The following is a 72089-nucleotide window of genomic DNA, read 5'->3' as shown; positions in this document are numbered from 1 at the left end:
GATAATTTTATTCAATAAAACTTTTTGTGGCATAAATTTCGTTCCATAAACACAGATATTTTTTTCATGTCATCCAAGTATCCGTCTGCCACAAAAAAGAAAATAAAATCCATTATGTGATGAAGACAACGTTTTTCTTCTTTCTCAAATGAAATTCTTTTAAAGGCCGGTCAATGGTACGTTTCGTATCTTTTTTTTTCTTCTTTCTTTTCTATCGTGCACTTATGAAGGCTGCAGACACTTCAAACTATGTATAAAAAAATCGTGTATACGACAACGAGTATGTCTGGTTTGGCCTATGATTTTAATCGATGCCAAGGGGCCAGGGATGGGAATTTTGAAAATTATTTTGGCAACTTTTTTTTAACAAATTTCAAAACAGGAAGGTAGGAAGTTTTTAATCCTGGTCGGATTTTTTTTCATTTAATTTTTTTCCTTTAGTTTTTTTTAATTCCCCACTTCCCATCCCTGGAAAAATGCATTTTAGTTAAAGATTGCATTTTTAGAGCTCTTTAGACAAACGAGAAAGTGTGCATAGATTTTTGTTGTTGTTGTTTTTTGTTATTGTCTAGCAGACTTTGTATGTCATATTGAATGTTTGGTCTTAATGTTCGCTGACACTTGTGAATGGCTACAATCACAAAAAAATATTTAGCACGCACTATTGCGAGGATGGGGCAAGAAAGTTTTGAAAATATCCAGGCCTAGGTTAACAAAAATTATTTTTAATAAATCCCCACCTAAGACTACTAGGAAAAAATTATTTTTAATAAATCCACGCCTGGGGCTATTTGGAAAAAAATTATTTTTAATAAATCCACGCCTGGGGCTATTAGGAAAAAATTATTTTTAATAAATCCCCACCTAAGGCTACTAGGAAAAAAATATTTTTAATAAATCCCCACCTAAGGCTACTAGGAAAAAATTATTTTTAATAAATCCACGCCTGGGGATATTAGGAAAAAATTATTTTTAATAAATCCACGCCTGGGGATATTAGGAAAAATTATTTTTAATAAATCCACGCCTGGGGCTATTAGGAAAAAATTATTTTTAATAAATCCCCACCTAAGGCTACTAGGAAAAAATTATTTTTAATAAATCCCCACCTAAGGCTACTAGGAAAAAATTATTTTTAATAAATCCACGCCTGGGGCTATTAGGAAAAAATTATTTTTAATAAATCCACGCCTGGGGCTATTAGGAAAAAATTATTTTTAATAAATGCACGCCTGGGGCTATTAGGAAAAAATTATTTTTAATAAATGCACGCCTGGGGCTATTAGGAAAAAATTATTTTTAATAAATCCACGCCTGGGGCTATTAGGAAAAAATTATTTTTAATAAATCCCCACCTAAGACTACTAGGAAAAAATTATTTTTAAAAAATCCACGCCTGTGGCTACTAGGAAAAAATTATTTTTAATAAATCCCCACCTAAGGCTACTAGGAAAAAATTATTTTTAATAAATCCCCACCTAAGGCTACTAGGAAAAAATTATTTTTAATAAATCCACGCCTGGGGACATTAGGAAAAATTATTTTTAATAAATCCACGCCTGGGGCTATTAGGAAAAAATTATTTTTAATAAATCCACGCCTGGGGCTATTAGGAAAAATTTATTTTTAATAAATCCACGCCTGGGGCTATTAGGAAAAAATTATTTTTAATAAATGCACGCCTGGGGCTATTAGGAAAAAATTATTTTTAATAAATCCACGCCTGGGGCTATTAGGAAAAAATTATTTTTAATAAATGCACGCCTGGGGCTATTAGGAAAAAATTATTTTTAATAAATCCACGCCTGGGGCTATTAGGAAAAAATTATTTTTAATAAATCCACGCCTGGGGCTATTAGGAAAAAATTATTTTTAATAAATCCCCACCTAAGACTACTAGGAAAAAATTATTTTTAAAAAATCCACGCCTGTGGCTACTAGGAAAAAATTATTTTTAATAAATCCCCACCTAAGGCTACTAGGAAAAAATTATTTTTAATAAATCCCCACCTAAGGCTACTAGGAAAAAATTATTTTTAATAAATCCACGCCTGGGGATATTAGGAAAAAATTATTTTTAATAAATCCACGCCTGGGGCTATTAGGAAAAAATTATTTTTAATGGAAACGAAGCAATCCACTACTATTCTTATATAAAGAAGGCTTTGGTTTTTTGTATTGAAAATATGTCGTTGAAAGAAAATTTCATTCATTGTCTATTCTTTGCACGAAACACATATAACTTGTTACGCATACAAATTGAAGAATAAATCAACTCGAATTCTATAATCCTATAATCCTCGCGTTTTAATAGGTTATGGGCCCAGAAGAGGCAAAATAACTGCGAATTAATCAAAATCTATTGAGAGGCAATAATTTTAAAGGATTAGAATTGTGAATCAAAGGATTCGTTCGACTGGAAAATGGCTGGTATGGTACGTATAGAACCGCTAAACGCGGAAAACTACGATACATGGAAACTGCAGATGCGTGCTATTTTGGTGAAAAACGATTTGTGGGGATATGTCGACGGAAATGGCGAATGCCCCAGAGAAGAAATTGCAGCAGTTGCTTGGAAAAGGCAAGACCAAAAGGCAGCAGCAGATATAATGTTGGCAATGAGTCCCTCCGAACTGGGGTTAATAGCGGAATGTGAAAGTGCAAGAGAAATTTGGTTGCGATTGGAGTCTACGTATCAATCGAAAGGACCTGCGCGAAAAGCAACATTGTTGAAAAAAGTGGCATTGTCTCGAATGCGCGAAAGTGATAAAGTTCGTGATCACTTAAACGATTTTTTCGATGCCGTGGCAAAATTAAAAGAAATCGGAGTTGCAATAGGAGACGAGCTCTTGGCAATTTTACTATTATATAGTCTTCCGGAATCGTTCGAAACTTTTCGATGTGCTTTAGAGACTCGCGATGAATTACCGAAACCAGATGTTTTGCGTGTTAAAATTTTAGAAGAATCTGAATCAAGAAAGTCGAAAGAGAATAGTGATGTGTCCAATGCCCTTTATGCTAAAAAATACCAAACTAAAGATAGACAAATGAAACCTAAGCAAAATAATGGATGTTTTAAGTGCGGAAAAGTCGGACATTTCGCGAAAAACTGTAAATCTAAAACCGGTAAGAATGTTCATAGTACACAAAAAGTGGAAGAAAATAGAAAACCGAATGTGTCATTGATGACAAAGGAAACAGTTTGTATGTGTTCTGATTTGAAATCAAAATGGTGTTTGGACAGTGGGTGTACATCGCATATGACTGCCAATAAAGACAATTTTAAAAATATGTCGGCAGTGGATCAGACTTTGAACTTGGCAAATAATAATTGTACAAAAATTAGTGGAATCGGAAACGTTGAAGTTTCAGTAAATAATAGAGGTTCGGAAACAAATTTGGAATTAAAAGACGTTCTTTATGTAACCGATTTAAGAACGAACTTGCTGTCTGTGTCAAAAATAACAGACAAAGGTTACGAGGTAAGATTTCGCAAAAACGATGCAGTTGTAATTGGCAAAGGCAATAAGGTGATTTTAACTGCTGAAAGAGTCGGAAACTTGTACTATATTCAAAACCTGGAAAATTCTGTGAATATTATTGAACCTAAGAATGAACTGGATGAGTGGCATTATAAAATGGGCCACATTAATGAAAGAGATTTAAAGGAAATGGCAAATAGTGACGCAGTTTATGGTTTGAAGTTCAGAAGTGATCTAAAATTATCACCCTGTGAGGTGTGCCTCAGTGAAAAGCAAACGCGGGAAAAATTTCCAAAGAATGAACACAAAACGTGTACAGATTTGCTTGAAATAATACATAGTGACGTTTGCGGACCGATGAGGAATGAGTCGAATGGTGGTGCAAAATATTTTGTAACTTTTATTGATGAAAAATCTCGCTGGTGCGAAGTATATTTTCTAAGCCACAAGTCGGAAGTATTTTCAGTTTTTCAGAAATTCAAAACGTATGCTGAAAATTTGACAGGTCGTAGAATCAAGGCGCTTCAGTCGGATAACGGTAAGGAATACTGTAATCAGGAATTCGACACATATTTGGAGAAATGTGGAATAAAACGACGACTTAGCACCCCATACACGCCACAACAGAACGGTATGGCAGAACGTAAAAACAGAACACTTGTGGAGATGGCCAGGTGTATGATGAAACATGCTGGTGCACCGTCATCATTTTGGGCCGAAGCTATAAATACTGCCTGTTATATTAGAAATCGATGTGTCACTTCAGCTACAGGAGAAATACCGTACAAAGTGTGGACAGATAAGAAACCTACCCTGATGCACATGCAAGTATTTGGTTCCAAGGGTTATGTTTTAAATAAGAAAGCCAAATCTAAATTTGAATCAAGATCTGAATTGTGTGTTTTTGTGGGCTATTCCTCAGAGTCAAAAGCCTATCGAATGTGGTGTCCGCGGAAAGGAGATGTTATTATCAGTAGAGACGTCAAATTTATAAATGAGAGTGGATTTGGAAAGTCCTATGATGGCTTCTACGAAACTAGGCCATGCGATGAAATCGAAATTGAGTATGAAGATAAGACTCCAGGATACGAGCAACAAGAGGAAACTTCAAATGAAGGTATGTCAAGTGACGTTGAAAACGAAACAATAATTGAAATTGCACGAACTCAAAAGAGAGCCAGAGGACGTCCGAAACTTGAAAGAGATGGAAAAAGGGGAAGACCAAGAAAATTATTCCATAGAGAGCAAAATAATGAGGAAACGGATCAGCATGGGCTTACAGAGGATGAAACGTTCGAAGAGTGTGAGTTCGCATATTTGTCTAATCTAAACGATCCGACAACAATAGATGAAGCATTAAAAAGCCCAGATGCAAATGAATGGGAAAAGGCTATAGAAGACGAATATATGTCCCAAATAAAGAACAATACTTGGGAAATAGTTGAGAAACCGCCTGAAAGGACTATTGTGGGAAGTCGATTGGTATTTCGAACAAAAGGAGACGGGAAGAAAAAAGTACGATTAGTGGCAAAAGGATATGCGCAACGACCCGGTGAAGATTTCCACGAAACCTACTCTCCAGTTGCGCGATCATCGTCAATTAGACTTTTGGCAGCTTTAGCAGCAGAATTTAATCTGGAAATCCATCAAATGGATGTCGTGACGGCCTACCTTAACGGCGAATTAGATGAAAACGTATACATGCAAGTTCCCGATGAACTAGAGCCAATGCTGTCAAGAATGAAAGATGACAAATCTATTAAGAAATGCAGCGAAGAGGCAAAAGAAATTGGTTGCAGATGGCTTAAAGATTTGAAGAATAAGAAATATCCTGTTTGTAAGCTAAATAAAGCTTTATATGGTTTGCGCCAATCTGGTCTCATGTGGTACTACAAATTGATAGCGGAATTGAAATCATTAGGTCTGAAACCATGTTCGCAAGACCCGTGTTTATTCTCGAAAAGAGAAGGGAATAAGATTTTATTGATTTCCATATATGTTGACGACTTATTGTTGGCTTCCAATGAACCGAAATGGATAAACTCCATAAAGTTGTCACTATCCAAGTCGTTTGATATGAAGGATATTGGTCAAGTAAAGGAATGTTTGGGGATAACATTTGAACAAAATTGTGATTTAAATGAGGTATTTCTGTCTCAACGTAAGTACGCCGAATTGTTACTTGATCGTTTTGGTATGACAGATTGTAAACCCTCCTCGACACCCATGGAAGCAAATTGCAAATTGGCAGTACCGTCAAAAATGTGTAAAGTAACCATGTCTAAGTATCCATATCAGAAGTTAATAGGAGCATTAATGTTTTTAGCAGTCACAACACGGCCTGATATTGCATATGCGGTAAATTTTATGAGTCAGTTCAATACAAACTACAGCGAAGAACATTGGAAAGCAGTTAAAAGAATACTGAGGTATTTGAAAGGAACTCTTGATTGTGGGCTTTTATACAAGAAAACGAATACAGATTTATTTGGATTAGTCGACGCCGATTGGGGTGGAAATATGTCCGATCGTCGTTCATATTCTGGCTATGCATTTATACTGGCTGGAGGTGCAATTAGTTGGGAAGCACGAAAACAGAGAACGGTTTCGCTTTCCAGTACAGAGGCTGAATATATTGCTATAACTGAGGCAACTAAAGAGGCTCTTTACTTGAAAGGAATTTTGAAGAGTATTGGTTTGAATACAGGTGATGTCATTCTGTATAATGACAGTCAAAGTGCTCAAAAACTTGCACAAAATTTCGGATACAGCGCCCGTACAAAACATATTGATATTCGTCAACATTTCGTACGCGATTGTGTCAAAAATAAAGAAATATCACTTAAATATCTCTCAACGGAGAATATGCCTGCTGACTTGCTGACAAAAGGACTCAACAGAAACAAGCATAACTTTTGTTCGAAAAACTTGGGTTTAGAGAATCAAGGACAGTAGTGTATTTACTTCGAGGGGAGGTGTTGTGGAAACGAAGCAATCCACTACTATTCTTATATAAAGAAGGCTTTGGTTTTTTGTATTGAAAATATGTCGTTGAAAGAAAATTTCATTCATTGTCTATTCTTTGCACGAAACACATATAACTTGTTACGCATACAAATTGAAGAATAAATCAACTCGAATTCTATAATCCTATAATCCTCGCGTTTTAATAAAATAAATAAATACATACAATAAATCTTGGAGGCATTTTTACGGGCTCTTCTTCGGGCCGACTTCGACAGTCCACTACCTTCCTTCTTTGTTGTGAATGCTGGTGTCTGGGACGTCTCAGTACTCAGTTTACCCTTGGGGGGCGCTGAGGGCTTAGAAGACTCAGGCATCAGCTTCCTGGATATACTAGAGCCCCCAACAGGTTTCTTCTTATTTGAAGGGATTACCGTGGCGGTCTTAGTACTGGGTCGGGGGATCCTATCAACCAAGAAGTCCCTCTCAATATTATTTTGGATAGTTCCTGGAGAACTTCCGGATAAAATTGAGTTTCCTCTTAGCTGTCCCGTCCAACGTATCAGTTACAGTAGTTAACTGCTCTCCGGTACATCTTCTTGGCAGCGATCTCCTTGGCATCGACTTGCCTAGCAGTTACTGGTACTGATGAATCATCCATCTTATCGACGGGGGTCTCATCAGTACCAGTATCCATTTCGACAGCCAACTGCCTGTGTAGTCTCGCGACTCACTACAGGCCGTGGAGATTGAGTGCAGATCTTCAACCTCGCGAGGGTTTACTTCCCTAGTCAGCAAATGGGAGGACTCTACTTGCTTCATAGGAGACGCCATGGTCGCTACTGTTTTTTCGCCGTAGTGCCAATCACCGTAGTTTCCTCGTCTGACAAGGGCGAGTCATCCCAGAACTGATTCGGGATGCTCTCCAGACTAATGCGGAAGGTGCCGGTTTCCTCTAAAAGGTTGAGAAGAAGATCCGACTGCCTCTCCAGGCTTTCGTTAACGTCGTCGAGAGTGGGACAAGAGGCAAAAGAGAGGTCCAGGGGGGTAGCTTGGGTCGTCAACACTTGAGGGGGTTCATTGATGTCTGGCCTTGTAAAGTTTGAGACTGAGGGTGCCAAGGCAGCCATATCAGCATCAGTCGAAAAATCGGGGGGTTATTAAAATTCGACTCCATAAAAAGTGCTGTAAGTGAGGGATTGAGGTCGATCATGGCATAGCCTCTTACCATGGCAAGGACTTGGCATCTAAGCCTGAATAAGCTTGTTGAGGCGCCAAGGTATCAACAAAGCTCCGTTCTAATACAGTCGGAACCCTGACTGCAAAACGTAGAACGCTGATAGGCACGAGGTCGCATGACACCCCAGCGTTTGGGGGACACTTTAAAAAGGTGTTGACCAGGCTTTTGAGATGGTTACATAGGGACGCCATTCTCGCCTCGTCGGCACAGGGATCATAGGCACTCGGTCATTTCCTTCGAGACTCTCCCCCTGAACCCGCTGATTGTCCAGGTTTATTTTAAAAGATCCACGCCTTGGGGTATGCCTTGAAAAATTAATTTTAAAAGATCCACGCCTTGGGGTAGGCCTTGAAAAATTAATTTTAAAAGATCCACGCCTTGGGGTATGCCTTGAAAATTTAATTTTAAAAGATCCACGCCTTGGGGTAGGCCTTGAAAAATTAATTTTAAAAGATCCACGCCTTGGGGTATGCCTTGAAAAATTAATTTTAAAAGATCCACGCCTTGGGGTAGGCCTTGAAAAATTAATTTTAAAAGATCCACGCCTTGGGGTATGCCTTGAAAATTTAATTTTAAAAGATCCACGCCTTGGGGTAGGCCTTGAAAAATTAATTTTAAAAGATCCACGCCTTGGGGTATGCCTTGAAAATTTAATTTTAAAAGATCCACGCCTTGGGGTATGCCTTGAAAATTTAATTTTAAAATATCCACGCCTTGGGGTATGCCTTGAAAAATAAATTTTAAAAGATCCACGCCTTGGGGTATGCCTTGAAAAATTAATTTTAAAAGATCCACGCCTTGGGGTATGCCTTGAAAAATTTATTTTAAAAATCCACGCCTTAGGGTAGGCTTTGAAAATTTAACTTTAAAAAATCCATACCTGAGTTTAGACTTTGGAAATTAATTTAAAAAAATCCTACCTAGGGTAGGCTTTGAAAAATGTATTGCAAAATATTTTTTTTAGTGTATTTGTATTTTATATGCCCCACATATTGCGGCATACTGTTAGTGTGAAAATTGAAACTATGTGTCGATATGAAAGCTCACTTCGATCATCGATCGTTTCGCATCACATATTTATTTATTTAGTTGTTGTTTATGGAGTCTCAAGTGCCATCAACATTCCATGGAAGGCAATGAGCCAGACGTGCGTTTCTTAAGCTACATTCAATCGTTTGTCCCTCCGACCGACCATCCACCGATAAGCAATGAGCCATCAGACAGCAAAGGGGTTAGTAGTAGAGACGAAAGGTAGACGTTACGGACCTTTAAGAAGATATTTAATATTTGTTCGCCTGGCGACGATATGCATTACATTCCAAAGAATTTTTTGTTCAATAACTCCATAAACCAAATTTTTCAATGGGGTATTCAATGGCGGATTTGGTTGCTTTAGTGGAACTAGATTTTTTTCATAACTAACGAAAAAAATCGAATTTATTACCAATGTGATGAACGACCTTCCACGAAAGTACCATTACGAAAAAAAAAGAAATGGCAATTGCCTTCTCAAGGCAATTTACAGACATTCCACACCCATCTCGTTCATGGCAATTCAATGGGAAGATGTGATGTGTCATGTATACCTACATATAAGTTCGAATGGGCCTTGACAATTATCATCAATGGATGGGACACAATTATTCGCCTCTTTAATTGCCTTGTCTTCATATGACCTGCCAGGCGACAAACATTCAAATGGTTGCAGTGGCCAGCCAATCCGTGGCCATAGCTGCAATACAATTTTCTGCAAAAGTGGTCCATGGAAAAATTTGGGTCAAACCCATTATCATCATCATCGGAACACTCATCATTGCCATTAGTAATAATAAACATGCTTGGATGGATGGAAATCTTAGAAAATCAATTTCCATTTCTGTCCTCAACTATTACCGCAAAATCGAAGATGCTGTGATGCGATACGATCCGCCAAGCTATTCTATGGCTTTTTGTCTACACATAAAGTGGTGTATAGTGGTGTGGGAGGAGGGCGGAAGAAAGCCATTATGATTACATCTTGTTCTCCTTCTTTCAAAAATATACAAACCAAACCAAAGAAAATATGTCGTCTAGACACATTGTGAAAGGTTCGGATTTTGTGGTGGTAACCTAAATAGAAAACAAAAACACACACATTAATATAGTTTTCTTTTTTTTTTCAAAGCACAAAAAAGGGAAACTTTAGATGAGGGCAAGAAAAAAAGATCTATGGGAAAACCGTGAGAACATTAATTCTAAAAAAATACACGCCTAAAGGTAGGGTATGAAAAATAATTTTAAAAGATCCATGCCTAAAGATAGGCTATGAAAATTAGTTTTAAAAGATCCACGCCTAAAGATAGGCTATGAAAATTAATTTTAAAAAATCCACGCCTAAAGATAGGCTATGAAAATTAATTTTAAAAGATCCACGCCTTAGGATAGGCTTTGAAAAATTAATTTTAAAAATCCAAACCCAAGGGTAGGCTTTGAAAAATGAATTTAAAAAAAATCAACCCAAGGGTAGGCTTTAGAAAATGTGTTTTAAAAAATCCACCCCATGGTTAATTTTAAAAAATCACGTCTAAGACTAGGCTTTGAAAACCGAATTTTAAAAAATCCACGCCTTAGGGTAGGCTATGAAAAATAAATTTAAAAAACTATCCCGTGGGGTAGGCCAACTGATGCGTGGATTTATAAAATAATATTTTTCAAGCGCCAATAAAATATTTGATTATTTGTTCCTAAAAGAAAGAATATGACGCCCAACGTGGGGCAACTATAAAATATTTTCAAATTATTTTCTCAAAGAGAAAAAATATGGCGACCAATGGGGGGCACCTATAAAATATTTTCGAATTTTTTTCAGAAAGAAAGAATATGGCGCCCAACGTGGGGCAAATGTCAAGAAAAATTATGGCGCGCAATGTGGAGCAAACATAAAATATTTTCAATTTTTTCTGAATGAAAAATAATGGCGCCCAATGTGGGGTACCTAAAAATATTTTCAAATTATTTTCTGAAAGAAAAAAATATGACGTCCAACATGGGGAAACCATAAAGAAAAATTATGGCGCCCAATGCGGGATAGCAAAAAAATATTTTTTAATTATTTTTATGAAGGTGAAAATATGGCGCCCAATGTGGGGCAACTATAAATATTTTCAGAAAGAAAATATATGTTGGGCGCCATATATTTTCTTTCTGGGGGGCAACTGTAAAGAAAAATTATGGCGCCAAATGTTGGGGAAATATAAACTATTTTCGAATTGTTTTCTGCAAGAAAAAAATATGGCGCCCGATGAGGGGCACCTATAAAATATTTTCAAATTATATTCTGCGGAAAAAAAATATGGCGCCCAATGTAGAGCACCTATAAAATATTTTCAAATTATCTTCTGAAAGAGAAAAAATATGGCGCCCAATGTTGGGGTACCTAAAATATTTTCGAATTATATTCTGCGGAAAAAATATGGCGACCAACGTGGGGCAACTGTAAAGAAAAATTATGGCGCCCAATGTGGAGCACTTATAAAATATTTTCGAATTGTTTTCTAAAAGAAATATTATTATGGCGCCCAACTTGGGCCAACTATAAAATATTTTCGAATTATTTTCTGCAAGAAAAAAAATATGGCGCCCAATGTGGGGCACCTATAAAATATTTTCGAATTATTTTTTGGAGAAAATTATGGCGCCCAATGTTGGGTACCTAAAAATATTTTTGAATTATTTTCTGAAAGAGAAAAAATATGGTGCCCAACGTGGAGCAACTATGATGAAAAATTATGGCGTCCAATGTGGGGGTACCTAAAAATATTTTTGATTTATTTTCTAAAAGAAAAAATGATGGCGCCCAATGTGGGGTACCTAAAAAATATTTTTTAAATTTTCCTGAAAGAAAGAATATGGCGCCCAACGTGGGGCAAACATAAAATATTTTCAAATTATTTTCTGCAAGAGAAAAATATGGCGCCCAATATGGGGCACGTATAACATATTTTCAAAATATTTTCTGAAAGAAAAAATATGGCTCCCAACGTGAGGCAACTATAAAATATTTTCAATTTTTTTTCTGCAAGAAAAAAATATGGCGCCCAACGTGGGGTACCTTGATTTTTTTGGGATTTCTTTTATTTCCACTTCTAAGATTTTTTTATATTTTGTCTGCTTTAAGTTTGGCCGTATTTACACAACATTTGTTTCACTCTCTCCCTTGCACTCTCTCTCTCTCTCTCTCTCTCTCAATTAATTCGCTTGTTTCTCATTACTTTTTATGGTTGTGTTTTTTGTTTTTCTTTTGTTATTTCCAATCAGCTGTTTCGAATTTGTGTTGTATAGAAAAAAATATTCGGTCAGAGTCTCGTTATCCATACAAACCAGACTCTAGGCCGACTACCCCCACGGCATGCTGGTCTGGAAAACAACTACAAATGACAACTAGTTGTTGTTCTTGTCTGAATGATAAAATAAATACTCAGTAGTAGAATCATTCAACAAACAAATGATGTGTGAATATTGCAGGTTGGCAGTCGTTCGTTCGGTCTCCAACAACAGCCTCACCGGCAGCAGCAAGCGGCAGGGCAGGCAAAACAAACAATAGAGAAATATGTTGCTGTTGCTGCTGCAACCTAACTTGTCTGTCTGCCACATCATAGTCACAGTTACCTAGTCATCGTTGTGTTGTCGCAGTCCGTCGCCTGGCTTAGTCAGTGTCATTCGTTCGGCATAATAAAACGGTTACGGCAGCCCCAGTATATCTCTCTCTTGGTATCTCTTGGCAATTATTGTGGGACGAATTATTTCAGAGTAACGCCAACTATCTACCCTGATTGCCTGCCACCGGATGATGGGTGTTTTTTGTTATTGTTTTTAGTGGTTTTTCTTTAATGAAAAAAAAAAAATAAGAAATCCCATGCGGCTTTCGTGCGTAATCAATCGCCTAATTGTTTTGTTTGACAATTAATTAATTATGAAATCATACTTTTTATTGAAATAAAAAAATATATATTACAATTCCAATATCCTTGTGACTGAAGTGGCAAATATCGCCGCTATTTATTTAATCATTAGAAGAGAGTGCTTCATTTTTTTTTTGTTATTTTTGTGTTTAAAAACCGATACACAAACTAAATAAAAAATAATCTTCTGCCAAGTGTTTATGTACACAAACCACAGAGTCAGCCAAAATGTGCCGCCGCCGTCATCATTATGCAGCACTTAATATTGTGGTAGGTTTTCATTTCAAATAAGTTTTTAGATTCTCCCTTTCGTTCCTTTACTTGTTTCCCAGACTCATCAAGAGGAAAGTGAATGAATTTCTAGGTAATGGCGCCCAACGTGGGGCATTAAAAAATATTTTCTTATTTTTTCTATTATAAAACATTTATTTTCATGTCAAAAAAAATATGGCGCCCAACGTGGGGCATTAAAAATATATATTTTAATTATTTTTTTTTTTAGAAGAGATATGGCGCCCAACATGAGGCCATAAAATGTTTTTCTAATTATTTTGATGACATAAAAATGATGGCGCCCAACATGAGGCCCATAAAATTTTTCGGTCGGAATATTTTCATGCAGGAGAAAATATGGGGCCCAACGTAGGGGAATTATAACAAAATATTTTCTAATTATTTTCATTATAAAAAAATTATGGCGCCCAACATGAGGCCCATATAATTTTTTCTAATTATTTTTATGATAAAAAATTATGGCGCCCAACATAAGTCCACAAAATTTTTTATTTAGAAGAGATATGGCGCCCAACATGAGGCCCATAAAATTTTTTTCTAATTATTTTGATGACATAAAAATGATGGCGCCCAACATGAGGCCCATTAAATTTTTCGGTCGGAATATTTTCATGCTGGAGAAAATATGGCGCCCAACGTAGGGGAATTATAAAAAAATATTTTCTAATTATTTCCATTATAAAAGAATTATGGCGCCCAACATGAGGCCCATACAATTTTTTCTAATTATTTTGCAGCACTTAATATTGTGGTAGGTTTTCATTTCAAATAAGTTTTTAGATTCTCCCTTTCGTTCCTTTACTTGTTTCCCAGACTCATCAAGAGGAAAGTGAATGAATTTCTAGGTAATGGCGCCCAACGTGGGGCATTAAAAAAAATATTTTCTTGTTTTTTCTATTATAAAAACTTTTATTTTCATGTTAAAAAAATTATGGCGCCCAACGTGGGGCATTAGAAATATATATTTTAATTATTTTTTATTTAGAAGAGATATGGCGCCCAACATGAGGCCAATAAAATGTTTTTCTAATTATTTTGATGACATAAAAATGATGGCGCCCAACATGAGGCCCATAAAATTTTTCGGTCGGAATATTTTCATGCTGGAGAAAATATGGCGCCCAACGTAGAGGAATTATACAAAAAAATATTTTCTAATTATTTCCATTATAAAATAATTATGGCGCCCAACATGAGGCCCATACAATATTTTTTTTATTTTTTTGACATAAAAATTATGGTGCCCAACATACGGACAAAAAAAAAAAAAAAATTGCTCAGAAGGAAAATTAATGATATTTCCATGCTAGAGAAAATATGGCGCCCAACGTAGGGGAATTATAAAAAAATATTTTCTAATTATTTCCATTATAAAAGAATTATGGCGCCCAACATGAGGCCCATACAATTTTTTCTAATTATTTTTATGATAAAAAATTATGGCGCCCAACATAAGTCCACAAAAAATATCTTTAAAAATTCACGCCTTATTTTTTTTTATATAAAAATTATGGTGCCCAACATACGAACGAAAAAAAATTGCTCAGAAGGAAAATTAATGATATTTCCATGTTAGAGAAAATATGGCGCCCAACGTGGGGCATTATAAAAAAATATTTTCTAATTATTTCCATTATAAAACAATTATGGCGTCCAACATGAGGTCCAAACAAATTTTTCTAATTATTTTTATGATATAAAAATTATGGCGCCCAACAAAGTCCACAAGGTATGCAGGTCTGAAGAAATCGTCTTTAAAAATCCACGCCTGTTGGCCTAGAAGTCCTTGAGAAAATCTTCTTTAAAAATCCACGCCTGTTGGCCTAGAAGTCCTTGAGAAAATCTTCTTTAAAAATCCACGCCTGTTGGCCCAGAAGTCCTTGAGAAAATCTTCTTTAAATTCCACGCCTGTTGGCCCAGAAGTCCTTGAGAAAATCTTCTTTAAATTCCACGCCTGTTGGCCTAGAAGTCCTTGAGAAAATCTTCTTTAAATTCCACGCCTGTTGGCCCAGAAGTCCTTGAGAAAATCTTCTTTAAATTCCACGCCTGTTGGCCTAGAAGTCCTTGAGAAAATCTTCTTTAAAATCCACGCCTGTTGGCCCAGAAGTCCTTGAGAAAATCTTCTTTAAAAATCCACCCCTGTTGGCCTAGAAGTCCTTGAGAAAATCTTCTTTAAAAATCCACGCCTGTTGGCCTTGAAGTCCTTGAGAAAATCTTCTTTAAAAATCCACGCCTGTTGGCCTTGAAGTCCTTGAGAAAATCTTCTTTAAAAATCCACGTCTGTTGGCCTAGAAGTCCTTGAGAAAATCTTCTTTAAAAATCCACGCCTGTTGGCCTAGAAGTCCTTGAGAAAATCTTCTTTAAAAATCCAGTGCCTGTTGGCCTAGAAGTCCTTGAGAAAATCTTCTTTAAAAATCCAGTGCCTGTTGGCCTAGAAGTCCTTGAGAAAATCTTCTTTAAAAATCCACGCCTGTTGGCCTAGAAGTCCTTGAGAAAATCTTCTTTAAAAATCCACGCCTGTTTGCCTAGAAGTCCTTGAGAAAATCTTCTTTAAAAATCCACGCCTGTTGGCCTAGAAGTCCTTGAGAAAATCTTCTTTAAAAATCCACGCCTGTTGGCCTAGAAGTCCTTGAGAAAATCTTCTTTAAAAATCCACGCCTGTTGGCCCAGAAGTCCTTGAGAAAATCTTCTTTAAATTCCACGCCTGTTGGCCCAGAAGTCCTTGAGAAAATCTTCTTTAAATTCCACGCCTGTTGGCCTAGAAGTCCTTGAGAAAATCTTCTTTAAATTCCACGCCTGTTGGCCCAGAAGTCCTTGAGAAAATCTTCTTTAAATTCCACGCCTGTTGGCCTAGAAGTCCTTGAGAAAATCTTCTTTAAAATCCACGCCTGTTGGCCCAGAAGTCCTTGAGAAAATCTTCTTTAAAAATCCACCCCTGTTGGCCTAGAAGTCCTTGAGAAAATCTTCTTTAAAAATCCACGCCTGTTGGCCTTGAAGTCCTTGAGAAAATCTTCTTTAAAAATCCACGCCTGTTGGCCTTGAAGTTGCTTGAGAAAATCTTCTTTAAAAATCCACGCCTGTTGGCCTAGAAGTCCTTGAGAAAATCTTCTTTAAAAATCCACGCCTGTTGGCCTAGAAGTCCTTGAGAAAATCTTCTTTAAAAATCCACGCCTGTTGGCCTAGAAGTCCTTGAGAAAATCTTCTTTAAAAATCCACGCCTGTTGGCCTAGAAGTCCTTGAGAAAATCTTCTTTAAAAATCCACGCCTGTTGGCCTAGAAGTCCTTGAGAAAATCTTCTTTAAAAATCCACGCCTGTTGGCCTAGAAGTCCTTGAGAAAATCTTCTTTAAAAATCCACGCCTGTTGGCCTAGAAGTCCTTGAGAAAATCTTCTTTAAAAATCCACGCCTGTTGGCCTAGAAGTCCTTGAGAAAATCTTCTTTAAAAATCCACGCCTGTTGGCCTAGAAGTCCTTGAGAAAATCTTCTTTAAAAATCCACGCCTGTTGGCCTAGAAGTCCTTGAGAAAATCTTCTTTAAAAATCCACGCCTGTTGGCCTAGAAGTCCTTGAGAAAATCTTCTTTAAAAATCCACGCCTGTTGGCCTAGAAGTCCTTGAGAAAATCTTCTTTAAAAATCCACGCCTGTTGGCCTAGAAGTCCTTGAGAAAATCTTCTTTAAAAATCCACGCCTGTTGGCCTAGAAGTCCTTGAGAAAATCTTCTTTAAAAATCCACGCCTGTTGGCCTAGAAGTCCTTGAGAAAATCTTCTTTAAAAATCCACGCCTGTTGGCCTAGAAGTCCTTGAGAAAATCTTCTTTAAAAATCCACGCCTGTTGGCCTAGAAGTCCTTGAGAAAATCTTCTTTAAAAATCCACGCCTGTTGGCCTAGAAGTCCTTGAGAAAATCTTCTTTAAAAATCCACGCCTGTTGGCCTAGAAGTCCTTGAGAAAATCTTCTTTAAAAATCCACGCCTGTTGGCCTAGAAGTCCTTGAGAAAATCTTCTTTAAAAATCCACGCCTGTTGGCCTAGAAGTCCTTGAGAAAATCTTCTTTAAAAATCCACGCCTGTTGGCCTAGAAGTCCTTGAGAAAATCTTCTTTAAAAATCCACGCCTGTTGGCCTAGAAGTCCTTGAGAAAATCTTCTTTAAAAATCCACGCCTGTTGGCCTAGAAGTCCTTGAGAAAATCTTCTTTAAAAATCCACGCCTGTTGGCCTAGAAGTCCTTGAGAAAATCTTCTTTAAAAATCCACGCCTGTTGGCCTAGAAGTCCTTGAGAAAATCTTCTTTAAAAATCCACGCCTGTTGGCCTAGAAGTCCTTGAGAAAATCTTCTTTAAAAATCCAGTGCCTGTTGGCCTAGAAGTCCTTGAGAAAATCTTCTTTAAAAATCCACGCCTGTTGGCCTAGAAGTCCTTGAGAAAATCTTCTTTAAAAATCCACGCCTGTTGGCCTAGAAGTCCTTGAGAAAATCTTCTTTAAAAATCCACGCCTGTTGGCCTAGAAGTCCTTGAGAAAATCTTCTTTAAAAATCCACGCCTGTTGGCCTAGAAGTCCTTGAGAAAATCTTCTTTAAAAATCCACGCCTGTTGGCCTAGAAGTCCTTGAGAAAATCTTCTTTAAAAATCCACGCCTGTTGGCCTAGAAGTCCTTGAGAAAATCTTCTTTAAAAATCCACGCCTGTTGGCCTAGAAGTCCTTGAGAAAATCTTCTTTAAAAATCCACGCCTGTTGGCCTAGAAGTCCTTGAGAAAATCTTCTTTAAATTCCACGCCTGTTGGCCTAGAAGTCCTCGAGAAAATCTTCTTTAAAAATCCACGCCTGTTGGCCTAGAAGTCCTTGAGAAAATCTTCTTTAAAAATCCACGCCTGTTGGCCTAGAAGTCCTTGAGAAAATCTTCTTTAAATTCCACGCCTGTTGGCCTAGAAGTCTTTGAGAAAATCTTCTTTAAATTCCACGCCTGTTGGCCTAGAAGTCTTTGAGAAAATCTTCTTTAAAAATCCACGCCTGTTGGCCTAGAAGTCCTTGAGAAAATCTTCTTTAAAAATCCACGCCTGTTGGCCTAGAAGTCCTTGAGAAAATCTTCTTTAAATTCCACGCCTGTTGGCCTAGAAGTCTTTGAGAAAATCTTCTTTAAATTCCACGCCTGTTGGCCTAGAAGTCTTTGAGAAAATCTTCTTTAAAAATCCACGCCTGTTGGCCTAGAAGTCCTTGAGAAAATCTTCTTTAAAATCCACGCCTTCAGGCCTAGAAGTCCTTGAGAAAATCTTCTTTAAAAATCCACACCTGTTGGCCTAGAAGTCCTTGAGAAAATCTTCTTAAAAAATCCACGCTTTTTGCTATGCAGGTCCTGCAGGAAATCTTCTTTAAAAATCCACGCCAGTTGGCCTAGAAGTCCTTGAGAAAATCTTCTTTAAAAATCCACGCCTTTTGCTATGCAGGTCCTTAAGAAATCTTCTTTAAAAATCCACGCCTGTTGGCCTAGAAGCCCTTGAGAAAATCTTCTTTAAAAATCCACACCTGTTGGCCTAGAAGTCCTTGAGAAAATCTTCTTTAAAAATCCACGCCTGTTGGCCTAGAAGCCCTTGAGAAAATCTTCTTTAAAAATCCACACCTGTTGGCCTAGAAGTCCTTGAGAAAATCTTCTTTAAAAATCCACGCCTGTTGGTCTAGAAGTCCTTGAGAAAATCTTTTTTAAAAATCCACGCCTGTTGGCCTAGAATACCTTGAGAAACTATTATTAAACAATGCCTGATGGTAGGCCAGGAAAAAATATTTAAAAAACTAACGCCAAGAAAAAATATTTTTTAAAAATCCACGCCTGAGGGTAGGCCAAGAAACAATATTTTTTTAAAAATTAATATTTTTTTCCGAACACTGTGCCGCCACCATCATCCATAATCAAACATATTAAATAATGCATAGCATTTGGCGACAAAAGTGGTCCGACTAAATGACTGTCACTCGTTCGTTCGTTCGCTCACCCGCTCGTCTCTTTCGCTGTGTCTGCTAAAATATTTGTTTGTTTGTAAAGAGACAAACACACACACACACAAATTTGCAAAATATGAAAACGAAAGTGTATTTTAATTTTTCGCTTTTGCTGTTGTTGTTGTTATCGTTTAATACGAGTACAACAACCACGAATAACAACCGTCGTCGTCTACACACATTCAAACATATGTTCGTACACATGTGAACGCACATACGAGAATGCATTTCATTGGAGATGCCAAAAAAAATATTTCTTTCTTTTGTTGTTGTTGCTACTCTATGCCAATAAAAATTAATAATAAAATTTATACTGTGGGAAATTTACATAGGGTAAGGTGCGGGGAGGAGGTGTAAGCGTTAATTATGGGGGTTGTATTAAAAGAAATTAAGACAATAAATTATTTAAAGTTGGAAAAAAGGATTGTCCGTGTTATCCAAACGAGGAAAATGATTATCCGCATTATCCGTAAGTAGTAAAATTGTTTTATCCGCATTATCCGAAATATAGGATTTGATAAGAAAAGTGAAGAAAATTTATTATCCGTATTATCCGAATGAATTAATAGCATTATCCGTTTTTTTTTTCAAATATGTTAAAACCATTATCCGCTTTATCCGATTATCCGAGTTATCCAAACAAAGGAAATTTTTTATCCACATTATCCGTATAATGAAAATGCATTATCCAAATGGTGTAAATTCATTATCCGCGATATCCAGACGAATAAAATCTATTATCCGCGTTATCCGAATGAGGTAAAATCATTATCCGAATGGTGAAATTTGATTCAAATTGAAGTAAATTGATTAACCGCGTTATCCAAATTAATTAAAATTATTATCCGTGTTATCCGAATGTTGAAAATACATTATCCGCGTTATCCAAATGAAGTAAAATTATTATCCACGTTATCCTAAGGTTGAAAATGCATTATCCGGGTTATCCGAACGATGAAAATGCATTATCCGGGTTATGCGAACGATGAAAATGCATTATCCGGGTAATCCAAACGATGTAATCCAAACGATGAAATCCGTGTTATCCGAATGTTGATAATGCATTATCAGCGTTATCCAAATGAAGTATAATTATTATCCGCGTTATCCATATGGGGTAAAATGATTATTATTATTATCCGAATGTTGAAAATGCATTATCCGCTTTATCCAAATGAAGTAAAATTATTATCCGCGTTATCCTGATGTTGAAAATGCATTATCCGCGTTATTCAAATGAACTAAAATTATTATCCACCTTATCCGAATGTTAAAAATGCATTATCCGTGTTATTCAAATGAAGTAAAATTATTTTCCACCTTATCCGAATGATGGAAATGCATTATCCGCGTTATCCAAATTAATTAAAATTATTATCCGTGTTATCCGAATGTTGAAAATACATTATCCGTGTTATTCAAATGAAGTAAAATTATTTTCCACCTTATCCGAATGTTAAAAATGCATTATCCGGGTTATCCGAACGATGAAAATGCATTATCCGGGTTATCCGAACGATGAAAATGCATTATCCGGGTAATCCAAACGATGAAAATTCTTTAACCGCGTTATCCAAATGAAGAAAAATTATTATCCGCGTTATCCGAATGTTGATAATGCATTATCCGCGTTATCCAAATGAAGTATAATTATTATCCGCGTTCTCCATATGGGGTAAAATTATTATTATTATTATCCGAATGTTGAAAATGCATTATCCGTGTTATCCAAATGAAGAAAAATTATTATCCGCGTTATCCGAATGTTAAAAATGCATTATCCGCGTTATTCAAATGAACTAAAATTATTTTCCACCTTATCCGAATGATGGAAATGCATTATCCGCGTTATCGAAATGAAGCAATATTATTATCCACGTTATCCGAATGTTAAAAGTGTATTATCCGCGGTATCCAAATGAAGTAAGAATGATGAAAATTAATTATCTGCGTTATCCAAATGATGAAAATCCATTATCCGTGTTATCCCAATGTTAAAAATGCATTATCCGCTTTATCCACATTGAATAAAAACATTATCCGAGTTATCCAAATGAAGAAAATTATTATCCGCGTTATCCAAATGATGAAAATCCAATACCCGCGTTATCCGGATGATGAAATTTTATTCAAATTGGAGTTTACTATTTATCCGCGTTATCCAAATGAGAAAAAATCGTTATCCGGTTTATCCGTATGATGAAAATGCATTATCCGGGTTTTCCGAACGATGAAAATTATTTATCCGCGTTAATCGAATGAAGAGTTCTTGTCCGTATTTGAATGATCCATGGTGTTGGTCATTAAGCGAAAGTATTTTATAATATTTTTATTTGTTCTTGTTTTTTTTTTTTTTTTTTTTTGTAGACGCAGACCGATAATAATATTTTTTTGCCATATTTTCTGCAACATTTGGTTTGATTATTTTTTTGTTTTTATTTGATATGATTATTTTTTGTTTTAAATATACACACATATTAAAAAACAAAAGACTTTAAAAATAAAACAGCAAAAAATTTTCAAGGTTAGATAAATTTAAAAGCGAAAAAAATAAATAATAAAAAAATAATAACACCAACGAGTATTGAGATATCAATGCACCCTCTAGACGGCGAAATTATACCACACGCACGAACATGAACACTTGTCACAACAACAAAAATAACATTTTGTTTGATTGCATTTTTTGTGTGTATTTATTTAATCTACAAGAAATAAAAAAAGAACAAGAGAAACGAATTAATAAAAAAAGAATTATATAAATTTAGATGGGCGCTAAATAAATTACAAATTATTCAAAAAGTCTTGTGACAGGTAAACGATTCCGATGGAAGGAAAATTAACAATATTTCCATGCTAGAGAAAGAAATATGTTCTAATTATTTCCCATATAAAAGAAATATGGCGCCCAACATGAGGCCTAAACAATATTCTCTAATTATTTTGATGACATACAAATAATGGCGCCCAACATAAGGGCGAAAAATAAACTCTCAGGAGTGGACAACATTTCCATGCCATGGACAATATTTCATTTTGGCGCCCAACGTGGTGATCCTAAAAAATATTTTTTTTTAATTTTTTCCGATATAGAACAGTTATGGCGCCCAACATGGGGTCCCTCAAATTTCAAAAGAGGAAAATTAGTGTTATTTTTCATGCCCAACGTGTGGCATTATAAAAAACTTTTCTTATTATTTCTCATATAAAAGAAATATGGCGCCAACAGGAGGTCTAAAAAAATATTCTCCAATTATGTTAATGACATACAAATAATGGCGCCCAACATACGGGCGACAAAAAAAAGACAAATCTCTCTCAATATCTCTCAATATTTCCATGCTAGAGATGTTATGGCGCCCAACACTTTCGTACTTACTTACTTAGCTGGCTTGTGACAGAACTTTCGTTCCATAAGCCGAGCTTAGAAAAGATTTCCAGGTGCATCGGTCTTTTGCGCAGTTTTTCGCGGATAATCGTTTTGTTTATGGCGGTACCAAGGTATCTTTGACTACTTCGAAGCTGTAGTTCTAAAGTTCCACAGTTGACCCGAGCGCACTGGACGTTGATACCATCAGCTTGGTCTTCTCGCCGTTTACTGTCAGACCCATTTTAGCAGACTCCTTGTCAATTTGTTCAAAGGTGGCTGTTACCGCTCTCAATGTTCGACCCATTATATCCATGTCATCTCGGCTTAGGCGAGTAACATGTGTGGTTCGGTGTACAGAGTGCCATTTCTGTTCACTTTTGCCTCTCGTATGACATTTTTCAGCAGGATGTTAAAAAGGTCGCACGACAAACTGTCACCTTGTCTGAATCCTCGTTTGGCGTTAAAGGGCTACGAGAGGTCCTTTCCGACTTCGGCAGGAAAGCCGAACGCAGACATGGCTTTAAACACCTCTGAACGGATGGGGCTGTCGAATGCAGCTTTAAAGTCGACGAATAGGTGGAATGTGTCGATGTGTTTTTCATGTGGGTTTTCCAGGATTTGGCGCAGAGTGAAAATCTGGTCAATGGTGGATTTGCCAGGTCTGAAGTCACATTGGTATGGTCCAATAATGTCATTGACCATTGGCTTCAATCGTTCACACAGCACACTGGATGGAACTTATATGCGATGAGAAAGCTCCTTTTTTGTGCACGGGACACAGGATGCTGGGGTTCCACTAATTGGGCATGCATTCCTCTATCCAAATTGTACTAATCAGCTGGTGCATGCTCCTGACCAGCATCTGACCACCAGTCTTGAATAGTTCGGCTGGTAACACATCGGCTCCTGCTGCTTTATTGTTCTTGACCCGATTAATTGCTTTTATGACCTCAACTTGGCTAGGTGGTATACATTCTATACCGTCTTCTTTTATTGGTTCTGGGGTATCTTCTTCACCGCCACTACTTGATACCAGAAGTTGTTCAAAATGCTTCTTCCAGAGCCTCAACACGCTATCTGCATCTGTTACCAGGTTTCATTCTACATCTCTACAGAAGGATGTGCCTGCGCCAAAACCTACGGTCTGTTTTTTTACTCGTTCGTAAAGTTTCCGGACTTCATTTTCCACATCGGTGGCATTACGATACTCCTGATGGTAACAAGGGTTTCTTGATGGTGGTTTTTGGTACCCAAGTGTTGATTTTGCTGCAGTTTGTAGGTAGTGGACAATTCTTTGCCATTGTATTTCCGTGCTAGAGAAATATGGCGCCCAAGGTGGGGCCATTCATTTTTTTCATCTTATTTCTATTATAAAACAACATGAGATCACAGACCAATTTTTTTTTATAAACATTATGGGGCCCAACAAAGGGACGGACAAAATCGCTAAAGAGGAAAATCAGCAATATTTCCGAGCTAGAGAAATTATGGCGCCCAATGTGGGACCATTAAAAATATTTTTTATTTATCTTCGTTATAAAACAATTATGGCGCCCAACATGAGATGACGAAACAATATATCTAATTAATTTTATGATAAAAAAAATAATGGCGCCCAATGTGGGGCAATGGTATTTTGTTTGGGGGACAATTATGTCAATTATATTTTAGAATTTTTTCATTATAAAACAATTATGACGTCCAACATGAGACCCTAGCAAACCTTTCTTTTTGGTATAAAATTAATGGCGCCCAATGTGGGGCACCTATAAAATATTTCGAATTATTTTCTGAGAGAGACCCTAGCAATTTTTTTTTTTTGATATAATAATAATGGCGCCCAATGTGGGGCACCTATAAAATATTTCGAATTATTTTCTGATAATATAAAATATAGTGGCGACCAATGTGCGGCTTTTAATACAAATTAATGTATAATAATATATATTTTTTGTCCCGCCTGAAAGATGGCTCCTAAAAATATCTTAAAAAATCACGCCTGAAAGTATGCAACTGAAAAGTGTTTTTACTTACTTACTGTGGCTTGGCAGACAGGCAGGCTGTCTAATTGCCATGTTGTGGAATGCGCCTGTCTGCTGTAAAATTATTTTTATTACAAAATTTCGGTTAATTATTTGTTGTCGTTGTTGTTGTTGGTCTCAAGAGCAATAAATTGTTTGTTGTTGTTGTTGCTGTTTATCCTCTTTATGGTTAAATCGTTTATTAAACTAATCATCCATCGTCGTCCTCGTCGTCATTATCTTTGTCGTTATGGCTATTTATAAGGACATTCCATCGTTTGTTCGTTCGTTCATTCGTCGTCGTAGTTCGGAACATGTGCCGCTTGAATTCGTATTGAAGTTTTTGTTTTTTACTACTATTCTGACGAAATTTTACGTTACGCGACAAGTGTGTTGGAGTGTGTGTGTGTCTGTGTCGGCGGTGTCTGTGTTTTGGGTATTGCGCAGTATACAAAATTCCCATACAATAAATCGAAAATCGTCCTTCCTTCATATCCTTTTGACTTGATTCTTCAAATAGAAAATCGCGTTTAGTTGAAAAGCACATGGTTTTCACGGTGAAAGAAAAAAATCCGATTGAACAAATAGTATCGAAGTTTTTTTTCCTAAGAATTTGGTAACCAAAAAATTAAAAAAAAAATAAAAAAATAAATTAAAAAAATAAGTTCCAGTGAAGAAAATGTGTAAAATCTTGTGTGTGTCTGTGTAAAATAGTCCCCATGTTCCTCACGTTTTGTATCCATTTTCCGGTTTAATTCCCTTTCCGGTCTATGGACATCCATGCGGAGAAAGAACGACATGTGTCTTCGAAATAATTGTGTTAACAGGACAGGGCGTACCTTTCCTCCTTATAATAAATAATTGAAAGAAAAAAAAAATAATAAAAGAAAATTAGCAGGACATGTCTCAAGTTTTAGCTCAGGGCAGGCTTCACATCATCCTCCACATAGCCCTTTTAACCGATAGTGCCTCCATATAATTATTGTCGTCCTTTGACGCCAATAACCTCAATAAAAAAATACGAAGACATTAGGCATCCATCCATCCATTTGACATGATGCTGCCATGGGAGGTCTTCCACTTTGCTGATGAAATAGATTTTTAACTGATTGATGGGTACTCCTGGCGAACAGATGTGGATTGCCAGGCTGGCATGGTGGAGTGGATCGCAATGACACACTTCTAACAATTGTTCCATATTAATTTAATAAAAAAAAAAAACGAACACACAATATGGCATTCTGGCCAAGGAAGGACACCTATGGTTGCATGTACCTCTACCCACCTCTACTTGGCTCTACTCTCAGATATGTCATAACCTCATAAAACATAATTTTAAAAAATTAAAAAAAAAAAAATATCCAAATATTACCAAGAATAATGTTATCACTTTAATTTATACACCCGAAGAAAAATGTTCGTTGAATAGTTAAAAAATATCAAAAAATTAAATTTATTTTTTTTATTGAAAAAGAAAAAAAATTGTGTGGAGACTTTTTTACAAAGTGGAGACTTTTTTTACAAATTGGAGACTTTTTTTTGTAAAGTGGAGACTCTTTCCAAACAAATAAAAAATAGTATGGAGAATTATTTCCCCATCATAAACCAAATTTGCGGATTTTTTATTGAAAATCTAAAAAAAAATTGTGTGGAGACTTTTTTTACAAAGTGGAGACTTTTTCTAAACCAATAAAATACAATGTGGATAATTTTTTTCACATTATAAATCGAATTTGGGGATTTTTTATTGAAAAATGTGAAAAAAAAATGAGAATTTTTTCAAAGTGGAGATGTTTTCTGAAGCTATGAAATACAATGTGGAGAAATATTTTTTTACAGAGTGGAGACTTATTTTAAACTAGAAATAAACAACGTGGAGAATTATTTTCCCATTATAAATCGAATTTGCGGATTTTTTTTATTGAAAATGTAAAAAAAATTGTTTGGAGACTTTTTTTGCAAAGTGGAGACTTTTTCTGAGCCCTAGAAAAATATTGAGAAAAATTATTTTCCCATCATTGGCTAAATTTGGTGATTTTTTTCCATTTAAACAATGTGTGTGGAGACTTTTTACACAGTGGAGACTTATTCTAAAGCAGAAAAATACAATGTGTAGAAATATTTTCGCTTTATAAGTCGAATTTTGCCATTATTTTCACGTGTAAAAATAAAAAAAATATGTGGAGACATTTTTTGTAAAGTGGAGACTTATTCTATACCAATAAAATACTATGTGAGGAATTATTTTCTCATTGCAAATCGAATTTGGTAAATTTTTTCATTTGAAAAAAAAAATAAATAAAATGTGTGGAGACTTTTTTTTACAAATTGGAGACTTTTTAAAATAAAAAAATTCAATGTGGAGAATTATGTTCGCATTATAAGTCGCATAGGCAATTTTTTTTATTTAAAAAAAAATTGTGTGGAGACTTTTTTTTACAAAGTGGAGGAGACTTTTTAAATCGAAAAAATACCATGTGGAGAATTATTTGCGCTTTATAAGTCGAATTTAGCCATATTTATTTGAACAAATAAAAAAAATTGTGTGGAGACTTTTTTTTACAAATTGGAGACTTATTCTAAACCAGAAAAATACAATGTAGAGAATTATTTTCCCATTATAAATCGATTTTGGCAATTTTTTTCACTTGTAGCAATAAAAAAATTGCGTGGAGACTTTTTTTGTAAAGTGGTGATTTTTTCTAAACCAATAAAAAATAATGTGATAAATATTTTCCCATTATAAATCGAATTTGGCAATTTTTTTCATTAGAAAAAATAAAAAAAATGTGTGGAGACTTTTTTTTGTAAATTGGAGACTTATTCTATACCAATAAAATACAATGTGGAGAAATATTTTGCCATCATAAACCAAATTTGTGGATTTTTGTTTATTGCAAAATTAAAAAAAAAATTGTGTGGAGATTTTTTTTACAAAGTGGAGACTTTTTCTAAACCAATAAAATACAATGAGGAGAAATATTTCCCCATCATAAATTAAATTTGGGGATTTTTTATTTGAAAATATAAAAAAAAGTCTGTGAACGTTGTTTTACAAAGTGGAGACTTTTTCTAAACTAATAAAAAAAGTGGAGACTTTTTCTAAACTAATATAATACAATGTGGAGAATTATTTTTCCATTTTAAAACGAATTTGGCTATTTTTTCTTTTGAAAAAATAAAAAAAAATGTGTGGAGACTTTTTTTACAAAGTGGAGAATTTTTCCAAACCAATAAAAAATAATGTGGAGAAACATTTTCCTATCATAAATCGAATATGGCAATTTTTTCATTAAAAAATAATTAAAAAATGTGTGGAGACTTTTATGCAAAGTGGAGATTTTCCCATTTAAATAGAATTTGCGGATTTTTTTATTTAAAAATGTAAAAAAAAATTGTGTGGAGACATTTTTATAAAGTGGAGACTTTTTAAATAAAAAAATATGTGGAGAATTTTTTTCTAATATAAATCGAATTTGGTAATTTTTTCATTTGAAAAAATACAAAAAATGTGTGGAGACTTTTTCTGAGCCCTAGAAAAATATTGAGAAATATTATTTTCACATCATTGGCTAAATTTTGTGATTTTTTCCCATTAGAATTGAAAAAAAAATTGTGGAGACTTCTTTTTTGCACAGTGGAGACTTTTTCTGAGCCTTAGCAAAATATTGAGAACAATTTTTTTTACCATCATATATACAATCTAGTTATTTTTTTATTGAAAATTAAAAAAAAAATTGTGTGGAGACTTTTTTGTGGAGACTTACTTTATACCAATAAAATGCAATATGGAGAATTATTTTCCATTATAAATCGAATTTGGCCATTTTTTGATTTGAAAAAATAAAAAAATGTGTGGAGACTTTTTCTGAGCCCTAGAAAAATATTGAGAAATATTATTTTCACATCATTGGCTAAATTTTGTGATTTTTTCCCATTAGAATTGAAAAAAAAATTGTGGAGACTTCTTTTTTGCACAGTGGAGACTTTTTCTGAGCCTTAGCAAAATATTGAGAACAATTTTTTTTACCATCATATATACAATCTAGTTATTTTTTTATTGAAAATTAAAAAAAAAATTGTGTGGAGACTTTTTTGTGGAGACTTACTTTATACCAATAAAATGCAATATGGAGAATTATTTTCCATTATAAATCGAATTTGGCCATTTTTTGATTTGAAAAAATAAAAAAATGTGTGGAGACTTTTTTGTAAAGTGGAGACTATTTCTGAACCTTAGAAAAATATTGTGAGATATTATTTTCCCATCATTCGCTCTATTTGGTGATTTTTTCCAATTGAGCATTTAGAAAATAATGTGTGTAGAGATTTTTTTCAAAAGTGGAGACTTTTTCTGAGACAAAAAAAATTATCCCAAGCATTAAGGTGTAGACTTATTGTATTTATTGTTGTAAAACTTAATAACGAACGAATATTAATCCTTTGTTTGAACTTCATTCGAACAAAGGATCTCCAACAACAACAAAAGTGTTGTTAAATCCAGAATTATTGGATCAAGTGTTGAATTCGAAAACAAAGCAGCACTACTCTCCAAACAAGGCGGCTTAAATTTATTTATAAAACTTGAAAACTGGATTTTTGTTGTTGTTCCGCGTCTTTGTTGTTGTTAGTGTTTTCGATTCGATTTTGTTGCTGTTGCTTTGCAAAAAAGTTTGAAGCAAAAAAAAAAAAAAACACATTGATGTCCACTTTTCAGTTAAGTTGTTTACTGTCTTATTTGTTTTTGCTGTTTTAATATAATCGCTATTGTTGTTGTTATCATTTTTTTAAAAATATTTATTAATAACAATTTTTAAATATTAAAAAAAAAATATTTACATTTTTTTTTTAAATTTAAAAAAATTAAAAAAAAATATTTAAAATTTAAAAAAAATATTTAAAAAAATGTTGAAAAAATATATAAAATTTAAAAAAAAATATTTAAAATTTTTTTCAAATTCAATCATTTTATTAATTTTACTTCTCTTCTTCATTTCCATTGCAGCTAAATGGAGGCATCTGATGGATCGCCCCCACCATCATTGTGTATGGTACGAGCCGCTGAATTATTTCCCAAACCACAAATGGAGAAAGAAGACACAGAATTAAAAGTCCCATTTCAGGAGCGTAAGTCTTAACCTCAAAATTCTCAAAGTTCCGCAAAATCAAATTAATTTCTCTCATTTCTCTCTCCCTCACTTTTCCAGTTGCTGGCGAGTCTGTCAAATATTTGGGACGCACCGATGATGGCATATTGGCCCTATCCAATTATCGCCTTTATCTACAGAAAACCTCAACCAATGTTGAAACGTCCATACCGCTGGGCCTAATCGAATCGGCCCAAAGCCGTGATTTGTTTCATCTGATTGTCTACTGTAAGGATGCCAGCACAGTGAAGTGTTCATTTGAGACGGCCGAACAGTGTACGGAATGGCAAAGACGGATACAGATGTCGGTGGGTGTCCCCGAGACACTGGAATCTATATTCGCTTTTCCATTCTGTTCATGGGCATGTGATACGTTAAATGGAGGTGGTGGTGGCGGCGGAGGTGGAGGAGGAGGGTGTGTGGGTGGCAGTCAAACATTTAATAGCGCTCTGAATTCAAATGCCGATAACAATGGCGGCTATAATCCCTATTTGGCCCTGGACACCAATGAGCGATTACAAAAGTGTAGCTATCGCTATGAAGATGATTTTATGCGTGAAGTTGAACGTTTGGGTTTCGATTTAAATGGTCCCTGGCGTATTTCACGAGCCAATGAAGATTTCAAGCTATGTCCCTCATATCCACCCAAACTTTTAGTACCCTGTTGCATTTCCGATGAAACGCTGAATAATGTGGCCAATTTTAGAGGTTCAAGGCGGCTGCCCGCCGTGGTGTGGCGTCATCGTAAATCGGGAGCTGTTATTGCCAGATGCAGTCAACCGGAAGTGGGTTGGCTTGGTTGGCGCAATACCAAAGACGAACAGCTGCTAAAGGCTTTGGCCGATGCCTGTGCCTTCGATCGCGGCGAACAAATGCGTCAATTTGCCAATACATCGCAATCAGCACAAAGTATACAGATACCGTCGGGTGATAGTTCACCCTCCAGTCCGGATGGTAGTCATGAAGAGGTGGCCCTGGATGAAGTGAGAGTAAGTTGTGGTACCATAAAGAAAATCCTACCAAAAACTTAAAAATTTTCTCTTTTTTTTAGAAAATTCTCATAGTGGATGCCCGCAGCTATACATCGGCCGTAACAAATAGGGCCCGTGGTGGTGGCTGTGAATGTATTGAGTACTATCCATGTGCCGAAATAGAATTTATGAATTTGGGCAATATACATGTTATACGGAAAAGTTTTCATGCCCTACGGCAGCTGTGTGCTTCGCCGCCAGATGTTCCAAAGTAGGTTAAACTCTCTCCCTTTCGTTCTCTATGATAATCTATGTTCCTTCATTTCTTTACAGTTGGTTGGGCCTCTTGGAGAAGACCATGTGGTTACAACATTTATCTGGTCTGTTGGCTGCCTCCATGACCGTGTGTCATGCCATCGAGAAAAAAGGACGACCCGTATTGGTTCATTGTTCAGATGGTTGGGATCGCACCCCACAAATTGTGGCCACTGCACAGCTGTGTTTGGATCCATATTATAGGACAATAGAGGTAAAAAAGAAATAAAAATTAATATTTAAATTGAGGGACAATTTGCCTTGATTTTAAAGTTAACCTAAAAAATCAATGGAACTTTTTTATAATCAATTTGTTTCTATGGTTTTCCATGGTATACATTATAGCTACAGATTTCTGGCAAATGAAAACCTATAGTGAAATTTGATTTAGAATATATTCTTCTTCGATGTCAACCCCATTAAACCATGTTTAGTGGAACAAATTGGCTCGATTCAGATATTAACCTAAAAAATCAATTAATTTTTTTTCTGTCAATTTGTTACTGAGATTTTTCGGGGTATACATTATAGTTACGGATTTCATGCAGATGAAGACCTGTAGTGAAATTTGACATAGAATATGTTCTACTTTGATGCCAAGCTCGCTAAACGATGTTTTGGGGGAAAAATTGGCTATTTTCAGAAATTAACCTAAAAAATCAATGGAATTTTCTTCTATCAATTTGTTTTTGCAATTTTTCGGGGTATACATTATAGCTGCGGATTTCATGCAGATGAAGATCTATAATGAAATTTGATCTAGAATATATTCTGCTTTGATGCCAACCCCGTTAAACCATATTTAGAGGGACAAATTTGCTCGATTCAAAAATTAACCTAAAAAAATCCATGCAATTTTTTATAATAAATTTGTTAGTGTAATTTTTTGGGGTATACATTATAGTTACGGATTTCATGCAGATGAAGACCTATAATGAAATTTGATCTAGAATATATTCTGCTTTGATGCCAACCCCGTTAAACCCTGTTTGGGAAACAAATTGACTCAATTCCAAAAATAACATAAATTTATTTATAATTTTTTTTAACCAATCATTTCTTCTTTTCCCCAAGGGTTTCCGAGTTTTGGTTGAACGTGAATGGCTTAGTTATGGCCACAAATTTGCCGATCGTTGTGGCCATGGCCCCGGCTCCGAAGAACTCAATGAGCGTTGTCCAGTATTTCTGCAATGGCTGGATTTGGTACATCAAATCCATAAACAATTTAGTTGCAGTTTTGAGTTTAGTATGGGTTATTTGGTAAGTTATTTGTTTTTTTTTTTAATTATTTTCATTCATTTAATTCGAAATAATTTATCTTACAGATCAAATTAGCCCAACACTCTCACTCTGGCCTTTTCGGCAATTTCCTGTGCAATACGTTAAAGGAACGTTTGGAAAATTCCGTCTTCGAACGTACCTTCAGTGTTTGGTCGTTTCTGTCCAGTCCCATTTATCGTAATCCCCTGTACAAGCCACAACGAGATAAAGTATTATGGCCGGCTCATAATGTCCGAGATTTATCACTGTGGACAGAGGTGTATTTGGGCAGTTTGGGTGGCAATCAAAATTCCATTGATTTTCCAAATTATATTAATGACACGATGATGGGTTCCATAAGTATGATGAAAATTTCTTTTTGCATTGGAATTTGAAATGTTTGATAACATTGAGTATTTTATTTTTAGGTTCTATGTCCAAAACGAGATCATATGGTGACCTAATAACAGCTGGTTTCATACAGAATAGTATGTCGAGACGCTCAAGTGATCCAAACATGACAGTAGATCCAAAGTAAGTTTTCTTACAAAAAAAATCTTTTCCAATTCATTTCTTTATTTCTTCTCCTTCCAGTCTAACAATTGGTTCAAATTCGGAAAATAATTCCATTGCCGATTTACAATCTGACGAGCGTGAAGAATCACCCGATATATTAGCGAATTTAATACACGATACAACCCGCAAATTGGAAAACTTAACAAATGAACTGAACAATCATGACAATGATGATTTTAAATTGGCTTCGAATGCCGGGAAAAATTCCAATGAAATTCCAGTGGTGGAATGCTGTGAAAGTAAAAAGAATGAAATCACAACATCAAATGGCAGCATCTATTCAAGTCAACAGGAACCCGAACAACAACACCAACAACATACTGGCTGTGATAATGAGACTACAAAAATAGCAACAACAACAACCAACAATACACAACAATGCCCATCATCGCCCCCAATACCTACGGGAAAAACGAAAATTGTGGTCAAGGAAATTGTCACGAAGGCAGAGAATGATGTTACCGACTCCTCCGTGTCCAATGGTTTAAATGGCATTCAACGAAGTTCCAATGGGATTACCATTGAAAAACACACCTCTATGGGTTTGGATCTAATGATGAAAAGTGTTGCCATGGATGGTAAGAAATTCCCAAAGGATTCTAATTTTTGTTGCACTTTCTAATTCCCCCACCCACCCTACTTCCAGATACTTCATGTAACAACAGCTTGGAAACATCCTACAATGGTTCGACCATTGAGTCACTGAAAAACAATAGTAAAACAGCTGATGATTCTCATAATTTATGGCATGGTTCCATTAACACTAGTACTGATACCTTGGTACCCTTGGCGGAAACTAAAATACAAAATGGTAATGGCAATTGTGATAGCATCGATGGCGGTGGTGGAGACAGGCAAGATTCTCCCAAAAAGCAAAATCTTGATGGCCAAAGCACAAAAAATGGCGATGAAGAGAAGTCAGCAAAGCAGAGTAGCAGCAGCACAACATGTAAAATTTTGCCAAAAGTTCATAGCAACAATAATATTGCATGCCGACCAAATCAGTTGTCCACCAGTATCATCAACAACAGCAATAATAATCTACATAAAACAACAACAACAGTAGATGACACGTCGACCCACACAACTAGTGGCAGTGACAATAAACCATCAAGTCGTCTGGTCTCCGCTCCTGCTGCTCTGGCTGATGGTCTAATGGAGGAAAGCATACTCATCTTACCTGAACATAGGAAATTAGAAATTTCCATTAGTGGCAAATGTGAAACAATTGCTGCTAATACAACTACCTCGTCAGGTTCGCAGCAAACGGCTGCTACAGCCACAGCTGCTGCTGCTCCACTTCAATGTTCTTCATCATCAGCATTACCAGCCACACCAACAACCTCAGCATCAACAATGTCCGCTTACAATCTACCTTATAGTACGGTACTAACTAATACTGCAATACCTAATACAACCACAGCTGCCTCTAGCCAAAGAAGAAGACGTACATCGTCATCAAATTCGGGTTTTATTGCCAAACAAGTAAATGGAAGGTATGACAAATTTTCCCATTTATATTGTGATTTCAATTCCAAAATCATTGTCTATTTTTCCCCCGTTTTATCCACAGTTACATTTCACGCTTCTCATTGCCTGGCGGTGGTGTACGATCTTTGCCTATGACACCACCTGGTTTGACTGAACGACAACAAGTTACTATTTCCTGCCCTGATGGTTTAGCACATGCTTTAAGTGAAGAAAATATAAGACTACAGCAAATTGTACATGAACATAAGGTAATGTATATAATGGTAATGAGGATATTACAAAAAAAAAAAAGAAAGAGAGAGAGAGAAAACATTTGATATTTAAATCATAAAATCAATTTTTGTTTCATCTTATTTCGATAGAAAATTTCATATCTACTGAGTTTATTTGTTCGGTGACCTACAGTGAAAGTTGATGTAGAATAAGTTCTCCTCGAAGGCCATCCCCCTAAAATGAAGTATAAAGGGACAAATGGACTCAATTTGGAAACCAATGAAAATAACCTCAAAATTTCCATGTTTTTTCCAAAATTTGTTAGTGGATATTTTAATGATATATATTATAGCCACATGTTTTATGTGGTCGGCGACCTATAGTGAAATTCGGTGTAGATTAAGTTCTCCTCGCAAACCTTCTCCCTAAAATGAAGAATAAAGGGCCAAATGGACTCAATTTGGAAACCAATGAAAATAACCTAAAAAATTCCATGATTTTTTCTTTCAAAATTTGTTAGTGGATATTTTAATGATATATATTATAGCCACAGGTTTTATGTGGTCGGTGGCCTATAGTGAAATTTAATGTAGAATAAGTTCTCCTCGAAGCCCATCCCCCAAAAATGAAGTTTAAATTAGCAAATGGACTCAATTTGGAAACCAATGAAAATAACCTAAAAATTCCATTTTTTTTTCTTTCAAAATTTGTTAGTGGATATTTTAATGGTATATATTATAGCCACATGCTTTATGTGGTCGGAGGCCTGTAGTGAAATTTTATGTAGAATAAGTTATCCTCGAAGGCCATCCCCCTAAAATGACGTATACCAGGGCAAATGGGCTCAATTTGGAAAATCCAATGAAATAACCTAAAAATGCAGTAGTATAATTTGTTACATGTATTTTTAATGGTATACGTTATATTTACGGACTTCTCGCGGAAGAAGACCAATAGTAAAATTCGATATAGAATATATTCTTCTTGGATGTCAACCCCATTTAACCATGTTTTATGGGACAAATTGGCCCTATTCTGAAATTAACCTTAAAAATCAATGAAATTTTTTATAATCAATTTGTTACTGTAATTTTTCATGGTATACATTATTATAGATTTCTTGCAGATGAAGACCTATAGTGAAATTTGATATAGAATATATTCCTATTGGATGCCAAACCCCTTAAACGATGTTTAGTGGGACAAATAGGCTCAGTTCTGAAATTAAACTAAAAAATGAATTGATTTTTTTATATTCAACTTGTTACGAAAATTTTTCATGGTATACGTTATAGCTACAGATTTCTTGCTAATGAAATTCGACATAGAATATTTCCCCCTCAGGCAGCAACCCCATTAAATGAGGTTATGTTGGTCAAATTGCTCCGAATGTGAAATTAACCTAAAAATCGATTACTTTTTTATAAGCAATTTGTTACCTATTGTTTTTCTGGTATATATTCCAGTTGCACATTTCTTTTTGAAGAAGATCCATAGTCAAATTTGACAAATAATATTTCTCCTCAGATACTATCCCGTAAAAATAGGTCCAATTGCTTAGAATGAAATACTAACCCAGCCTCTCTTTTCATTTATACATTTCAATTTATATTACTTTCTGTTTCTTTTCCAGATGCGCGAAGACGTTTTACTACGCGAATTGCACGATATGCGCATGGCATTGCTAAAGAAAATATGTCCAAATTGCAATAATGCAAATGCATCGACCAACACTGATGAACAGGTGAATATCACATAACTTAAGCAAAGTCCTTAACAATTAAGAACTACACTAAGAAAAATGAAATGCTTAGACGAAAAAGAAAAAAAACAATATTTAGGTAAAACTATTTTAATTCTAATCTATCAAACAAATATATAACAAATAATACCCCCCACCTTAGAAAGAAGCAAAGACGATTTGTAGATAATATTTGAAATGATTTTAAAATTTCTGTTGCTCTCCCCTGGTTATTTTTCATTATCTTCTTTGGCATTAGTTACTAAATGTGATTTTTCTATTAATTATTATTATTTAAATTATTTGTTTGTTTAAAAAAAATAAATTGCAAAATTTTGTTTGTTGTACATAAGTTAGGTGAAATTAAATTAATAATTTTTAAGGTCAATGAGCTATGACAAAGAAACACACATTTTATGATTGTTGTAATAATTAACCACAAAACAACATCATCAACAACAGAAAATGCATTCTGATAATACAACAAATCTACTACTACCACCACATAGAAGACGACGACATTATTGTGCTCCAACGTTGCCGTTGTACCACCAACAACAACATCGACAACAATTTCGCAAACATTATTCCCACCGTCGTAAACGTCGTCATCATCAACGTATTTTCTCTAGAAGTCATTTATCCTCAACTGCCACCATAATTATTGAAAACTTTTATGGTAATAATGGGGAAAATTATGATTGTGATGACAATTTGGATTATGAATTGGAAGAAGATGATGATGAATATAGTGATAGTAGTAATGGTGATAATGATGATGATATTTATTCAGGGGTTAGTTTTTTTCTTTTCTTTTATTTTGTTCTTGTTTTATTAAAATTTTTATTTTGTTTTTATTTTTAAATTTGGCCCAAGCTTTTTACTTAATGTGTCTTCTTGTCTTTTGCTTTGCATGGAGCTTGAATTATTAGTTTTGTTGTTACATAAATTTGCTGGCATGTAAGAGAGCCGAACTATAAGGCCCTATACTGACTGGTCTATGACTGAATATGCGAAATATGAAGGAAATAAAATTAATTACAAGTTTTTAATTTGTTAGTGGTATTTTTCTCTGTATATATTACAGCTACCGTTTACTTTTGTAAGAAGACCTATAATGAAATTTGATGTAGAACAAATTCTTCCCTCTCCATACAATTAGATTTTATGGCACAAATTGGTCCAATGCAGAAATCAATGGAAGTAAACTACATTTTTTTACATTTTATTTGTATACAGAATTTGTTTTTGGTACTTTCATAGGTATTGGGTATAGCTACAGATTTCTTGTTGTCGACGACCTATAGTGAAATTTGATGTAGAACATACACTTGTCTGGCACCCTCTCCCTAAAATTTGATTTTATGGCACGAATCGGCTCGATTCATAAATCAATTAAAATAACCTAAAAATGTTACCTTTTATTTGTATACAGAATTTGTTTGTGGTATTTTCCATGGTATATATTAGAGCTACAGCTTACTTGTAGTCGACGACCTATAGTGAAATTTGATGTAGAACAAATTCTTCTCTGACACCCTCTCCCAAAAATTAGATTTTATGGCACAAATTTGTCCGATTCAGATATCAATGAAAATAACCAAACATTTTTATTTTGTTTTGTATACAGAATTAATTTGTGGTGTTTTCATAGGTATAAGGTATAGCTACAGCTTTATTGGACTCGGTGACATATAGTGAATTTCGATGAAGAACATATTCTTCTCTGGCACCTTTTCCTTAAAATTAGATTGTATGGCACAAATTGGCCCGGTTCTGAAATTAATGAAAATAATCTAAAAAGTTTACTTTTTATTTGTATATAGAATTTGTTTATGGTGTTTTCATAGGTGTAGGGTATAGCCACAGCTTTCTTGGACTCGGTGACCTATAGTGAAATTCGATGAAGAACAAATTCTTCTCTGACACCCTCTCCCTAAAATTAGATTTTATTGCACAAATTGGTGCGAATCAGAAATCAATGAAAATAACCTAAAAAGTTTACATTTTATTTGTATCAGAATTTGTTTGTGGTGTTTTCATAGGTAGAGGGTATAGCTACAGATTTCTTGTTGTCGGTGACCTATAGTGAAATTCGATGAAGAACAAATTCTTCTCTGACACCCTCTCCCTAAAATTAGATTTTATGGCACAAATTGGTCCGATTCAGAAATTAATGAAAATAATCTAAAAAGTTAACTTTTTATTTGTATATAGTATTTGTTTTTGGTGTTTTCATAGGTGTAGGGTATAGCTACATCTTTCTTGGATTCGGTTACCTATAGTGAAATTCGATGAAGAACATATTCTTCTCTGGCACCCTCTCCCTAAAATTAGATTTTAAGGCACAAATTGGTCCGAATCAGAAATCAATGAAAATAACCTAAAAAGTTTTCTTTTTATTTGTATAAGAATTTGTTTGTGGTGTTTTCATAGATAGAGGGTATAGGTACAGATTTCTTGTTGTCGGTGACCTATAGTGAAATTTGATATAGAACAAATTCTTCTCTGACATCCTCTCCCTAAAATTAGATTTTAAGGCACAAATTGGTCCGAATCAGAAATCAATGAAAATAACCTAAAAAGTTTACTTTTTATTTGTATAAGAATTTGTTTGTGGTGTTTTCATAGATAGAGGGTATAGCTACAGATTTCTTGTTGTCGGTGACCTATAGTGAAATTTGATGTAGAATAAATACTTCTTTGGCACCCTCTCCCTAAAATTAGATTTTAAGGCACAAATTGGTCTGATTCAGAAATCAATGAAATTAATCAAAAAAGCAAATAGGCTCTTGTTGGAACTCCATTCCAATTCCATAATTATTAATGTTGAGTTTTTTTATTAGTTTGAAATTATATGAATATTTATTAGGTTAGGAATAATTTTTTTGTTAGTTTTTACGTCTAAGCCCATAAATTAAAATGTAAGGTTATGTTTATTAAATTTTTTTTCAGGAAGCTTTTTTGTAAACTTAATAATGCTTTAAAAAAATTAAAAATTGAACAGAATAACAGCATGAAATCGTCTTTTATGTAAATAAATTTTAATTTATTTTTTGTTTTTAAAACAACAACTAAAATCTATTCGTTGTTCTCTAACAAAACTCTATATAAATATTTTGTTTCCTATTTCTATGTATTTCTTTTTCGGTTATCGTTCGATGGCCTATCGCATGATCAATTGGTGTTCCCCCCTGTGCAATATTCAAAAACACAACACAATTAGTGTTCAGCACTGGATAATGTAGAAAATGCTTCGATTTGCTCATGGGAAGCTGTTGAAGATCGCAGTGCTAGTGGTCCCTCGTCCTGTGCCACAACCAGTTCCTCAATGCAACCAAATACCACAAGTGTATTATGGGTACCCGATCATGCCGTTTCACGTTGTACCAGCTGTCAGACGGAATTTTGGCTGGGTCGAAGGAAACATCATTGCCGGTGCGCATTGTAAATTTGTTTTGTTTTCTACTTTCATTCTTTCTCAATTGTTCACTTAGCGTTTTTTCTCTTTTGTTGTTTTTTCTCTTAGTTTTTAGTTTGTTAATGTTTTTCTTGTTCTCCTATTTTTTTGTAATGTAACTAATTTCTGTTTTATGTCTTACTATTTTATTTGTAGTTTAATTTCCCAAGTGGCTGAATAAAATTTTTGGAAGCTTGCAACTTCCTAATAATTTTATTTTTCCCTAAAATTTTATGTTCTTTTGTTTTAACACCACCTTAACAACTTTTCATTGTTAATAACCATTGTCATTTATTAGTTATCAGTTCGCAAATTTTCGTATTTACTTTTTTAACCATAAGTCAATGATTTTAAATACATTAAAATCACATACATACATGCACATGCATACCCTCTATTACATACAATAAAGCACACACATAATTTGTTTGTTATTTAATACAATTTTTTATAGGGAACAAAAATAATGGTTTGTACATATTTCCACAAGTATCACTTAATTTATATCGGCAAATATTATAGCTACCGATTTCTTGTGGTCGATGACCTATACTGGAATTTGATGTAGAATTTTTTGTTCTCATACATCTTCTGCCTAAAATTACATTTTATGCCTCAAATCGGCCCGATTCGGAAATTGATGAATTAAGCGAAAAATTGCTCCTTTTTAATACCCAAATTGTTAATGGTATTTTTACCGGCAAATATTATAGCTACAAAATGCATGTGGTCGGTGACCTATGGTGAAATTTGATGTAGAACAAATTCTTCTCGGATACCCTCGTCATAAAATAACAAATTGAGGGACAAATTGCCTCGATTCAGAAATTCACTAAATAACCTTAAAATTTTTCCCTTTTAAAGATACCCAAATTGTTAATGGTATTTTCTTAAGTATATATTATAACTACAAACTTCTTTTGGTCCCTGACCTATGGTGAAATTTGATGTAGAATATTATCTCTTCGAACACCTTCTCTCTAAAATTAGATTTTAGGGCACAAATTGCTACGATTCGGAAATCAATAAAAAATAACCTAAAAACTTTACTTTTTATTTGTATACAGAATTTGACATGTTCTTAAGTATATACTATAGTTAGCAATTTCTTGTGGTCGGTGACCTATAGTGAAATTTGATGAAGAACAAATTCTTCTCTGACACCCTCTCCCTAAAATTACATTTTATGCCTCAAATGGATCTGATTCATAGATCAATGGAAATAATCTAAAAAGTTTACCTTTTATTTTTGTACAGAATTTGTTTGTGGTATTTTACTAGGTATATATTATATCTACAGATTACTTGTGGTCGACGACCTATAGTGAAATTTGATGTACAACAAATTCTTCTATAACACCCTCTCCCTAAAATTAAATTTTAAGGCACAAATTGGTCCTGAAATCAATGAAAATAATCAAAAAGGTTTACTTTTTATTTGTATACAGAATTTGTTTGTGGTGTTTTCATAGGTATAGGGTATAGCTATAGCTTTCTTGGACTCGGTGACCTATAGTGAAATTCGATGCTGAATACATTATTTTCAGACATCATTCCCCAAAAATAAAATTTTGTAGGACAAATCGGCACGATTCAGTAATCAATGAAAGTAACTTCAAATTTTTAAATTTTATTTGTATATAGAATTTGTTTGTGGTGTTTTCATAGGTATATGGTACCTATATGGTCTTGTGGTCGGTGACCCATGGTGAAATTTAATGTAGAACAAATTCATCTCTGATACCCTTTCCCTAAAATTAGATTTCATGGCACAAATTGGTCCGATTCGGAAATCAATACAAGAAACCTAAAAATTTATAATTTGTTGAATTTTTATTGTAAAAGTTCTACTAGTATTATGTTGGTCCATATTACACCTAGAGATTTCTTTTGTTCGGTGACCTATAGTGAAATTTGCTCAGGAACATTTTCTACGTGAACATCGACTCCCGCAAATGGTGTTTTGGTGGAACAAATTGGCTCAATTCGGAAAATCCATGTAATTAATCTAAAAATGTAATTTTTGAATTTTTATTACGAACATTTTACTAGTATTATGTTGGTCCATATTACACCTAGAGATTTCATTTGGTCGGTGAACTATAGTAAAATTTGCTGGAGAATATCTTCTCCTTTAATGGCAGCTCCCTAAAATAAAGTTTTGAAGGACAAATAACCTCAAATCGAAAATCCGTAAAATTAACCAATAAAAAATATTATTGAATTTTTATTGCTAAAGTTCTACTAGTATTATGTTGGTCCCTATTATACCTAGAGTTCTCGTTTGGCCGGTGACCTATAGTGAAATTTTCTGGAGAATATTTTATTCTTTAACAACCAATCCCTAAAATTAAGTCTTGGGGGTAAATTCGATCAATTTGAAATTATCCCCTGCTGCATTCATTGATATGCAATTCCCTCTTTATGTTTGATACAATTCCCCTCAAACCATTATTGTTTCTCACTGCATGTCTCTCTTCATAATCCATTGACACGCCTCAAAAAAAATATTTTTTTTTACCCTAATTCTTTGTTTTTTTTTTCTTCATTCAGATCATGCGGACAAATTTTCTGTGCTGATTGTTCCGAGTACTGGGCACCGCTGCCAGATGCCAAGCTATTTAGTCCGGTGCGTTTGTGTGGACCATGTCATGCGGCCACCACACGCACCATGCAACAGGTTAATAGTGAAATGGGGGCGTCAGCAGCGACAACGCCACCAACACCTATATCTGTTGCAGCAGCAGCAGCTGCAACAGTAGCAATAAGCAACAATAGTACCAATATGCATTTGCAACAGAACGCCACAAAACCAGCAGCAACATCAAAGGCTTAAGTTATGGAAAACTCCCTCACCTCCCAAAAAAAAAAAAAAAAAAAAAAAAAACGGAGAGAATGGATGACCTCCAAAAAAAAAAAATTGAATAGCAAGCAGGAAAATGTTATGGAATCTTAGGAGAAAATCTAAATAAAATAAGTTAACACACTCACTGAGATGATGATGATGATGTTGGTCGAGATTGAAAATCACCCATAATTATCATTAAATGGAAAGCAAATAAAACTAAACTAATTAATAAATATTATTACCATAAATATTAACATGTCATATAAAAAAAATTCTCCAAAAATTTCCCCCAAACATCTCTAGCAAAAAATTCCCAGCCTTTTAACTAAAAATTCCCCTCTAATCTAACCAAATCCTTTTTAACCCTTTCCCCTCTATAACTCTCTCTCTATCTCTTGATAATAACCAAAACATTGTTACTTAGTAAAAAAAATAACAATTAAAATTCAACACACAATTATTGTATATGAAATTGATTTTTTTTTTGAAAATAACTGAGAAACCAGCAAACTGAACTGATATAGAAAAAAAACAACAAAAATATATATATTACAAAAAATAAAATGTCATTTTATTAAACAACAATTGTATAAAGAACAAGCATATATATATTTAATTAATTAATTTAAAAACCAAACTGTTATGTTTAAAATTAATGCAAAAAAAAATATTTAAAAAAATGCAAATACACAAAATAGCAAATAAAAGAAATTGAAAAAAAATTAAAATGCATTCTACTGAAAAAAATGAATTCAGTATATACGCCCATTATATTATTATATTAAAAACATATAACCTAGTAACGGTGTCGATTTCGAAATTTAAGTAACATTTTTATTTGTATTTTGTTGTAATTCTTATTTTATTTTCTTCTTTTTTTAATTTTAATTCTGTGATAAAAATTTTATCGATGTTGAAACAAAAACAAACAAAATTTTGGGTTATTATTTTTACTCGAAAAAAGAAAATATTGTAAAGGTCATGGGAAGAGAATGATTTTAAAATACATTTTTCCATCTCCTAATGTAAAATCCTCTGTATGTAGATTTTAATGTATGTATCAAAAGTTTTGCTACCATTTTCTTGGTATATATTATAGCTATGGATTTCTTGTGTTCGATGACCTATAGTGATAACTGATGTAGAACATTTTCTCCTAGAACTGCTTCCCCCTAAAATTATTTTTTCTGGGTCTAAAAGGCTCGATTCGGAAATCCATGAAATTAACCTAAAAAGTTTCTTTTTTTGTGTATACAAACATTTTGTTAATGGGCATTTTTTCATGGTATTTTTTACTCCTACAATTTTCTTGTGGTCGATGACCTATAGTGAAATTTGATGTAGAATATTTTGTTCTCAGATATCTTCTACCTAAAATTACGTTATCCCCTTCAAACGGGCTCAATTCGGAAATCCATGAAATTAACCTAAAAAGTTTCCTTTTTTTGTATACACACATTTTGTTAATCGACATATTCAGGGTATTTTTTACCCCTACATATTTCTTATAGTCGGTGACCTATACTAGAATTTGATGTAGAATATTTTGTTCTCATACATCTTCTCCCTAAAATTACATTTTATGCCTCAAATCGGGCCGATTTCGAAATTTGCGAATAAAGCGAAAAATGCTCCTTTTTGATAAAAAATTCATGTGTTCAGTGACCTATAATGAAATTTGATGTATAACAAATTCTTCTCGGATAGCATCCTCATAAAACAACAAATTGTGCGACAAATTGCCTCGATTCAGAAATTCACTAAATAACCTTCAATTTTTTCCCTTTTTGATGATACCAAATTGTTAATGGTATTTTCTTAAGTATATATTATAGCTACAAACATCTTTTGGTCGGTGACCTATAGTGGAATTTGATGTAGAATATTTTCTCTTCGAACATCTTCTACCTAAAATTAGATTTTATTGTAGAAATTGGTCCGATTCGGAAATCAAATAATATAACCTTAAAGTTTTCATTTTTAATTGTATACAGAATTTGTTTATGACATTTTCTTAAGTATATACTATAGCTATAAATTTCTTATGGTCGGCGACCCATAGTGAAATTTTATGTAGAACAAATTCTTCTCTGACACCCTCTCCCTAAAATTATATTTTATGGCACAAATTGCTACGATTTAGAAATCAATGAAAATAACCAAAAATGCTTACCTTTTATTTGCGTACAAAATTTATTTGTGGTGTTTCAAAGGTAAACCCTATAGCTACAGATTTCATGTGAAATTCGATGCTGACTACATTCTTCTTGGACACCATTCCCAAAAAAATGAAATTTTGTGCGACAAATCGTCCCGTTTCAGAAATCAATGAAAATAACCTAAAATTTTATTTATATGCTGAATTTGTTTATAGTATTTTCCTAGGTATATAATATAGCTACAGATTTATTGTGTTTGGTGACCTATAGCGAAATTTACTAGAAAATATTTTCTCCTTGGACATCACCCCCCTAAAATGTAATCTTGTGGTACAAATGGCCTAAAATTGAAAATTCATGCAACTAACCTAAAAAATAATTTTTGACTTTTTGTTTACAAAAGTTTTACGATTATTATGTTAGTCCATATTATACCTAGAGATTTCTTTTGGTTGGTGACCTATAGTGAAATTTTCTGGAGAATAAATTTTCTCTTAATACCAACCTCCTAAAATGAAGTCTTGTGGTACAAATGGGCTCAAATCGAAAATCCACCTAATTAACCGAAAATGCCATTTTTGAATTTTTATTATAAATCTTTTACTAGTATTATGTTGGTCCCTATTATACCTAAAGATTTCTTTTGGTCGGTGACCTATAGTGAAATTTACTGGAGAATAAGTTTTCCCTTAACAGCAACCTCCTTAAATGAAGTCCTGTGGTACAAATGGGCTCAAATCAAAAATCCATCAAATTAACCGAAAACGTAATTTTTGTATTTTTATTGCAAAATTTTTCCAGCACTCTTACCTTTTTCTTCTATGTTCTCCCAAGAGATTAAAAAAGTAAACATTCTTCACTTTTTTTTTGTTATCACAAAATTTTTTTGCTTTTTTATTATAATTTACACTCAAGTCCCCCTATATGTTGTATATCCAAATGGTGATAGCAGCAATGGCACATGATAATGTTGACCTCGTTCACATTTGATTATAATCTCAATGAAGGGATAAAAACTTGACACTTGACAGAGTTCAAAATACGGCTGGACATCGAATTTCAATTTATATGTTCCACTATTGAAATCTTTTGCATCCACTAATTGACCAACACGACCATCGGCATTTGTGGCATGGTGTCCTAATTCTTGCCATTCACCATTATCCCGTTGACGATATAGTGTCAAAGGCAAATCGGCCACAGCTTTGCCCAAGGCAGTATCCAAAACGTGACAGGATATTGTGCGACTGTTGCTCGTATTTTGATTCATTGTTTCTGCTTTGAAAGTCTAATGGAAATAAAAACGAAATTCATATTTAAATTGTGGTTTTAAATAAAAAATTTGCTGCATTTTTTTTTTTTTGCACTCACCTCCACTGTCTCCACACGTAAACGAATGCGTTCCCAACCGTTGCTCATTTTGAAATGTTGCTTTTGTTCGTTTTTCGAAAGTGTAATCTCGTTTTTGAGGTTTCTATCTGTTATCTGTTTAACTTTGTAAACATTTTTCTTCTTCTTGCATTTAATAAAAAAAGAAGATTGTCTTTATTTATAATATGTTATAATAACTAATATAACTTTTTTCTCAAAATGCAGTTGTGGTCAATAAAATAGAATAGTAGTAAAAAATATTTTTTTTCACAGACCCTAAGGCGTGTCTTTATTAAAAAATATTTTTTCCATAGACCCTAAGGCATGGTTTTATTTATTGAGAACAAAAATTGATTGTTGTAGACCCTAGGGCTTGGTTTTTTTAAAAAAATATTTTTCCAATGACCCTAAGGCGTGGTTTTATTAAAAAAATATATTTTCCAATGACCCAAGGCGTGGTTTTATTAAAAAAAATATTTTTTTGCATAGAACCTAAGGCGTGGTTTATTAAAAAATATTTTTTTCCATAGAACCTAAGGCGTGGTTTATTAAAAAATATTTTTTTCCATAGATCCTAAGGCGTGGTTTATTAAAAAATATTTTTTTCCATAGAACCTAAGGCGTGGTTTATTAAAAAATATTTTTTTCCATAGAACCTAAGGCGTGGTTTATTAAAAAATATTTTTTTCCATAGAACCTAAGGCGTGGTTTATTAAAAAATATTTTTTTCCATAGAACCTAAGGCGTGGTTTATTAAAAAATATTTTTTTCCATAGAACCTAAGGCGTGGTTTATTAAAAAATATTTTTTTCCATAGATCCTAAGGCGTGGTTTATAAAAAAATATTTTTTTCCATAGAACCTAAGGCGTGGTTTATTAAAAAATATTTTTTTCCATAGAACCTAAGGCGTGGTTTATTAAAAAATATTTTTTTCATAGAACCTAAGGCGTGGTTTATTAAAAAATATTTTTCCATAGAACCTAAGGCGTGGTTTATTAAAAAATATTTTTTCCATAGAACCTAAGGCGTGGTTTATTAAAAAATATTTTTTTCCATAGAACCTAAGGCGTGATTTATTAAAAAATATTTTTTTCCATAGAACCTAAGGCGTGGTTTATTAAAAAATATTTTTTCTATAGAACCTAAGGCGTGGTTTATTAAAAAATATTTTTTTCCATAGAACCTAAGGCGTGGTTTATTAAAAAATATTTTTTTCCATAGAACCTAAGGCGTGGTTTATTAAAAAATATTTTTTTCCATAGAACCTAGGGCGTGGTTTATTAAAAAATTTATTGAAAACAAAAATTTATTGTTGTAGACCCTAAGGCGTGGTTTTATTAAAAAATATTTTTTAAAAAATTTATTGAGAACAAAAATTGATTGTTGTAGACCCTAAGGCGTGGTTTTATTAAAAAATATTTTTTAAAAAATTTACTGAGAACAAAAATTGATTGTTGTAGACCCTAAGGCGTGGTTTTATTAAAAAATATTTTTTAAAAAATTTATTGAGAACAAAAATTGATTGTTGTAGACCCTAAGGCGTGGTTTTATTAAAAAATATTTTTTCCCATGAACCTATGGCGTGGTTTTACTAAAAAATGTTTTTTATCATGGCCCTAAGGCGTGGTTTTATTAAAAATTATTTTTTCATAGACCCTAAGGCGTGGTGTATCAAAAAATATTTTTTATTCCATAGACCCTAAGGCGTGGTGTATCAAAAAATATTTTTTATTCCATAGACCCTAAGGCGTGGTGTATCAAAAAATATTTTTTATTCCATAGACCATAAGGCGTGGTGTATCAAAAAATATTTTTTATTCCATAGACCCTAAGGCGTGGTGTATCAAAAAATATTTTTTATTCCATAGACCCTAAGGCGCTAATTAAAATTTTTATTGAGAACAAAAATTTATTATTGTAGCGAATTCTGTCTGTCCTGTTTCTGCTCGTCCGTATATATAAAAAACTCCGAAGGTTTCCGATAGTAAAATCTGATTTACCTTTTTATTGAGAACAAAAATTGATTGTTGTTGTGCAATTTTTTGGAATATATATATATATATATATATATATATATATATATATATCGAAAACTATGTTTATAGGTTCTGATTGTGATAGAATATATGAAGGAAAGGATTGGATTAGTCTGGGAAAAATAGTTCGCAATAGACTATTTCAGGCTTAGCCATAATGTACCATTCCGATAAAACAGACAGAAAACTTTTTGGATTTGGGCTCTATAGAAGATTTTCTCTGCTATATTTCTCAGATCACCTGCGGTGCCATATTCATAATCTCATAGACAACTGTCTTTACTTGTCTTACACATCTTATCTTTGGCTGTGAGATTTAACACGAAATCTTCACGATGAAAAGAAAAAAACTGATTGCTCATAGTCTTTTGAAAAAACAAAAAAAAAACAGAAAAATCTATCCAAGATAAAGTTAATGTTGAAGAAGATAACATCTTTAAGTGTGTAACAATTGATTTAAGTGGCGATAAGCGTCATTTGGTAGGAGGAGAAAGAAAACAAATAAAATGTTTATCTGTTGTTTTGATATTTGGAAGAATTAAAAATTTGAATTCTTTATTAAACATTTTTAACAGCGACATCTGATGATAGATAGTTATAGTTTTATTTGACAATAAAACGTGTGTAGTGACATCTATATGTCAAATGAATAATGAATCATTGGTTGTGTTACTATTCGCCGATAGATGTCACTATAAAAATTACATTTATAAAAAGGCTGTATATACAATTTCACCTTTATGTCGGCTTCAGAATACTGAAGTCAATACAACGAACCTTCAAAAGTCCGATAGCCCGAAAAACTGGCTTATAGACTGCAACTGTAAAGATTTCTCAATAAATATTACTATTAAATAATGGCCATGTTTCGTCGGTATCGATCCTCTTCATGTAAGCCTTCGGACATATACTAATAACATGTTTATTGAGAACAAAAATTGATTAATCCTTCAGCTAGAACAAAAATTGGTAGTTGTTGTGTAATCTTTTGGAACCTATTCACCGCTGCTAGTTAAGTTCATATATGGAAAAAGTCATATTTAGAATACTATGGTTCTGAATTTGCAAATTTTGAATTCTTGCAAAAAAATAAAAAAAATTACTAATAGGTCCTCTCTCCTAAGCACGTTTGTAGGCTCAGTCATAGTGATGATTTTCTCTACTGATGATTTTCTGTATTGAGCTAAGGCAGAGCTACTGACCTTATATATAGTGAAATATTTATCTATAGTGAAATGGCCTTATAGAAAATTTTCCATAAGACCTTATAAAAGATTTTCCTATGATAGAACTACTAGTCTTAACGCCACCATATCCGTTGCAACTGTAAATATTCTCGGAATATCCTTTCCATTATTAGATCAGAATTAATGGGAAGTTCTCCATATAAAGTTTATGCAACCTCTTTCTACTCGTCCGCATATAGAAGAGGTACATGCCTTCCGATTATTAAATTTAATTCACATTTTTATTGAGAACAAAAATTGATGATTGTTGATGTGCAATATTTTGGAGCATATATACACTGCTGCTTCAGCTAGTTCATATGTATATAGAATACTAAGTTTTCTGTAAAGAAGCAATAGGTTCTAATTTAGGTGGCATATTTCAAGCAAGGATTGAATTATTCTAGCAAAAATAGTTTGCTCTTAGTCTCAGCCGTGATCCGATAAATCAGATAAAAAAAAAACCCGGCGGATTTGACCTCTGTAGAAGATTTTTTGTGTTGGGCTTCGATAGAACTATTCCGATAAAACAGATAGAAAACTTTCTGGATTTAACCTCTACCGAAGAATTCATGTGTTGGGCTAAGTAGAGCTGCTAATCTTAACCCTTTTAGACCCAAATATATAATCAAATTAATATTTTTTGGTTGGACATAGGCACATAATATTAAAAATTGTCTCATCAAGATTTATAGGAACGTTAAATATCTTCAAATGTACTTTTAGAACATTTTTTGGTTGGACATAGGCACATAATATTAAAAATTGTCTCATCAAGATTTATAGGAACGTTAAATATCTTCTTTGTGCTCACATGGATCAGATAAAAGTATCTTTTGGTCAGTTCCATAACAATCCAATGTTTCATCAAGATTTATAGGAACGTTAAATATCTTCTTTGTGCCCACATGGATCAGATAAAAGTATCTTTTGGTCAGTTCCATAACAATCCAATGTTTTTTTTTTTAAATGTTCATAAAGAATTTATTTTTATATTTTTAAAATCTACAGTTTATTTCAAGCAAAAATACTATAAAACGTGCTAAATTTGTAGGGATCAAAACTTTCAAAACTGTCCCATTGGTCAGAGAATATGCAAGCTCGTCTGGAATTTTCTAATAATTTTTTTACTGAGAACAAAAATTGATTGTTCACCATTATTATCAGAATTTTGGGATCCGTAACAACCTTCCTCGGCCCGTTTATAAAAGACTGGCAGTTAGCTCGTATCTCGCATTCTAGTCCTAATTTTTATATTAATTACCTATTAATTTGTTATAGACGTCTCAACGGGCTTATCTTCCCGATGTATTTCAAGCGGAAGAACTGCAGAACATGATAAGTTACTGTGGATTTAAACTTTTACAACTGCCCCGTTGATCAGAAAATATTCACGCTCGTGTGGAATTTGTATTAAATTCTTTTAATTTATTGAGAAGAAAAATTAATTATTGATGAAACTTTATGACATTTGGACAATTTGAACGGGTCAGGTAGCAAAAAAATATTACCGAGGCTTGTAGAAAAGTATAAAGAAGAACTTGTCTGCCAGAATTAGTTCCCTCAGGGATCATTGCCTTTATCCAATTGCCTTCTAACAAAGGAAGATTTACAAATTCGCGCATCAAAAGTTTTCTTTTTGGGTTGCCTACTAAAATCTGATGTAATATTGAGAACAAAAATTGATTATTTTGCCATATTTGGTGTCATTATGAATAATGTCATTTTGGAATTTGTTGGCATATGTCTTGCTCTACCAGCGGTATTCTGTGATCTAGATCTCACCTATCAGGAACAGGGTATATTGTGGGCAATTTGTTTCCTTGGAATTATCACCATTTTTGGGGTCTACTTGCGGACACTTTAGGACGGAAGCGTATTATGATGCCTACACTGTTCCTGCGATTCTTTTTTAACCCTCAGGCCGTTTATAAAAGGTTTTCTGACTTTTAGACAATTTGAATGGGTTAGCTAGCCATAAACAGATCAAAAAATATTACCGAGGCTTGTAAAAAAGTACAAAGAAGAATTTGTTTGTCTGAATTAGTTCCCTCGTAAATCAACTGTCTTCTGACCAAGGAAGATTTACAAATTGATTTACGAATCAAAAGTTTTTTTTTCTTGTCTACTAAAATTTGATGTAATTTTTATTGAGAACAAAAATTGATTATGTTGTCATCTCGCATAGGAGGAGGTTATAAAATGATATGGTCTAAGCTATGATTACTAAAATCTGATTCACATTTTTATTGAGAACAAAAATTGATTATTTTCGGCACCATAACGCCCTTCTGTATATCAAGGGAACCGAATTGTCGGAAAATACAAATACATTCAGAGATGAGTTTTCTCCTCTACAGAAAAGTATTGCACCGGATTTATTAAATCCAGTTTGAAATTGTCATTTCCATTACATACATGTCACATAAATACTCATAGAGGACGTTAACCCGGCAAAACTACAAAACGGTAGAAGATTTAACCCTAAATAATAGGTTTTTGAACTCATACATATATGTAGTTCGCAACTGTACCACACATCTGTCGTACGCCAAATCTAGTATTTCTTTAGAAATGTGATTTTCATTTCTGGCCATTTGTCTAAACCGATAAACATTCTCTTAAAAAACGTGTCAGACAAAATGGCAAAAATATTATTTCCAAGACTACTTATTTTATTACCCGCAGATAAAATCTAAGTCTGATGTTTGTCGAAAACAACAACAAAGAAATGTTTATATATAATTTGATAAACCTTCCGCAAAATGCTATATGAAACCATGCCTCCATCCATACAACCACCCACCCACATAGGAGGAGAAGTATACAAATAAATTGTCTAAGGTCCAATATATGTATCGAAATGGTATTTTGAGATAAGATTTTTTTCTTTCTCGGTGAAGGAGTTGACAACAGCATCATGACCGAAAAAATGATGATAACAATTTTAGAAATAATAACAACACTTGTTTTTCCCAATCATGTAAGCAGCCGCTACTAAATTCCGAACATCTTTTGGAACAAACAACAAAATTAACTTAATTCCTGTCTGTTCCCTTGTCTAATTATTTGCATTGGGGGGCTTTAGAGGTGTTATAAAACCTTCAGAAAAATTGTTTATATGCCTGCCGACGTCTTATTATAAAAACAGGGGTCTGTAAAGGTAAATCCGTGAAAAATACTTTAATAAATGATAAGCGGGAACGCTGCTACTTGTGTGCTGAGCATCGGTACAATTGGCACCGAGAGTAGGCGAAACTATAAAATGTTTGAAACAACTGAAATGCTTTCACATTTCACAATTGTGATCATTCCAAGGGCAATGTAGTGAAAGTGGTACGCCTCCAAAATAAAAACTCCAGAAAGAAAATTCCCAAAAAGGCTGCAGAACATCAAGTCCACGCAAAAAAAAAGAAACTATCTTAACATCACAAAAATGACTAAATCCGAAAACGCCATGGACAAAAAGGAGAATTCTAAAATTGCCACCATCAATGAGGCTTTGGAAAAAACTCGTAAGTCTCAAAACAACTCAACAATGGAAAAATATTTCTCTAACCTCTTCTCCTTTCTTTTTTTTTGTGCAGATTTTGGCCGTTTCAATAAACAAATAATTATTTTCTCTGGCGTCATCTTGAACAATGTCATCTTGGAATCGGTTGGCATAAGTTTTGCTTTGCCAGTGGTATCCTGTGATCTTGATTTGTCATATCAGGAGCAGGGTATATTGGGCGCCATTTGTTTCCTTGGCATTATCATTAGTTCCCATTTTTGGGGTCTACTGGCCGATACTTTGGGACGTAAACGTATTATGATGCCAAATTTGTTTTTGGGATTTCTTGTAACCCTGATCTCCAGTTTTTCCGTTAATTTTACAATGGTGGTGGTGTTGCGTTTCCTCAACGGTGTTTTGTAAGTATATTAATTTTATTTTTAAACCTTTTGGAACAATTTTTTTTTTTTTAATTTTTATTGAGAACAATAGTTGATTAATTCAAGGGTTTGAAAAAGCAGTTCGTGGTATTATTAGAATCATATCCTACCATAAAAAATTAGTTCATTAGAGTTTTTCATTTTATTGAGAACAAAAGTAGGTTAATTCAGTGACTTGTGAAAGATTTTTTTATTAATTATAGGAATATATAATCTGTTCCAGAACTGCAAGAATCTACTAATTTTTATGACTATTTTTTGACATCAAAAAGGAAAATTTGTTATCTTTGTAAAAATATTTACATTCTGTCCCAAATTCAACCAATATTCAGGCGATCTTTGGTTTCCTTTGTATAATCCCCTAAAAATTTATTAACCCATTTATTGAGAACAAAAATTGGTTGTTAATATATATAGTCAAATTTCGTGAAAGGTGTGGTCTATACAGGATTCCCAGAACTTCCCTACCGACACGAAAACTTCAATATATCCACAAGCAATAGTTCAAAAAATCCGTCCCAGCCTACACAAAAACTTCAATATATCCACAGGCAATGAATCGAAGAGGAAACACAGTAGTCCAAAAAACCTCTATACGTTGTATTCTTCTGCAGGGAAATTCCGAATTTCTATGAAAAATAATACTACCCTGAAAAAAAGCACAAAAATTCTCTAATTCAGTAATCTATCTATACGTTGTATTCTTCTGCAGGGGAATTCCGAATTTCTATGAAAAATAATACTACCCTGAAAAAAAGCACAAAAATTCTCTAATTCAGTAATCTATTATATTGATTGTTGATGTATTTTCGCAGACCTTTTCCAATTTATAAATCTCTCCTCCAATTCTCTAAGCAACCATGACTTTATTTTATGTATAAAAACTGCCCAAAATCGAAGTTCAGAGAGTCCTCTATAGTCGAACTGAAGTGTGTGAAGTCTTCTATCTCCAAAGGTAGAAGATATCAAACTAAATTCCCACTTTAGTCCTAGCCCATGTTTTATCTAACAGGCACATTGGTTATAAAAAATTATCAGGCCCTCAACCGGTATAGGAAAATATTTTAGGGCACATTGTCAAACTAATTGCCTATAATTTGTTTGAATGCGTTCTGGTATGGTAGTAAACCTTCCTACTAAAAATTGTAATTATTGGCCCAACTTCTTAGTGAAGCTGCATCCTATATATCGGCATTTTCCGGAGTTTGGACACATATTTCAACCAATTTATTAGTAATTTAATATTTTGGACTCTTTTTGAGAAGAAATTTCCCTACCAAGAAGTATCAACATTGGCCCATTTTCCGGTTAGGCCCATACAAAGGTATCCTCCATATATGGTGGCTACCCTGAAGATGGAGAATATTGATCATACTTTCAACTGATCTAATAAGGCTATCATACCTAAAACATGTATTGTATTAATTCTCCCAGGCTTTCAGGTCGTTTTTGTGAATCTCTAGCCTACATTGAGTCTATAAAGGCGCCCAACAGTTCGTCTGTAAAGGCGCCCTTCATCTAGCTCCATAAAGACGCTTTACAGCTTGTCTATAATGATGACCTAGGACTGGTCTATAAATACGTCCTAAACCTATAACTATAAAATCATTCTTGCCTTCAGTCCCAAAAAAACCTCCATGACTTCACGTATTGGAATATTTATTGAGAACAAAAATTGATTTGTTTGAATCCTTTTGCCACCTGTCTTTTGCCATCAAAGCCCTTCTTCTTCGGTCTGAACTGAAAAGAAAGAATTTTTATTATTTCAAAACCCGCTATGACTTCATGTATTCGAATATTTATTGAGAACAAAAACTGATTGTTTGAATCCTTTTGCCACCTGTCTTTTGCCATGTCAAAGCCCTTCTTCTTCGGTCTGAAGTGAAAAGAAAATAGTTTTATTATTCCAATATTATTTTCCATACAAAAATCATCCAATACTGCTCCTTTAAAGATGACCAGATGCGAACCATTTTTATTGGGTCCTGAATTTGTCATAGACAATGTATCAACGACTTGAATGGCGTCTTTATAGAGCAAGGGAGACTTTCTAGAGGATCTGAATTTCAATGAAAAATGTCAAGATGACCTGAAGAAAGCTTGAATAAATGAGCAAAATTTATATACTAGGTGAACGGAAGGACTTCTATATAGACGAGAGGTCCTTTCCGACGTTAACTGCTGATTTTTTTGCCAGTATTAATTTTGCAGGAATGCCAAACGCAGACATTGCTCAGAAAGCTCCAAATTGATAGTTTCTATTCCTAGTATATTTATTCCTAGTTATATATTATTGTACTAGTCTCACACATACATATACAAATTGACATCTTCTCACCATGTGCATCACTGCTTTATTCCCACATTCCCGTTCCATCTCAACTGCCATCACTTTAATCCCATCTGCTTTATTTGACAATGGAATTTTTGAGACTATTTGCCCTCGAGACGCAAAACAGGATCACACTATAAAGCGTGAACTTGCATAATACGATTAGGATATAATATGAACTATTTTTGGATGATTTATTATAAGAACATTTTTATCACAACTTGACTTTAGAGATGGCAACAGTTTAAGTGAGCATATTTCACCATGACAATTATTTAACTATAGAAGGATTATTTAACTATAGAATTTCATCATTTAACTATAAATGATGAAATTCTTAAATGGGAGATAAGTAAGTATACTTTTATTGCAATAATAAAGTTTTGATCCATTTGATACCGTTGTTGAAACAAATCTTTGGCAAATGTTAGCATTTGATCCATTTTATACTGTTGTTGAATCAAATCTTCGTATAGGGTTAACATTTGCGGCATTTATTAGTCTGAAAAAAAAAAACTTGAAGATAAGAATTTAACTTGAGGCAAACAAAAGAAGGCGTCTCCAGGTCTTCAGCTAAAAATAAATACAACAAATAAAAATGGTAGGCCTCTTTAAAAAAAAAAAAAAAAAAAAAAAAAAAGACACGCGTAGATTAAAAAACAAAAGATGTACTTCTATATGGGGTAATTTTTTTTTAATGGAGTAATATATATGTGGATTAGAAGGGAAACAAAAAAGAGTTTGAAATTTTGTGTAAAATTATATTTGGTGGGAAGACCTTTATGATTATTTAGCTTCTGAAAATATGTTGGGTGCCACTTTCAATTTATTTTCGACATAATTTCTTGTTTGATCATTTGTGAAGTTCCCTACATTTCCCAAATATTTTAATGTTTATTTTTTATTTATTGAGAACAAAAATTAATTATTTAATCTTCATATTTTCTAATTGACCAAACTTCCTCTTTTCTTCCAATAGCATTTCTGCCAGTTCGGCCACCATCTACGCCTATATGGGCGAATTCCACTGTGAAAAACATCGTAATCGTGCCGTACTATATGGATCTTTCATTGCAGCCTTTAGTGCGGTTTTCTTTCCGCTAATAGCATGGTTCTTTATCAATCAAGAATGGGAATTTGTGGTGCCATTGATTGGTATAACCTATAAACCATGGCGTTTATTCTTTGTTATGAGTGGTGTATCTGGATTGGTGTGTGGTATCATATTCCATTATTTGCCGGAAAGTCCAAAATATTTATTAACTGCCAATAGGCATGATGAGGCGCTGGAGGTATTGCGTTATATGCATAAGAAAAATACAGAGGCCAATAAAAAATTGCAAAATGAAAGTTTTGAGGTAAGATAATCAAAAACAAAAAAAAAATATTTTTATTAAATAAATATTTTTTTCCAGATCACCACTTTACTACCCGATTTGGCAGATATACCTAAAGTAGTGACAGAAACAAAAACCCCCCAAAAGAAATCATTCACCTCAATTTGTTTGGTAATCTGGAATCAAACAGCACCATTGTTTATGCGCCAGCATATACGCAAAACCTTTTTATCCTCCGCCATTCTGTTTACCACCTTCTTTACGGCCCATGGTGTCTATATGTGGTTCCCGTTTATTCTCAATAATGTCAGTTTATATGTGGCCAATTATGATGAGCCCAAAAGGCTATGTGAGATTATACGATTTTCTCAAAGCTCGAATTTTACCATAAATGAACAATCAGAGGTAAGGTTCCCTCTTTCAACCCCTCAAAATTTCTATTTGTCAATTATATTATCTCTTCTTTTTTTTAGTTTCCGGTGGCTGAGAAGATCTGTGTCACCAAACTGGAAATTGATACGTATAAGCATACCATGTCCTTGGAAATTATTTATGTCACTCTTCTGCTTTTGGTTATTTATGCCAATCGTAGATTTGGACGCATTCCCATTTTGTGTAAGTATTAAATATCTAGAAGATCTTTGCAATGGGTTTAATAATTGTTTCCCTTTTTCTAGGTATTGTCCTCACACTTTGTGGAGTCTGCGGTGTTCTCAGCTTATTAATTGATATTCCCATGGCATCGATATATCTATTTCTCATCATGCTCTGTTCCGGTCTGGGCACAAATGTCATGAATGCCATTGTTGTGGATATTTATCCCACAAGTTTAAGGTAAGTTAAAACATTCCCTTATAAATCAAAAGATATATAAAAGTAAAACCGAAAACAATTTCGATCAAATGAAGATTCTTGCAGCTTCTAAACATAAATAATTTTATTGAGAACAAAAATTAATTGGAGTTTTCAATGAGTTTTCCATCATAAAATATTTTACAGAGAGAGTTTCGAATGCTTGTTTCTATTTTCCAAACAAAATATTTATCCCGATGGCTTCTCCCTGAGAAATTGCTACTTTTCGAAAATTCCCATCAGACTGCTTTCAGCTCGTCTATAAAGTCTTCCTTCAGTTCTTCTTTTTTTTTCTTGTGAAGAAAAATTAATTGTGGTTTTTGAAGGCTCTTGCTCTTGAAGATATTGCTCGCTTCCATTTTGTTCAGAAGAATAATTTATTGAGAACAAAAATTAATTATTTTTCTTTTCCATTTTTTCCAGAGCCATGGCTGTTTGCATTTCCCTAATGGTGGGTCGCATTGGCAGTGTCACCGGCAGTAATGTTTTAGGTGCTCTCATCGAAACGCATTGTGAAGAGGCCCTTTACACTTCATCATTTGCTTTGGTGGCAGCTGCCATTTTGGCTCTACTAATGCCTAAGGCACCATTGGAGAAGAAGAAAAACCCAAGCATCGAAGAAGCTCATTAGTTTTTAAGAGTTTTACTACTGTGTTAATTTTTTTTTACATAAATTATTTATTATTATTTTTTTAATAAACACGATTCGAAAAAGATTCCAGGGTAGGGAAGAATTCTTAATCGGAAAATGCAGAGCACGTATTACAAATATTGCTCGGAATAGTGATCTCCAGAATGTTTGAGTTTAGTAGTAGTTGTATAAGGTATCATATAGCCGGCCTGTCCGACAACACTGCTCCATTTCCCAGTTTTTAAATACAAGAATCTATGCTATAACAAGTCCACTAAAACCTGAATCTCATCTAAAAAAAAGCTCACAGAAAAGTCCAATGCCTCAGGTGTCTGTAATCAAATTTTCTTCACAATGAAGGCCATATCAACCAGTCTATAAATCATAAATAGGGGAGTACAGGCCTTCCGGTTGTTAAATTTGATTCACATTTTTATTGAGAACAAAATTGATGGTTGTTGTGCACTCTTTTGGAACCTATTCATCGCTGCTAGTTCAATTCATATATGGAATAGTTCATATTTAGAATACTAAGGTTTTCAATTTGCAAAGATTTAATTCTTGCAAAAAAAAAAAAAAAAATGAGATGGTTGGAACTACTGGTCTTAACGCCAACATATCGGTTGCAACTGTAATTATTCTCGGAATATCCTTTCTATTATTGGAATTATCAGAATTAATAGAAAGTTTCTGTAACCTCGTTCTAGTGGTTAAATTTTATTTAAATTTTTATTGAGAACAAAAATTGATTGTTGATGTGGAATATTTTGGAGCATACACTGCTGTTTTAGCTATTTCATACGTATATAGAATACTAAGTTTTCTGAAAAAACAATAGGTTCTGATTTTGGTGGCATATTTCAAGCAAGTATTGAATTATTCTAGCAAAAATAGTTTGCTCATAGGCTCCTGTTTTAAGCACAGTCACAGTAGTCTCAGCCGTGATCCGATAAATCAGATAAAAAACTCGGCGGAATTGACCTATGTAGAAGATTTTTTGCGTTGGGCTTCGATAGAACTATTCCGATAAAACATATAGAAAACTTTCTGGAATTAACCTCTACTGAAGAATTCCTGTGTTGGGCTAAGTAGAGCTACTAACCTTAACCCTTTTTAGACCCAAATACATTAATATTTTGTTGGGTCTGAAAGTGTTAAGGTTAAGGTAGAGGAAAAAAATGTATTTTAGAAGATTTTTTGGGTTGGACATAGGCACATAATATTACAAATTGTCCCATCAAGATTTATAGGATCAGATAAAATTATCTTATGGCAAATAATTTATTTTTATCATTTAGAAATCTCCAGTTTTTTTTTTCAAGCAAATATTCGAGAGAACTTTCTAAATTTGTAGCGATCAAATCTTTGAAAAGAATCAGAAAAGAATTTTCTAATATATTTTTATTGAGAATAAAAATGGATTGTTGACCATTATTATCACAATTTTGAAGGCCCTAACAACTTTCCTCGTGGCGTTTTTAAAAGCTCGTATCAAGACCTATAGAAATGATCTTGATATATCTCGTATGGATCACTATTCTTCTAGTCCTAAATTTTATATTAATTGCCTATTAATTTTTTTATAGACGTCTCAATGGGCTTAACTTCCCAGTGTATTTCAAGCAGAAGAACTGGAGAACTAGATAAGTTACTATGGATTTAAACTTTTACAACTGCCCCGTTGGCAAATATGCACACTCAACTGGAATTTGTTTTAAATTCTTTTAATTTATTGAGAACAAAAATTAATTATTAATCATTAATATCTAAATTTAGGAACCTTCTCCAGGCCGTATAAAACATTATGACTTTTAGACAATTTGAACGGTTCAGCTAGCAAAAAGTATAAAGAATAACCTGTCTGTCAGAATTAGTTCCCTCACGAATCATCGCCTTTATCCAATTGTCTTCTGACCAAGGAAGATTTAAAAATTTGCGAATCAAAAGTTTTCTTTTGGGTTGCCTACTGATGCATTTTTTTATTGAGAACAAAAATTTATTATTTTGCCATCTTTGGTGTCATCTTGAATAATGTCGTTTTGGAATTGGTTGGCATACGTTTTGTTCTACCAGTGGTGATTTAGATCTCTCCTATCAGGAACAGGGTATATTGGGGCCAATTTGTTTCCTTGGAATTATCATCAGTTCCAATTTTTGGGGACACTTTAGGACGAAAACGTATTATGATGCCTACACTGTTCCTGGGATTTCGTTTAGTCCTCAGGCCATTTATAGTCCTCAGACCATTTATAAAAGATGGTATGGTCTTAGCTATGATTACTAAAATCTGATTAACATTTTTATTGAGAACAAAAATTGATTATTTTCGGCACCATAACACGCTTCTGTATATCAAGGAAAACGAATTGTCGAAAAATACAAATTAAGTCAGAGATGGGTCTTCTTCTCTACAGACTTATAGTACGGTCACTTTGTACCGGATTTATTAAATCCAGATCGAAATTGTCATTTCCATTGCATATATGTCAAATAAATTCTCATAGAGGAAGTTATCCCGACAAAAGTGCCGTTTTACAACAAATGTCGCGCGTCACTACAAAACGGTAGAAGGTTTAACCCTAAATAATAGGTTTATGAACTTCAAATTAGAACATGACTTAATTTCCTACATATATGTAGTTCGCAACTGTGCCCCACATCTGTCGTACGCCTAATCTAGTATTTCTGTAGAAATGAGATTCTCATTTCTGGCCATTTGGCTAAACAGATAAACATTCTCTTTAAAAACGTGTCAGGCAAAATGACAAAAACATTATTTCCAAGACTACTTATTTTATTACTCGCAGATAAAATCTGAGTCCGATGTTTATCAAAAACAACAACAACAAAATGTTTAAAAATAAATACAATTATGTTATAATTTGCTAAAAACCTTCCGCAAAATGCTATATGAAACCATGCCTCTAACCATACACCCACCCACATAGAGGGAGGAGTATACAAATAAATTGTCTAAGGTCCAATATATGTCTCGAAATGGTATTTTGAGATAAGATTTTTTTCTTTCTCGGTGAAGGAGTTGACAACAGCATCATGACTGAAACAAATGATGATAAAAAATTTTAGAAATAAAAACAACACTTGTTTTTACCAATCATGTAAGCAGCCGCTACTAAATTCCGAATATCTTTTGGAACAAACAACAACAACAAAATAACTTAATTACTGTCTGTTCTCTTGTCTAATTATTTGCATGGGGGGCTTTAGAGGTGTTATAAAACCTTCAGAAAAAATGTTTATATGCCCGTCCGATGTCTTATTTAAAAAAAGGGGTCTGTAAAGGTAAATCCGTGAAAAATACTTTAATAAAAGATAAGCGGGAACGTTGCTACTTGTGTGCTGAGCATCGGCACCGAGAGTAGCCGAAACTATAAAATGTTTGAAACAACTGAAATGCTTTCACATTTCACAACTGTGATCATTCCAAGGGCAATGTAGTGAAAGTGGTACGCCTCCAAAATAAAATCCCGAAACAAAATTCCCAAAAAGGCTGCAGAACATCAAGTCCACAGAAAACAAAAGAAACAAAAAATATCTTAACATCACAAAAATGACTAAATCCGAAAACGTCATGGACAAAAAGGAGAATTCTAAAATTGCCACCATCAATGAGGCTTTGGAAAAAACTCGTAAGTTTTAAAACAACTCAACAATGGAAAAATATTTCTCTAACCTCTTATCCTTTCTTTTCTTTTTTACAGATTTTGGTAAATTCAACAAACAAATAATTATTTTCTCTGGCGCCATCTTGTATAATGTCATCTCGGAATCGGTTGGCATAAGTTTTGCTTTGCCGGTGGTATCCTGTGATCTTGATTTGTCATATCAGGAACAGGGTATATTGGGCGCCATTTGTTTCCTTGGAATTATAGTTAGTTCCCATTTTTGGGGTCTACTGGCCGATACTTTGGGACGTAAACGTATTATGATGCCAACATTGTTTTTGGGATTTTTTGTAACCCTGATCTCCAGTTTTTCCATTAATTTTACAATGGTGGTGGTGTTGCGTTTCCTAAATGGTATTTTGTAAGTATATTAATTTTATTTTTAAACAATTTTTTTTTTAGTTTTTATTGAGAACAAAAGTTAATTGGTTTAGTGATTCGAAAAAGAATTCAGTGGTATTATTAGAATCAAATCCTATCATAAAAAATTAGTTCATTACAGTTTTTCATTTTATTGAGAACAAAAATTAACCAATTTTTGCAGTGACTTTTTAATAATTATTTGAATATGTGTTCCGTTCCAGAACTGAAAAAGTCTACTATTTTTTTTTTTTTTTTTGACTATTTTTGGACATCAAAAAGTCCATCGTTGTAAAAATATTTACATTCTGCCCCATATTCGACAAATATTCTGGCGATCTTCGGTTTTCTTAGTATTGACCCCTAAAATTTTATTAATCTATTTATTGAGAACAAAAATTAGTTGTTAATATATGAAGGCAAATTTTCTGAAAGGCATGGTTTATACAAAACTCCCCGACCTTGCCTACCTTCACGAAAACTTCAATATATCCACAAGCAATAGTTCAGCAAATCCTTCTCGATTGCTGTTCCCTGCCTACACAAAAACTTCAATATATCTACAGGCACAGTAGTCCAACAAAACGCTTCTCGGTACTTTGTATTCTTCAGCCGGGGGATTTCTATGAAAAATAATACCACCCTGAAAAAACCCACAAAAATTCTCTATTTTCTATTATTTTGAGTGCCTGCTTAATTCCGATTACATTTTTTTTATTGAGGACAAAAATTGATTTGTGATGTATTTAGGCAGACCTTTTCCAATTTATAAATCTCTTCTCCAAATCTTGAGCAACCATAACATTACATTGTGTATAGAAGACTGCCCACAATCTGAAGTTCTATAGCCGAACTGAAGTGTGTGTGTAGTGTTCTATCTCCATCTTCTTTCTTCTGTTTGTCTAAAAGGAACCCATGTTTCATCTAAAAGCCAACTTCGTTCATAAAATGTTATCAGGCCTTCAACCCGTATATTAAAAATAATTGTTGGCACATTTTTAACCTAATTGCCTGTAATTTGTCATTTTGGGTTGTGGTAAACCTTCCTACTAAAAATTATAATTATTGGCCCAACTTCTAACTGTAGCTGCATTCTCAATATCGATATTTTCCGGAGTTTGGACACGTGTTCCAACCAATTTATTAGTAATTTAATATTTTGGACTCTTTTTGAGTAGAAATTTACCTACCAAAAAGAATCAACATTGGCCCATTTTCCGGTTAGGCCCATACAATGGTAACCCCCATTATTCGGTATTTTGGGAGGTTTGGGCACGTTTTAATCGAGTTGGCTCTAATTTGATTTTTCAGGTTGCCATGGGATGTCAAATATTAAGAATGATGTATATAGGCATCCCCCATAATTCGCTACTTCCCTAGTTTTGCTATTTAAGAGAGCTTGGAAGAGTGCTTCACCCAATTTGCTGTAATTTTTTATTTTGGGTCTTCTTTGAGTAGAAAATCTCCCCCCCCCCCCATCAAAAATGTGTCAATAATGGCCCAAGTTTCCGGGTATGGGGCATCAAATCTTTCTACCAAATATTATCTACGACAGTTTATGGTTTGTTATAGCTCCCATTATATTTTCGGTATTTTGAAGATTTTGACCGATTTTCCATCCGATAGGGTTTGTAATTTGGTGTAAAGGCTTCTAAAAGGCTGACCTATTTACAAATTTGTGCTGTGTGTATATAGGACCAAATTTAAGGAATTTTGAATAAACACCACGCGGTAGAGGGTAAAAATTAATGACGTTTTTACTTGATCGAATAAAATTTATTGAGAACAAAAATTAATTATTCAAAGTTTATATATATTTTCTTTAAACATTATTTCTTCGGGACTTTAAATGTCACCCAAAAAGTGAAAGACCTAACAGTATGTAGAGGCTAAATTATTTCTCTTTTCTAAGGATATTTATTGAGAACAAAAATTAATTATTTAAATAATGATTTTTCTGTTGGTCCGAGTCTAGTGGACGTCTTGTTCAAAGCTGACTGTTACCGCTCGCAATGTCATCTGATTTATTTGTTAATGGAATTTTTTGAGATTATTTGCCCTCGAGAGGCAAAAGGTGGAAATAAGGTGGAAAGATCAAGTGGAAGACAACATTGTCGAATATAATCTTTCAAACTGGAAAAACTGCGCAAAAGACCGACGCTCCTGGTTCGGGTTCTGGAACGAAAGTTCCGTCACAAGCCAGCTAAGTATGTAGGTATAAAGGGACATCCGGTACACAACTTATCCTGGTCTATTTGCTCGCCTATATAATATCTCTTGGACTCTGGTGTAAAAAGGCACAAAAGAGCGCTTATCTGCACGATCTTTGTCCAAAAGGCATATAAAAGCGAACCAGCTGATGGTTCACACCGAAGGGGAAGCCCACAAATAAGATGGAAAGATCAAGTGGAAGACAACATTGTCGAATATAATCTTTCAAACTGGAAAAACTGCGCAAAAGACCGACGCTCCTGGTTCGGGTTCTGGAACGAAAGTTCTGTCACAAGCCAGCTAAGTATGTAGGTATAAAGGGACATCCGGTACACAACTTATCCTGGTCTATTTGCTCGCCTATATAATATCTCTTGGACTCTGGTGTAAAAAGGCACAAAAGAGCGCTTATCTGCACGATCTTTGTCCAAAAGGCATATAAAAGCGAACCAGCTGATGGTTCACACCGAAGGGGAAGCCCACAAATAAGATGGAAAGATCAAGTGGAAGACAACATTGTCGAATATAATCTTTCAAACTGGAAAAACTGCGCAAAAGGCCGACGCTCCTGGTTCGGGTTCTGGAACGAAAGTTCTGTCATAAGCCAGCTAAGTATGTAGGTATAAAGGGACATCCGGTACACAACTTATCCTGGTCTATTTGCTCGCCTATATAATATCTCTTGGACTCTGGTGTAAAAAGGCACAAAAGAGCGCTTATCTGCACGATCTTTCTCCAAAAGGCATATAAAAGCGAACCAGCTGATGGTTCACACCGAAGGGGAAGCCCACAAATAAGATGGAAAGATCAAGTGGAAGACAACATTGTCGAATATAATCTTTCAAACTGGAAAAACTGCGCAAAAGGCCGACGCTCCTGGTTCGGGTTCTGGAACGAAAGTTCTGTCACAAGCCAGCTAAGTATGTAGGTATAAAGGGACATCCGGTACACAACTTATCCTGGTCTATTTGCTCGCCTATATAATATCTCTTGGACTCTGGTGTAAAAAGGCACAAAAGAGCGCTTATCTGCACGATCTTTGTTCTGGTAATTTTTGTATCTTCTGTATAGACATTTTTTCCGACTGCGTATTAATATTTATTGAGAACAAAAATTGATAACTGCAAATCGAGCCCAAATATATATGGCTGGAACGGCGCATGTTTATTTTCGATATGCCCTCTGAAATTACCAATATGAAATTTGATTATTTGGCATCTGAAAATATAATATGTTGGGCGCCATTTTTTTTTTTTTTATTATTTTTGAACATTTTTTACATACACAAGTATGCTCTTCTATTTGGAGTTATTTTTTATGAAGAAATATATGTGGGATTAGAAGTGAACGAGTTTGAAATTTGCGTAAAAAGTATATTTTTGTAGGAAGGCGCAACTGCTTTCAGTGGCATATCCAACCCCTGAAATTAAAAAAAAAAATGAATCTGTTTATGATTTTAGCAATTGAAATGATGTTGGGTGCCAATTTAAATTAATTTTCCATTTTTTTTCATTCATATACATAAAAAATTTTAAATATGTTATAAATTTTCTGATCATTTTTGTACTTATTCTTGAAGGAACGAATTTTGCGTTGATCCTTTGTGTAATGTTTATTTCTATTTATTGAGAACAAACATTAATTATTTAATCTTCATTTTTTCTAATCGATCGAGTTTCTCCTTCTCTTCCTATAGCATATCCGCCAGTTCGGCCACCATCTATGCCTATATGGGCGAATTCCACTGTGAAAAACATCGTAATCGCGCCGTACTCTATGGATCATTCATTTCAGCCTTTGGTGCGGTTTTCTTTCCGCTAATAGCATGGTTCTTTATCAATCAAGAATGGGAATTTGTGGTGCCATTGATTGGTATAACCTATAAACCATGGCGTTTATTCTTTGTTATGAACGGTCTGTCAGGATTGGTGTGTGGTATTATATTCCACTATTTGCCGGAAAGTCCAAAATATCTATTAACTGCCAATAGGCATGATGAGGCGCTGGAGGTATTGCGTTATATGCATAAGAAAAATACTGAGGCCAATAAGAAATTGCAAAATGAAAGTTTTGAGGTAAAGGAAAAAAACCGAGAGAAAATTATTTATAAAAATTAAAAAATATATTTTTTTCCAGATCACCACTTTACTACCCGATTTGGCAGATATACCCAAAGTAGTGACGGAAACCAAAACGGAACCCCAAAAGAAATCATTCACCTCAATTTTTTTTGGTAATCTGGAATCAAACAGCACCATTGTTTATGCGCCAGCATATACGCAAAACCATTTTATCCTCCGCCATTCTATTTACCACATTCTTTACGGCCCATGGTGTCTATATGTGGTTTCCGTTTATTCTCAATAATGTCAGTTTATATGTGGCCAATTATGATGAGCCCAAAAGGCTATGTGAGATTATACGATTTTCTCAAAGCTCGAATTTTACCATAAATGAACAATCAGAGGTAAGGTTCCCTACCAACCCCCCAAAATGTATATTTCTCAAACATATCTTCTCTTTTTTAGTTTCCGGTGGCTGAGAAGATCTGTGTCACCAAACTGGAAATTGATACGTATAAGCATACCATGTCCTTGGAAATTATTTATGTCACTCTTCTGCTTTTGGTTATTTATGCCAATCGTAGATTTGGACGCATTCCCATTTTGTGTAAGTATTAAATATCTAGAAGATCTTTGCAATGGGTTTAATAATTGTTTCCCTTTTTCTAGGTATTGTCCTCACACTTTGTGGAGTCTGCGGTGTTCTCAGCTTATTAATTGATATTCCCATGGTATCGATATATCTATTTCTCATCATGCTCTGTTCCGGTCTGGGCACAAATGTCATGAATGCCATTGTTGTGGATATTTATCCCACAAGTTTAAGGTAAGTTAAAACATTCCCTTATAAATCAAAAGATATATAAAAGTAAAACCGAAAACAATTTCGATCAAATGAAGATTCTTGCAGCTTCTAAACATAAATAATTTTATTGAGAACAAAAATTAATTGGAGTTTTCAATGAGTTTTCCATCATAAAATATTTTACAGAGAGAGTTTCGAATGCTTGTTTCTATTTTCCAAACAAAATATTTATCCCGATGGCTTCTCCCTGAAAAATTGCTACTTTTCGAAAATTCCCATCAGACTGCTTTCAGCTCGTCTATAAAGTCTTCCTTCAGTTCTTCTTTTTTTCTTGTGAAGAAAAATTAATTGTGGTTTTTGAAGGCTCTTGCTCTTGAAGATATTGCTCGCTTCCATTTTGTTCAGAAGAATAATTTATTGAGAACAAAAATTAATTATTTTTCATTGTTGTTTTTTATTTTCTTTTCCAGAGCCATGGCTGTTTGCATTTCACTAATGGTGGGTCGCATTGGCAGTGTCACCGGCAGTAATGTTTTAGGTGCTCTCATCGAAACGCATTGTGAAGAGGCCCTTTACACTTCATCATTTGCATTGGTGGCAGCGGCCATTTTGGCTCTACTAATGCCTAAGGCACCATTGGAGAAGAAGAAAAAACCAAGCATCGAAGAAGCTAATTAGTTTTTAAGAGTTTTACTACTGTGTTAATTATTTTTTATATAAATTATTTATTATTATTTTTTTAATATAAGAGAGTTGATTTTAAACTCATAACAAGCAATAACAACATTTGAATCTTATGGCGTAAATTTCTACTCCGGAAAAACACGATTCGAAAAAGATTCCAGGGTAGGAAAGAATTCTTAATCGGTAAAAACGAATCACATCACGAATCACACACATATCACAATTATCGGAATAGTGATCTCCAGAATGTTTGAGTTTAGTAGTAGTTGTGTAGGGTACGATATAGCCGGCCCGTTCGACAACACTACCCCGCTGTCTGGTTTTAAAATAGAATAATGCATCAGGTGCCTATAATCAGATTTTCTTTACAATGAAGGCGTTGATACTGAACTTAGGCCACTGGACTTAGAACAGCTGAACCTTGAATAGTAGATAAATATATTTTGCAAATCTGTTGTAGCCTCTCTAGGTATATTGCTTTAGAACCGCATAAGGAGGTTTGTAAGCTCCTTACAAAATAAGTAGAATATATCATATTTCTTCTAAACTTTTACTTGCTCAACTCGCTGCTTACATTAAATATTAAGCTAATCAATTTTTGTTCTCAATAAATTACTTAAAAAACTTACTATTTTTTCTATACAGATAACCTGCACATAATCCCGGCTGTTAAAAATATTCGACATATAGACGAAGGTGTATTTCAGATCATTTAGAGAAGATCGCCCAATACAATTTATCCATAAAGATCGCTGATATCGGTCCGTGTTCTTGCATCTCTTTTATTGGTGTTATTTCTCCAATTTCAAAACGTCTTTAAACTTTTGTGTAAAATTCAATCTCCGTTACGGCCTAAAATTACAGGTAGTCTATAAAGTCTTTCATGCTTTCAGCTCGTTTATAAAGACTTCCTGGCTTGCAGTTCTTCTATAAAGTCGTCTTATGGCTCTTCTATAAAGACTCCCTTCAGACCTGCTTCAGCTCGTCTATAAAGACCCGCTTCAGCTCATCTATAAAGACCTGATTCAACTCTACTATAAAGACCCGCTTCAGCTCGTCTATAAAGATCCGCTTCAGCTCGTCTATAAGGACTCCTTTAAGCTCGTCTATATAAAGACTCCCTGCAGCTCGTATATAAAGACTCCCTTCAGCTCGTCCATAAATACATCCCTCAGCTGTCCAATTAAGAAGACCAACAGCTCGTCATGTATATTCATATTTATTGAGAACAAAAATTAATTGTTTGAAGCCTTTTGCTACCTTTGAAGCCTTGTTGACCTTTCTTGGGTCAACTGAAATGAAAAAAGATGTATTTTTGCAATATTATTCTCCAGATAAGATTACTGCAATACTCCTCACCTTAAGTTGACCACAATTGTCTTTGAAGTTTTACCCGATTGAGTACCCATCCATTCGATTTTTCTCTGAACCCTCAATAAGGCCCAGAACAGAAAGATTCATCTTCGACTCTATTTTTAATTTATTGAGAACAAAAATTGATTGTTCGAAGTATTTTCAGCTCACATAGGTCCAAATATTTCGTTTTCGATCAACTGTAAAGAAAATGTGTTTTTTATTCTTGTCAATATTAAATTTTTATATAAAAACTCCTCCAATAGCCCTCCCTTAAAGTTGACCACAATCACTTATGACAATTGTCTTGGAGGTTTTACCCGATTGACTACCCATCGATTCGATTTTCTTGACAATCTCCAAGCCCTCAACGACACGCCCGAATACTACATGACGATTATCCAGCCATGTAGTTTTTACAGTTGTCACAAAAAATTGTGAACCATTTGTATTGGGTCCAGAATTTGCCATCGATAATGTACCGGCCTCCGTATGTTTCAATACGAAATTTTCATCATCAAATTTGGCGCCATAAATCGATTTGCCACCGGTACCATTGTGCGCTGTAAAATCCCCACCTTGACACATAAAATTCGGTATAACACGATGAAAGGTGGAACCTTTATAGCCGTAGCCTTTTTCGCCTGTACACAGGGCGCGGAAATTTTCCGAGGTTTTGGGTACGATGTCAACACGTAGCTGGAAGGGAAATAAGAAACAAAGAAAACCAGTGGAGGCGGGAACGATTAAATTTTGTTAATAACTATTTATTTGGAAAAATAATAACAATCTTTTATAACATTTTACATATTTTAAATTTTTGGATCTACTTAATTTCCCCACAATCGGCAATAATAATCTCCTTCATGGGACGACCTTCGGGACAGCCATAGGATTCAATTTTCTTAACAACATCCATACCTTGTATAACCTGACCGAAAACCACATGCTGGCCATCCAGCCAGGGTGTCTTAACGGTGCAAATAAAGAACTGTGAACCATTTGTGTTGGGCCCAGCATTGGCCATGGATAAAATACCAGGACCGGTGTGTTTTAGCTTAAAGTTTTCATCCTTAAATGTTGTACCATAAATCGATTTGCCACCGGTACCATCATTTTTGGTGAAATCACCACCTTGACACATAAAGTTGGGTATCACCCGATGAAAAGAACAGCCCTTGAAGCCAAACCCCTTCTTGCCCGTACACAATTGTCGGAAATTCTCCGCTGTTTTGGGTACAACATCTTTGCGAAGCTGTAAATAATTGTTTCAATATTAAGAATGTCAAAAAATTGAAAGTGGAACATAACATTGCTAAGGCTTGCAAGCGTTTTGCTATTTTCAAAGCCAGAATCGTGATTGATGTAATGAAAATTTGTTTGTGTGGGAGGGTGAAAGAAAAGCCATGTCAGTTTTTCCACAAATTCTTTATTGAAATATATAATTGATGAAATGATTTTCAATAACGGTAATGAATTAATAAAAAATATCAACCACTTTTCTCTTCCTCTCCTCCTCCTCCTCATTTCATTTCACCACAATCCTGAATGACCACCTTCTTGCTGGGCTTTCCCGAATCACTACCAAAACTTTCGATTTTCTTCACAACATCCATGCCCTCGACCACATTACCAAACACAACATGTTTACCATTTAGCCATTCCGTTTTGGCAGTGCAAATAAAAAACTGAGAACCATTAGTATTGGGTCCAGCATTGGCCATCGATAGAATACCCGGTCCTGTGTGCTTCAATTGGAAATTCTCATCGGGAAAACATTCACCATAAATCGATTTGCCTCCGGTGCCGTTGTGTCGTGTAAAATCACCACCTTGGCACATGAAGCGAGGTATGATGCGATGAAATGCCGATCCCTTGAAGCCAAATCCTTTTTCGCCAGTACAAAGGGCGCGAAAGTTTTCACATGTCTTCGGTACAATATCGGAACGTAGCTGTAAGGGAAGTAGATTTTTTGCGGGGAAGCCATATTAAAAATTTATAATTTATCATACAAAAAAAGGACATGGAACAAAGAACACCAGGGGGTACGGCTTTTTTGTTAATTCAGCGGGAAGAGTTAGAGATTAAAATTGGAAAAAAGAAAATTGAAACGACTGAAAATGACTGCCGACAATAATGACTGACCTCCGCATAAATACGCAGCGAACTTTAAAACTAAGTCAATCACTTTTTGTTCTCAATAAATTCTTAAAAAAAAACGAACGTGTTTTCTATTAAACCCCAGAGCTGCATACGGCCCTTAACGGAGCCAATCAATTTTTGTTCTCAATAAATTCTGAAAAAAAAACTGAGAGGAGTCTGAATAGACGACCTGTGGGGAGTCTTTATAGACAAGTTGAGTGAATTCTTTAGAGCTGAAGGGACTCTTTATGGAAGAGCTGGAGGGAGGGAATCTTTATAGACGAGGACAAAAATGTATTAGCTCCTTTCATCTCATCTCTAGAAAGACTCCCTTCAAATCGTCTTGAAGTTCTTCATTGGTATTCCAATAATAATATCTTGAGCTCGTATATAAAAACGTCCTTCCGTTCACCTCATATACTAGCTCTTTTCAGGTCGTAAACACTAAGCTAATCAATTTTTGTTCTCAATAAATTCTTAAAAGAATTGCGGGTTTTCTATTAAACCCCAATGCTGCATTACTGCCCTTAAGCTCGTCTTGAAAGACCCCGTTCAGCTCATCTCTAGAAAGACTCCATTCAAATCGTT

At 34.2% G+C, this 72089-nt stretch overlaps 6 protein-coding genes and 1 pseudogene across 6 annotated transcripts; 3 read left to right on the top strand and 4 right to left on the bottom strand.

The window, feature by feature from the left end:
- Window positions 1-29294: 29294 nt before the first annotated feature.
- LOC133330223 (myotubularin-related protein 4) lies at window positions 29295-42307 on the top strand. The gene is made up of 14 exons (XM_061538689.1): window positions 29295-29424; window positions 29505-30433; window positions 30496-30686; window positions 30749-30944; window positions 31805-31990; window positions 32056-32350; window positions 32419-32524; window positions 32585-33144; window positions 33213-33515; window positions 33633-34062; window positions 34140-34305; window positions 35904-36014; window positions 39238-39449; window positions 42025-42307. Exons 1-14 carry the CDS (start codon window positions 29307-29309, stop codon window positions 42305-42307), a joined length of 4086 nt encoding a protein of 1361 aa, XP_061394673.1. The 5' UTR covers window positions 29295-29306.
- Window positions 42308-45385: 3078 nt separating this feature from the next.
- LOC133330278 (uncharacterized) lies at window positions 45386-45897 on the bottom strand. The gene is made up of 2 exons (XM_061538738.1): window positions 45850-45897; window positions 45386-45766 (listed from the first exon to the last, which is right to left on the bottom strand). The coding sequence occupies exons 1-2, from the start codon at window positions 45895-45897 to the stop codon at window positions 45389-45391; spliced, it is 426 nt and encodes a 141-aa protein (XP_061394722.1). The 3' UTR covers window positions 45386-45388.
- A 6651-nt stretch (window positions 45898-52548) lies between these two features.
- LOC133330211 (synaptic vesicle glycoprotein 2B-like) lies at window positions 52549-58197 on the top strand. The gene is made up of 7 exons (XM_061538679.1): window positions 52549-52627; window positions 52700-53024; window positions 56357-56735; window positions 56793-57119; window positions 57206-57329; window positions 57392-57548; window positions 57990-58197. The coding sequence occupies exons 1-7, from the start codon at window positions 52549-52551 to the stop codon at window positions 58195-58197; spliced, it is 1599 nt and encodes a 532-aa protein (XP_061394663.1).
- Window positions 58198-61768: 3571 nt separating this feature from the next.
- LOC133330203 (synaptic vesicle glycoprotein 2B-like) lies at window positions 61769-68000 on the top strand (annotated as a pseudogene).
- A 1631-nt stretch (window positions 68001-69631) lies between these two features.
- LOC133330192 (peptidyl-prolyl cis-trans isomerase-like) lies at window positions 69632-70070 on the bottom strand (the record flags this gene model as incomplete). The annotated part of the gene is made up of 1 exon (XM_061538659.1): window positions 69632-70070. A coding segment is annotated over one exon (438 nt), but the record flags the coding sequence as incomplete, so codon positions are not given.
- Window positions 70071-70174: 104 nt separating this feature from the next.
- On the bottom strand, window positions 70175-70620 carry LOC133330268 (peptidyl-prolyl cis-trans isomerase F, mitochondrial-like; the record flags this gene model as incomplete). Its single annotated transcript, XM_061538727.1, has 1 exon — window positions 70175-70620. A coding segment is annotated over one exon (435 nt), but the record flags the coding sequence as incomplete, so codon positions are not given.
- Window positions 70621-70866: 246 nt separating this feature from the next.
- LOC133330180 (peptidyl-prolyl cis-trans isomerase F, mitochondrial-like) lies at window positions 70867-71347 on the bottom strand (the record flags this gene model as incomplete). The annotated part of the gene is made up of 1 exon (XM_061538649.1): window positions 70867-71347. A coding segment is annotated over one exon (465 nt), but the record flags the coding sequence as incomplete, so codon positions are not given.
- Between the last annotated feature and the right edge of the window lie 742 nt (window positions 71348-72089).

Source organism: Musca vetustissima, unplaced genomic scaffold (genome assembly GCF_032173495.1).
Source record: "Musca vetustissima isolate MV318-11 ecotype Yass unplaced genomic scaffold, APGP_CSIRO_Mvet_v1 utg189827, whole genome shotgun sequence".
NCBI classification, from domain to species: Eukaryota; Metazoa; Arthropoda; class Insecta; order Diptera; family Muscidae; genus Musca; species Musca vetustissima.
Note: the sequence above shows the minus strand (reverse complement) of the source record. Positions and strands in the feature narration are given on the sequence as shown.

Excerpts from the sequence above, each read along its gene's own strand:
- LOC133330211 (XM_061538679.1), top strand. The coding sequence starts at position 52,549 with ATGACTAAATCCGAAAACGCCATGGACAAAAAGGAGAATTCTAAAATT. Across the intron at positions 52,628-52,699 it reads TGAGGCTTTGGAAAAAACTC|ATTTTGGCCGTTTCAATAAA; the intron begins GTAAGTCTCAAA and ends TTTTTTGTGCAG. Across the intron at positions 57,330-57,391 it reads TGGACGCATTCCCATTTTGT|GTATTGTCCTCACACTTTGT; the intron begins GTAAGTATTAAA and ends CCCTTTTTCTAG.
- LOC133330278 (XM_061538738.1), bottom strand. The coding sequence starts at position 45,897 with ATGAGCAACGGTTGGGAACGCATTCGTTTACGTGTGGAGACAGTGGAG. Across the intron at positions 45,767-45,849 it reads TACGTGTGGAGACAGTGGAG|ACTTTCAAAGCAGAAACAAT; the intron begins GTGAGTGCAAAA and ends TATTTCCATTAG.
- LOC133330223 (XM_061538689.1), top strand. The coding sequence starts at position 29,307 with ATGGAGGCATCTGATGGATCGCCCCCACCATCATTGTGTATGGTACGA. Across the intron at positions 32,525-32,584 it reads AACATGACAGTAGATCCAAA|TCTAACAATTGGTTCAAATT; the intron begins GTAAGTTTTCTT and ends TTCTCCTTCCAG. Across the intron at positions 36,015-39,237 it reads CGACCAACACTGATGAACAG|TGTTCAGCACTGGATAATGT; the intron begins GTGAATATCACA and ends CAACACAATTAG.